Source organism: Bidens hawaiensis, unplaced genomic scaffold (assembly GCF_021521415.1).
Source record: "Bidens hawaiensis isolate Kalapana, Puna unplaced genomic scaffold, B.hawaiensis_p1.1 tig00001521_1, whole genome shotgun sequence".
NCBI lineage: Eukaryota > Viridiplantae > Streptophyta > Magnoliopsida > Asterales > Asteraceae > Bidens > Bidens hawaiensis.
Window position 1 is genome coordinate 3,464,184 of NW_027491087.1, and position 72,089 is coordinate 3,536,272.

A 72,089-nucleotide genomic window follows, 5' to 3' on the forward strand; every position below is an offset into this window, starting at 1 on the left:
CTTCTTTACTTTACGCACTATCATTTCCATATTCCACTTCAAATCCATCAACTACAAATCATTTGGATCGATTTGGTCATAGTCTTCATCAGTAAGCTCACTTTTGGCAATTTTACCACTCACCAAATTTTCATAAGAACTCATGAAAGCACTTAGGAAAGCAAAATGCTGTTCAGCTTCCTTAATGTTCACATTTGGTGGTTGAGCTGAAGCATTACCAATACCACCAGAACAATTGTTTGACCCAGATGCCATGAAACAAATATTTGGCATTTGTTCATTCACTAAAGATGGAATTTCTTGTGATTCTGAGATAAGAAAGCAGTGATTGGAGCTGCAGAGCTGCTTAAAGGTAAAGATCCTCCATACAATGTCGGATCTTGGTTGTCTTTGGATGATTTCTGACACTTCGTGTCATATTCCACTTCCACTATCTTTTGCATGAATTCCATTGCCGTAAATTCTTCAGATTTAAAGAAGGAATTCTCTTTTAAAACAAGTTATTAAAGTGGAATAAGAACTTGGCAACACATTCTTGATAGTGTCAATCTAGTCAGACTGAGAAGATCTCAGCAATAAGATGATTAAACATGGTCAACATCTCTTAGACCGTTTCACCTTTCAATAAACTAAATTTCCTGAATTGAAACTTTAACATGACCTTCTTGATCTCTTGTGTATTACCCATGCTTCTCATTCTTATATGTTGAAACAACGAAGCACAGATCTTAATACTTCCCACCTTGTGGAAAATATTATCCGGTAAAGCCATTTTCAAAGTGGAATAAGCTTTGTTTCAATTTCCAAGACATTTTTCTCTTCTTGTGAATAAAAAGCATAAGACTTTTCTTCATAACCAGTAGTTGCATCACCAATCATTAGAACAATATAGACATCATCAAGACATCTTGAACAATCAGGATGCACAGATCCCAAATGTGCTCTAAATCTTGGTTCCCCCTTAGCGAAATCACTGAATTTCATAAGTCGGGGACACTTAGAATGGGAACCAATATCAGCATCTAAGTGGAGCATTTTTTGCATCATCATATATTGAGATGCCAACGCATAATAGTTAGCCATGTCAAAAATATGGATTAAATGATCAACAAATTCAAGTTTTAGATTAAAATGTCTAAAATTAAAACTTAAGGGTTTGAACTGAAACTTTCTATAACGAATGAATCGGTTTAGTGACGAATGGTGAACAGTAACACGAATAAGGTTATAAAGTTATGGTAACGAATGGTATCATGAATCACTATGACGAATGACACCACTGTAGTAACGAATAGCTATAACGAACAATGATTCAATTGTAACGAATCATCATACGAATGATCAAACGAATAGCATAACGGATGGCTTGATGAATGAGGTAACGAATAAGGTGACGAATCAGTCTGTCACGAATGATATTTCTGTAATGAATGAGTTTATCATGAATGGGTGTTGATGACGTATGGGCTACAATACACGAAAGAGCAATTGTAACAACCTGCCACGTGTCACTAAACGGTTATAGGTTGATAACGAATGGTAGCTATAGTATAACGAATGAATCTTTATATTATAACGAATTGGATCTTCAAAACTTCAAACACAATTTATAGATCTTCAAATCCAGATCCAGACTTGAATCCAAACAAACAATCAACAATAGATTATTAGTTTGTATCTCAACCAAATTTAACAACTAATAGCTCAATCAACTCGTATAATCCCCGCGAACAAACCCTAACATATCCAAACATTCAATTCTTAACCACACTCGTCCAAAATCCAATTAAACATCAAACAGAAACCTATGTTTCATACATAATCAATTCCTTCTAAATTCCACTCAATTAACCAAAAATAACAAAATTAAACCAATACGAACCTTGTGAATCTGATTACGAAGTAGAGTATAATCAATTAGATATCAATTATCCATTACTTAGCAATAAGTAAATCAAAATCGATAAACACAATTTCAGAACACAAACTAATACAATTACTCAATGAATTCTCAGCAATTCATCTTAATTATCATTATAACACCTTAACAATCAAACACTCGACTCTGATACCACTTGAGAGAGCCTGATTGAATAGATACGAATCAATTCAAATTGTTACACATATGTATCTAGTTCTTGATATGTTATAGGTGATTGAACGAAAAGTGTGTGTATGTGTGTGTGTGTGTTGAGAGGTAAATTCGGCAGAGTAACGACACACTTGATAAATTAGCATTCATGGTACATCTATATATAGAATATGAAGTCCATTCGTTATACATGCCATAACGAATGGGACTCATTCGTCTTCAACCCCTACATTAACAGTATAGCTAATGACTCATTCGATATACCTCATTCGTTAACATTCCATAACAAATGGTACAATAATAGTAACGATTAGACTCATTCGTTAAACATCGTTAACGAATGGCTAATAAAGATAAAGTATGGGTTCATTCGTTAAACATACTTAACGAATGACCACATAAACATAACGTATGGACTGGTGAAAAGACCAAAATGCCCTTTCAGATTAATAAAGATAAATTACAATAAATACAAAGACAGAAATGACCAAAACAATGCACTAACAGAAATAAGACGGAGGGGTTTGGTGGATGGTGTGTTAGATAAGGTACATATCAACATCAAGTCAATCTTATCATCATAAAAGTAAAATACCTTAATTGCCCTTATGCCATATTTATGAATTTAAAACAAAATGCATATGTGGGCATCCCTCCACCAGCCATTTGGGTTTCAAGGGTTCACAACATAAACAAGGATTTCAACCAACATTTTCCATATATATATACACACATATGTATGTGTAATGTTGTTTTTTTATCTTAACTACATTAAAATCTACATGCATTATAGCCAAAAGAAATTATATAATAAATAGTATACATCAAAGGGGTTTTCGTCTAGTGGTATCAAAAGGTTGTGTGTCGATACGAAAGATGTAATTTAAAAGTAGATTACAGTCTTTGAGTTACTATATCTTGAAGTTCTCAACATATCACCGGGTTTGAAATTATATCGCATAATTACATAAATGATATTTTAAGAGGATCCGCGTACCATTTACTAAATCTATAATATATATAAACGAAAACCCAAAAATCCTAGGTGTCGCGATGTGGTCACTCTCCCGTTTTTTGGAGTCACCAGATTTGCTTGATTTTTAAATGGTGGTTTCTCATGCATTTGACCCGAATTCACGGGTATGGGTCTTACCAAACCCCGTTAGTCCTTAAACGGGTTATAACATCTTATTGAATTAAAAATTAATCTTAACAAATATTTGACATAAAAATCCCATAAAATAGGGATATACTAAAAATTAATATATAATTTCTTATATATATATATATATATATATATATATATATATATATAGGATGAGTATCATTACAGAACTGTTAAATTATTTAAAAACTTAAAGGAACCCTTTAAAATTAACGTTTTTTATAAAAAAAATTTGTATGTCAATGTTGATTGAGTGTAGTTTTATCATTTTTCTATATCTATATTTACAATTACAATTTTGAAAATTAGTTTTTATACATATCAATGCTTTTTTTTACACCTATGTAAATTTGTTAGTTATAAATTTTACACATATGTAAACTTATGATTAACATATGTTATCAAAACTTTTTATATAAAATATGATAAAACTATCATTTAAGAACTCTAAAAAGAATTAATAACTCTTAGGAACTCTAAACAACCAAACGTTTTTTTAATTTTTTTTATATATTAACATTATATAAGAGTAGTTTTATCATATTTTATATAAAAAATTTTGATTACATATATTAATCACAAGTTTACATAAGTGTAAAATTAATGTACAAACAAATTTACATAAGTGTAAAACAAAATACAGATATGTATAAAAACTAATTTTCAAAACTAAACTCGTAACTAAATATATAAAATATGATAAAGCTACACTCAAATAACATTAACATACAAATTTTTTATAAAAAACGTTAGTTTTCAAGGGTTCCTTCAAGTTCTTAAATAATTTAACAGTTCTGTAATGATACTCATATATATATACACACACACGTAGTTTACATATAAACTTTAAAATTTGTTTGATTTCCATATTCAGTTAAGATTACGTTAATGCATCAAATAAAATAAGATCATTAATCAATTTCAAATAAAACTTGTAACATGTCATAACAATTATTATTATTTAGGTTAAGAGTGTGTGTGGTGCGGTTCAGTCCGGTTTGGGCTATCATCAAACCATAAGTATATTATTAACTTTTATACAATAAAAAATAAAAATTCAAAAAATAAATAAATATTAGAAACAGATAATATAAAACAACCCCCGTAAGATTTGCTTGATTTTTAAATGAAGGCTTCTCATGCATTTGACCTGAATTCACGATATGAGTCTCATCAAACCCAGATATTTCTTAAACGGGTTATAACATCTCATTAAATTAAGAACTAATCTCACCAAATATTTGATATAAAAATCTTATAAAGTAGGGATATACTAAAAATTAACATTTGATTTATTTAAAAAATATATATATTATTTATAATTAAAAAACCAATTTTATAGTAAAAAAAATAAACAGGTATTGGGTCTCATCAAACCCATATAGCTTTTAAACCTGGTTATAACATATCATTTATTTGTGAAACAATTTATCATATCATCAAATCATAAGTATATTATTAACTTTCATATAATAAAAAAGTAAATAAATATTAGAAACAAATAATATAAAACAACCTCCGTAACACGAGGGATAAAAACTAGTAAATATATAAATAAAAGTGATAAGAAAAATGACTGTCCCTCTCCAGCTCACGACCAAATTAAGGACCATATAAGAAAAAAATTTGGCTTATTTAAAGTAGTTACTTCTTTTTTCTTGCATGTGCAAAATGTTGGTAAAGTTGAGACATAGTTGTAAGGAAGGACTAAACATGCTATCATTATTGATTTCAAAAATCAATCTTGGTATGCTCTTAATTTCTTCATGAAAATCGTAGCTTTGGTATACAAGGTGATGAGTTCTTGTATTAAGGAGAACATTTGAAGCACTTAAATAGAGTTCCTTGGCGTGGTGGATTTGGAAGTGTCGTGCATTTTTATTTACTTGCAAAATAAATTTGACAATATTTTTTTAAATCGATTTGATAAGCTAAGGATCGTTCAGGGTATGGGCCGGACGAGTTATTGAACAAGAAAATAATAATACATATATAGCATGTATGAGTCCAAGTGATAATATCCTTCTAACTTGAAAGATAAAAAAATACCAACAGTGAACTAAAAGACACGTTTGTGAAAGTTTCACAGAATTCATAGAATTTCAAAGGAATTGAAATTTAAATCCCGTGACATAGTGTGTTCGGTTCGACAAGAGATGAAATTGAAATTTAGGTGAATTTCAATGAATTAATACCACGTGGTATAGGTATCGAGATTTAAACTGGATTTAGATTGGAATGTTTGAAAAATCTATAATTAGGGTTAAAACACCTCATCGGTTTTATAAGTTTTCTTTCTAAAATTGGAAGGCTTTATGAATTCCATTCAACGTGGGATTAATTCATTGAAATTCACCTAAATTACAATTTCATCTCTTGTCGAACCGAACACACTATGTCACGGGATTTAAATTCCAATTCCTTTGAATTCCTATAAATTCTGTGAAACTTTCACAAATGTGTCTTTTAGTTCACTGTTGGTATTTTTTTTATCTTTCAAGTTAGAAGGATATTATCACTTGGACTCATACCTGCTATATATGTATTATTATTTTCTTGTTCACTTCAATAACTCATCCGGACCATACCCTGAAACATCGTATATTTGTCGTTTTAAAGTTTCTTTAAACTTAAATACAAATGGCTGATCATTTTTTAAACGGTAGAGAATCTCACGTGTAAACCTATTTTAAACGGTAGAGAATCTCACGTGTAAACCTACTCTTTTGGGGGCTATATGTCCAATGTCGACTCCTTGACCGTCGTGAGACCGTACCCCCTTAATGAGCGGGAACCATATGGAATCTGTAAGCCCTCGCCATATTAGGTTTGAACCCGGGAATAAAGTCAAGATTCGTCCATTCACTAAAATGTCCATGAAAATGGCCAAAGTGAAAATCGAAGATGTGTCTCCACTGGAAAGGCAGACCATCATACCAACTAACTGAATCAAATTCACATGACAAATGGCCGATCATTTGTAGTTTTAAAAAAATCGTATCTATTTGTTATTTAATAATTTAAAGATCTATTTTAGAAACTTTAACAAGTGACCCTAACATACAATGTGAATAATTGAAGAATTTAGTACAAGAAGATCCAGGAAAACAAGGAGAATCCTTTGGAAGTGTTGGTTGCACATTTACCTACGCTAGCCATATAGTAAGTTCAGGTGATCTATCTCCTCCTAATGTTGTACGAATGAAAGACAAGTAATCAAATCATTTCACATCTCATTCTATCAATTAATTCACTTGTAGTTTGTAAAAATGTCTGAATATTAGTTAATATCAAAAAGTTATTAATGTTGCATGAACTATAATTAAACAAAGTTACGACATTTAATCAACAAAATATGTTTTAAATGCAACAACTTTGATATGTAGTGAAGAGACAAGAGTTGGTATTTATAAATTGAATTATACTCACTATAATAATTTAATTTTAAAATATCTTTAGTGATATCTTTTCGCAGAGCGGATTGAGATTAACCGAATTAGTTATAACTAACGGAGTTACAGGAAGGGAACCCTAGAGAAACCTTTATCATGTCATGGGCTAAGTACGTAATTAAACAAACTATTAAAATTATATAAGCAGTAAACGTTTTCTCAAGTTGGAGAAATTATATTAATCATGCTCAAATTGTTAAAAATAAAATTCATACGCACTTGTCGAAGAGATTTGGTAAAGATATTTACATGTTGAAACTTGTCTTCACATGCATCGGCTGATTAGATGGGGTTTGTTACTTTGTTTTGAGTGTACACTAGCCTATCCATGATTGACTTATATGTGTTTCGTCTTCCAGTGAAACATTTGAGTCTTAGATATATATATATATATATATATATATATATATATATATATATGTATAGCGGATTGACAAAGATATGTGCCGAACATATCAGCAGCATATTAATCATGTCATTTGCAACCACATTTAATTTGCATGCTTAAGTTATGAACCTTTAATTTAGTTTGCATGTTTCCATGTTGCATGTTTCCATTCCTAGATTTAGAGCAGTGGAGTAGTGTTGGTCTTTTAACTCCTTTGCATTGTAAGCCTATGTAAGGCATTTTAACTTTTTTTAATGTTAAGAATGAAATTGATAAAACAATGTCTCGTTCTCTCTATTATTTATTTGGAGTTTAACCCGCTCAAAGGTCACTATCTTGGGATATTAGCCATCTCTAATTATTGGCTTCTATCAGACTATATATCTATATATGCGTAATGTAGCTAGTCAGAAATAGCTTGGGTTCTCTAAGAAGATAACGAACTCATATCAATCCTATTGTGGCATGTCACGACTCTATATTATAACTCATCAATCAATGTATATAATATGTACCACTTCGTACTCTTCCAGAACACAAGATTACCAATAAGCACATGGTACCCAAATCATCATGAAATAAGTATCCTACCCAATATGCATATGAAATCGATATTCGCTCAGCTCATCCTCGGTAAATGCACGTTTGAGATACCTCAATAGATGAAGAGCATCGCCACTTGGCATGGTGTTCGCCTGTTCGGTATATGGTGTGGCCATGAACTGACTCAAAACACTTGCAGTAAATGAAATATATGGTCGAGTAATTGTCAAGTAGTTAAGTTTCCCAACCAACCTACTATCCAGTTCCTGTCCTTTGTAGAAGGCATTGCATGGCAACCGCTTGTGGGATAGTAATCGAAACTCATACATTATCATGGACTTACTTTTGCCGAGAAAGAAGTAGTCCTTACGGAGAATCAGATACTTCATGGAGGTGTACCAAAGACAACATAAGTGATCATGATTTGGAATCGCGGTTGGAGGAAATATTTGAGCTCGGTGATTATGATCCCAAACTCTCCCATAAAATTAGAAATCCATCCAAAACATGTCATGAGACTACTTACGTTCATATAAAGAATGGTAGTCTACATAATTAAAAGTTTAAAGGTCGCCTCCTCGAAAATAAAACAAGGTGGCTACTCCGTATATACATCCTCAAAAACACCATTAAGACGAAGCTTTACACCATTAACGCAATTTTTTCCATTTCCTGTCATTTTAGTTTGTCTATCTAACTCGGTTTGTTACGTCATAAAAGTTTAGGAAGCCGTATGCTTGAAATAAAATTTATGTGATTTACGTAAGAGAATATTTATGTAAATTGCTTAAATCTACATAAACTAAAACACTGAAGTTAATCCTAGACGTGCACAAATCGGGTTCAACTGGAAAACCCGAACCGGTTCGAAACCGGTTTTTTCACACCGGGTTGTAAAATGGAACCGGTTCCAATCAAGAACCGGTTCGGTTCCCGACCCGAACCGATGCCCAGATATGCTAACTTTTAAGAACCGGGTAGGGTATGAACCGGAACCGGTTTTTACGTAAAAACCGGTTCCACCGGTTTTTTTTGAAATTTAAATATTATAGCCGTTAGGAACCGGTTCCAACGGCTATATAGCCGTTTTTGACCGTTGGAACCGGTTTTTTAACTACAAATAGGTTATTTTCTTACTATAAATAGCAAGGTTTGTTTGTGTACTTGTTAAACCAATTTCAAAACTATAAAACACACTCCAAACCACAATTAACCTTAAACCGACAACAAATGGCAACTAATGATGACGTTATGGTGATCGAAACAACAAGATGCCCCGATGTTTGGGTTCATTACGATTTGTGTCTCATGACCGACTCACATGAGTTGGCACGTTGCAAATATTGCTCGAAGTTTCTTAAAGCAGGGTCCAACTCGACATTACGAAAACATACGAATAAGTATTGTCGAGAGAAAAGAAGGTTGGAAGCTAAAAAAACGGAAGTGGGAGAGTCGTCCGGCTCTACAACCCAAAAATAAGTATTCCCGGATTAAAACGACGGACTTTGTTTTTTATGTTTTAGTTCTTATGTTTAGTATCGTTTATGTTTTAATAATGTTTGTAATAGTTATTTTTTAAATAAATAAAATGTTCGTCGTTATTAAAAAAGTAACAAAAATTAATCATGAGTAACAAAAGTAATTATAATAAAACAAATCAAAACTAAATATTAGTTGAACAAGTTACAAATAATTTTACCAAAACAAATAATTACAACTCTTCTTCGTCTTCATTCTCGTCTTCACCCTCGTCTTCGTTAGCGGAAGAAACCCCGTCCTCCCCCTCCTCATCATGAATATGACGCTCTATTGGTATTTCGTCTTCAAAGTTCGCCTTGTGTTGTACACGATCCACCGCATCCAAATGGTCCTTTAGGCAAATGCAAACCTCTAGAGACTCGGGAGTTAGTTTTGTTCTTCGCATAGATAACACCCTCCCACTAAGAGAAAAAACCGATTCGGAAGCAACCGTTGAGGCTTGTACGGCAAGCAAATCACGAGCCATGGCGGATAGAATGGGAAATTCGTTTTGTTTACCTTTCCACCAAGCCAACAAATCAATATTGCGAATTTCGTCGACCGTTGCGCCCTCAACATAGTTTGCTCCACTATATCGACCAAGTTCGCTACTTGATGTGTTTCCTCTTTGCCTCTTAGATGCCGATTCACGAATCCCATTCATCAAATTTATAAGTGGGTCATTGCATAGTTGTTTTTTTCACAAAAGACGATCTCGTGCTTGGACTATACATTTGAAAATAATGGTCATAAAGGTCTTGAAGGTTTTTGTTGAACTTGTCCTTCGCTTCCGTAGACAACTTCGGGTCAATCTCGTGCATACCTAAGTTGTCGAATATTTCCTCAATCGTTGTTTCAACCCCATTAACATTCCAATAGGGGTTTAATGCGGCGGCACAAGTAAAGACCGGCTGTATGTTTTCAAAATATTTTATGAACTTTTCTTTCATCACCGCAACAATATTTTCGAAGAGTTTGTTCTTCTCCACAAAGCTTTTAAAAACACAAGACATATAGTACAATTCTTGCAAAACCCAACAACTAGTAGGGTAATAGACTCCCGATAATTTTGTTGTCGACTTTTTGAACACGTCAAGATACTCCAACAAATAACCGACTTGGACCCAAACACTTTCCGGAAACATATCGGCCTCGCGTTCTTCAACAAGATTGTTATGAAAAGCTTGTAAAGTTTGGCATTGGGCAAAAGCACACTTTAACATATGACAAGTTGAGTTCCAACGGGTTGGAACGTCCCAATTCGGCCCCAAATACTTTCTTTCAACTGACTTGCAATAGTTCTTATATTCAAGATGTCTTCTTTTACCACTTTTGAAGACATCTTGTAACATAAGTCTAAAGTATTTTAAATCATCACAAATGTTTTCATTGTCAAGACCTATTTGAACAACCAAGTTGATGATATGTGCAACACATCGGACATGAAAAAAATCCCCGAAACAAGGTGGTGAATATTTAATGATAAATTTTTCAGCCGCCTTAGTATTGTTTGAAGCGTTGTCAAACGAAATCGAAAATATTTTATTTCTCAAGTTGTAAGTTTTTTTTTGATGGGTGCCATAATTATATTTAGTTGGATGGTCGGGTAAAGGAACGGGTTTGCTAAAGGAGTAGTATTTTAGTTTGTTTTTGAGTTTGGTGGTGAAACAAGTGGTGGAAACAAGTTATATACAGGTTTGGGCATCAAAAACCGGTTCCAACGGCTATATTACCGTTGGAACCGGTTCCAACGGATCTATTGTCTCAAAAACCGGTTCCAACGGCTATATTACCGTTGGAACCGGTTCTAACGGCTAATTGGTGTCTAAAAAACCGGTTCCAACGGCTATATTACCGTTGGAACCGGTTCCAACGGCTAGTTTGACTTTTGTTTGACCCTTCAAAAAAAACGCGTAGGAACCGGTTTTTCCAGGTACGAACCGAACCGGTTCCAATTAAGAACCGGGTAGGAACCGGGTTGGAACTGGTACTGACATACAAATATGAGAACCGGGTGCTATTTTCGGGTACAAAAATACCCAAACCGGGTATTGTACCAACCGGGTTGGAACTGGAACCGGTTCCGGTTCGGTTCCACCAGTTAGGTTCCGGAACCGGTTTTTTTGTGCACGTCTAGTTAATCCCTCTCCCCCACCCTTTTGATCCCCTCTCTCAATCGTCAACACCACTCCCACCAAATCCTCAACCATCACCAACGATAGACGAAACATCTTTACACCCCCATTGTTCTTTCCTTTTTTTCATGTATTTTAAAACATCGACATAGTAATGGAGACCTTAGAAGAACATCTTTTTTTCCTAGCCATGCATTTAACCCAGCTCCCCATGCTTGACTCACTGTCCTTAATGGCTAGACCTAAACGCAGCCGATTTGTCCTCCAATGAGTTCAACATGCAACCGATTAAGCTCATGTTTGATGAAAAGGTAGCGGTGATATTTGGTGCTGAACCATATTGGGTTCAAATTAAGGACTATTTTAGGAGGCAGCCCAAATTGAAATCAAATACGTGGGTGGCAAACCCAGAATGCAACATCACCATTTCTTCATTTGGGAAGAGACTGACCGTTAAAACTTCGGTTAGAGGTTTGATTTTGAAAGCAGGTTAAAATTGAGAACCACATGTGTGCCATGTGTGACTGAGATAGCAGTAAAGCAGTAGATGAAGACAACGGTGACGGTTAGGTATTGAAATCCGTAGTAGAATAGGGGTGATTGAGAGCCTAGAATACAGACTGAAACCAGATTTAGACAAACGGACTGAAATGACAAAATAAAAACTACAGAGACTGAAACCAGAAAATAAAAAATTGACAAACCACAACAAAACATAATTTACTCTCCTATCATTAAAATTAAAATCAACCAACTCTCCAAACATGTGTAAATTGTCATGGACCAGAGTACCAGACCCGATCCCGCCTGACCAGAACTTAATCACACTTTTTTACTTAGGCCCATCAATGAATCAACACATGATCGTTATATATTGTACAGTATACAGTTATACAGAAGACTCTACTTGTAAAAACCACACCTACTAACTACGGTCAGGTCAATGTCCGGTTTTTTATTTTAATTTTAAGTTTATGAGTCGAAACGGTACCTTCGGGCCGCTTTACCACATCGTCCACTGGCATCACAACACTTGGCACTCGAGCAACCGCCACCTCATCTTTAACTGCCTCGGATTGTTTCACATCGATCAAAGGTGGCGATATCATCAGTTTAGCCAATTCCTTTTCTTTTCCTTTCTTTTCTTTCTTCAACCGTTTTCGCTCCAAATACGCAGGATCGTCTTTATCTTTATCTTTCTTTTTTCTTTTCTTAACCTTATCTTTCTTTTTCTTCTTCTCCTCCTTATCTTTACCATCTGAAGGCGGTTTGTTCGTGGGTCCTGGTAACAGACCGTCAACCCCTTCATTAAGGGCTCGGAGACTGATGTACCTGCTATGATTAACGGTTTCCGGATCGTTAGCTTGAACTTTACTTGATTCAGCGGTACACTGTAGTTCCTTTATTAGGGCGGCATCACCATCACCGCCATCATGAGGAAGTTTAGCACTGCCGATGCTGGCGGTGACACCCGACCCAAGGTCGTGGCATGAGTTAACATCTTCAAAATTTTGATTACCGGCACTTGCGGGCTCAGTGAAGTTTCTTTGTGGCGGGGCATCCATCGAAGCGGAACTACTCATTCCATGATCGCCGCCATTATGGGCACCTTGAGATCTTTCTAAAACTGTGTTATCAACAACATCCTCGGCTCTACTAGAAGCAGCAGATGATTGCTTCATTTTTATTTTCAACACGGTTTTTTTTCGTTCTTGACTGTTTGAAACCGTAGCAGGTTCTTTATGAACTTCTGAAGAATCCAGAATGGGTAAATCTGGCAGTTTTTGTTCATTATTGTTGTTTACTTCTTTTGGTAAATCAGGTTCGGTCAAGGTTAGAGTCAATTCTTGATACGGGATTAATTCCACGTTATCAGTAGCGGGAACAATATTTGGGTTAGTTTTTGGTTCGGTGTCTGGCCCGTCATACGGAAGCATAAGGGCGTCTGGAGACGATTCTGGAGGCTTAGAATTAGATTGATTCACAATAGCAGCAAAGAAGTTTTTAAGCTCGTTGCAGATTTCCATGTGGCCCTTGATCATCGTTTCATCTCTCGGAACTCCACAAAGTGTCGGTGGTCTGATATACAGAAGTTATATTCTTTTAAAAAGATAATAAAAATAGATAAATAAATTGTAATACAGAAGGTATTATAAGTTTATAACTATTAACCTTCCAGCCAGGACTTGTAAATAAGATAAACAAATAGCAATATGGATGGTATTAGTTTATAACTAATTACCTTCCAGCCAGGACTTGTAAAATGCAGAATATATAATGGCGGAGTGTGACATTATTAAACGCTGCTGGGCTTTCAAGAAGGCGAAGTAATGCCACGAGAGTTCCACGCATGATACCGTGGTCGTCATCCGAATCACCGTTTATCTGGCATAACCGCATAGCATGCACACCCAACTTCACTTGACCTGATGAAAAAACATATTAAAAAAAGTGATTTTATGATTAATAACTAATTTAATAATTAAATGTTCACTGCCAAACCTCTTAATGAAGGCTCGTCCTTCATATATATAGTAAACAGAATCAATGCTGCATCGATTCCTTTGCAATGATACTCGAGGTCAAGAAGTGACCTGAATGCTTCAATTCTAACTTGCCATTGTGACTTAGAAGAGGAAAAGGGTTTTATTAAATCAATGATATGATCCTGAAACAAGAGTAAAAAGATATATAAATAAGCGGTGTTTATTTTGAAACTTGTAGCTACAAACGAAAGAAATATAGTTACCAGAGGGGTGAATTCTGAAAGCTTCAATGCAATTTGTGTCAGTGTTCGAATGCAACTAACCGTCAAGATTCCATTGTAGCTTGGCATCAGCCTGGTAAATATTTAAAATCCATATTAAATGGGTTAAAAGTTACAACTTGATGGGTTATAATAATACAGCTGTGATGAGAGTAATAATGCACCTGTCAAACTGTAATAACCGGTCTATCCGTTTCACAAGAGAAGATAGTTTAGAAACAGTCTGCCAGTAAAATAATAAAAATTAATAGTGAAAAATGAAGATAAAAGTATATACTTATATGATGGGTTTAATCATTAAAATATACAGTTGTATTAAATCAATAGATGACAACAAACCTCTTGTCCAAATTCGAGTTCACCAACTGACTGGACCAATGCAGCAAGCCAGTAAACATCAGAGTAAGGATTCCCATTGTTTTCATTGTACTGTATAATCAATAGAAGTATGAACAACAATTAAAAAGGCAAAGAACACAAAATACAATGAAGATATGCACAACGGGTGGTCAACAAAAAAAAAATGACCAAGGTAGTGCAACCTAAAGAACTCTGCCTTTTGGCCCCCATTATAGAGGTAGCAATTTTAACCTGTTTACTTTGAAAGGTTTGATTTGGGTTTAGTTTTTTATCAATGGCTCATATGGGTTGGATAAAATATAGTTAAGGGAGAACGGATCAAGCTCTTTAGTAGTTTTACTCAAAAATTTAGATTTTAATTTGTAATAATAATGTTTTTGTAATCATACTCAATGAACTATTTATTAAAAACTAGAATCAAATTCTTGCGTAGTTTTACTCAAAGATTATTTATTGTAATTAGATTATTTATTGTAATAATAATGTTTTTGTAATCATACCTGATGCACCAACTATTTCTTTAGAACAACACTAGATAATATAGAGCATATAAGGTACTCTCAACTCATCCCAGCCCTACTTTTTCCAATCCACACACGCACACATGTATATATATAGCAAAATGCCAGCATAATAAAATATGAATACACACCTTCAAGAGTTGTAAAATGAACTCAACAGCTTCCCTAGGGCTCTTTTTATCTGATGATCTAACCAAAGCAACAGCATGTGGAATAGCCTGTAAAAAACATCCATAGTTCAAAAGTTTAAAATAGTCAACAAATATTTCTTTTTTATCCACTTCACTCACTGTGCTTTTTAAAAAGTCAACTCAAGCATATAGAAAGCAACGTACTCCTACGTATTGAAACACAATGTGTGCAACCAATGCCAAAACCATCAAACTTATAAATTACAAATATGACCAGAGGCAGGTTTTTTCATCCAGTATATATAATGCAGAACATCATACAGTAAACCATGATCAATCACACAAATAAATTTCAAAGAAAGATTTGACCTTGTTATTGAGGAATCACCCTTGGAAAAATTTGATATATAAAAACTCAAAAACTAAGGAGCTAGAATAATAATTAACATATATGATATCCAATTACCGACCAACCACAATTCATGACAGTTAGAACATAGACAACCAACTATATTAAAGCTCGTGTTCGCCTGACATTTACACACATACACATATATTTGACTAACTAATTATTTAATGGGACCTTATGCTCATGCCTAGCATTATTCTATACTCTGTTGAATACAAGTATAATTGTATTATGTTAAGAATATTATATTAATTACCAAGATCATGCTGTGTCTCAAAACTGACCCCTAGACACTGACATTACACATCCTACCTCATCACATTACCTCAAGTACAAAATACTCCGCAAAATCATGGAAGTCATTTGGCCTGAGAATTAAAATAAAAATAGCTGAGCATACTACAGCAAGGTATTATTCGATATCTACCAAAACGATAGAAAAGAATAGAAAACTTACTTTGGGAGTTCAATCTTCTCATCATATCGTCTACTTTTATAGAACTTAATCAGATTCTGTAAACCAGCCAAATCAGTTGCCTGTAATAACAAACAATGCATCAAATGACAGATAATTAACAAAACCTTTTTTAGAGACAATCATGAGGATATCTTAATCATACCTCGGATGCTGTGGTGGCTAAAGCAAAAGCTGCCTCGATCCGAACTCGCCAAAATGCCTTGACAAAGAAAAATGTAAAATTAAAAATTTTTTAACTAACAAAAAGAATATACATGTATTATTATATATACTAGCAAGGAGAGTACCTGAGAATCACAAAGAAGATGATTTAAAGCATTGACAATTGGCATGTGATGAGGAAACAACTCTAGTGCTGTTATTGCTTGTACTTGAGCAACAACATCCTTGTCCTTCTCCAATTGATTTATCTGGTTTATGTTTAGATTTTCTCAAAACAGTTAGATTAAAAAACAAAAAGAAAAGAAAAGGAGAGCATAAAAAATACAATCATATGTGCACAAACTTCATCCTCTTTTTCTTTCCATCAGAAAGCAGTATTAGCATGTAAATCATTTTCTATTTGGTTGACGATTTCCTTTTTATAACACACATCATGCATGCTTGTATTTTAGAAACTGAAATTATATTACCAAACATTCAAGGCTGCAAAATTACCAAAGGTGGCAGGTGAGCAGGTCAATCTGGTTCATAACAGATAAAAGGGTATTTTTTTGTATGTGTTGGGTTGGGTTGGGTTGGGTTGGGTTGACACTTGTAACTTATGTAAATAACGAATATGTGAAACACGATTGCAAGAATTATATTAATTCAGTAAATAATCTAAATTTCAGAACACCAATTAGGAGGGGTTTTGCAATAAAAAGAGTAGTTTTTGTGGCATAACAGATAAAAGGGTAATTTTTTGTATGCGTTGGGTTGTACTGACACTTGTAACTTATGTAAATAGCGAATATGTGAAACACGATTGCAAGAATTATATTAATTTAATAAATAATCCAAATTTCAGAACACCAATTAGGAGGGTTTTAGCAATAAAAAAGAGTAGTTTTTGTGTCATAACAGATAAAAGGGTAATTTTTTGTATGCGTTGGGTTGGGTTGGGTTGTACTGACACTTGTAACTTATGTAAATAACGAATATGTGAAACACGATTGCAAGAATTATATTAATTCAATAAATAATTTAAATTTCAGAACACCAATTAGGAGGGTTTTTGCAATAAAAAAGAATAGTTTTTGTGTGGGTAGGCTTGTGTTGAGTGTTGACACTTGTGATTTCTATAAACTATGAATAAGTGAAACACAACTGCAATAATATAATATTTCAATGAATTATCTGAACTTCAGAAGATAGAATTAGGAGGGTTTTTGCAACAAAATACATTTTGGACAAATTTTGACCGTTTGGGCCATATTGTTTTCAGCTAATAAATATTCGTTTTGCCCGTTTGATCTATTGAAGATAAAATCGTAACCTGAATCGACCAATTCACAAGTATATCAGTCAAAATTTCCACCAAAAATATTAATAACAAAGAAAAGCACGATAACTTACCCACATCTGTACAGGTTGGTTGAAATGAATCTCAGCAAGATACTCCATTTCAGGGTCTGCCCTAAGCCATTGCAAGGGGGAATCGTTGCTGCTAACAAATCATCTCACAAATGTCACACAGAAAGAAACATAAACTATAGTTGAAACAATAAAAAGCACATAACTACAGACTTGGAACGCGTATCTGCTGAGGCAACTGCATCTGCATTATCATCAGAACCATCATGTTTAGGCCCTTTTTTTGGCTTTTGAAAACGTTTAGAAACAAGTCTAGAATGACATTGTATTTCTAGAAGCTGCCATGTTTCTCCCGCCATTGGTAAGACAGGATGATCATACATTCCATCAAGTTCATGAACCCGTATACTCATCATCCCGGGCCATCCAGCATCAACTTCTCGTTTCACAAAATCGGGTTTTGAATTGGGAAAAGTGGGATTTGAATCTGGTGTGGCTGTACACCCACGCAAAGCTGCTAACTCAACCAGGTTTTTTCGTTTGTTGTATGTAAATCCCATCCTAAGTATCATAAAATGCAACAAAAAGTTAGCATTAAAAGTGGCAGATATTTAAATTTAAAAAAAAAGAAAAATATGTATATGTTTGTTGAATCATACTTTAAAACAGGGCAACCGCTAGAACCCACCCAACGAGGAAAAAATTCTCTTAGAAAAGGGCGCTCAAGATTGCCTACTTCATTAGCCAAGTGCCAAAACTGCATTTCAGATTTTAGCCAAAAAAAGGTTTGATAACAAGTTAACCTTGTTTTCATATCGCATGTTGTTTACATATTAAAGCAATAATAGGGAACTTGCAGACGTGTGTATGTGTGTCAAGTAATGTGATACAAGATAAACCATGTATTAAGTTGCAAAAGAAACAGTTCTTTCACCTTTTAAAAACAGTTTTACATGTATCATATAGACATGATATAGCTTCTACTCACCTGTTTTGTGCTAAGGGTTCTTAAGGGACGAGTTGTATCTTTAGGAGGTGCAACCAGATTTTTTAAAACCTGTCAAGTATAAATAAAAATCAAGCAATGACAAGTTAATAATGAGCTTCCTGATATTAATAGACAAAAAAAATCAATTTCTTTACAGAAGTTAAATTTTACATAGCGAAAATAAAGTCAACCATCGTACTTTACAGAATGACTCAGGACCCATCTGCTTTTCCAACATCTGGAGAACAGCAACCTGCAAGAAAGAAGTGGTCAAAGATCAAATTCAACCAATGTTTGATTGAACTTTAACTTTCAGCCTGACTTTTGACTTATTGGTGAAAGCATACCATTGAAAATTTTGCAGACTTAAAATTGTTCTCGTGGAACAATAAAATATGAAAATTCATAAAACAAACTTACAGATTTCCAAGACCTAACTTTTCCATAAAAACCAATGCACTGTGTTCCATACAAAGCCTTGGAAGCATCAGCGGAGCTCAAGGCAGTTGCAGCACTATCATCTGCTTTGCAAACCGCACAATTTGCCTACAATAATATTCACAGGTGAAATACCTGATTCAAGATCAATATCAACAAGATAATCATCAACCAGATATGAGAGCTGCTAACCTTATAGCGCCTATACCGTGCTTCATTGTTCCCCAGAAACTGTTTAATAAACGAGTCTGTCAAGAACCAAGCAAGCCCATCCAATAACCACTCTGACAACAGAAATGAGATGATTTTTGTATTACATTATTTAAATTACATTAACCATGCGAATAGGAGTATGTTACCATCATTTGGTGCCTCTGCAGTGATATACACTCCAAACCATTGTCTTGCAAGACCATAGGCAAGTTTTATTCTTGTATCTATTGTCTGCTCCAATGATGATTAAGAAATCAACATAAACTTAAATTAGATAATTAAATCATCCTTAAAACTATATAATCACTCTTTAATATAGCAGCCATATGGCACACAAACAGAACTATTTAACAAATCCCATTGGTAAAATATACCAATAAACAAGAAGTAAAATATGTGCATTTAAGATAACACACAAAGTTTGACTCTTGAAAAGGCCATACCCATCAAGATACATGAGATAATAGAAAATGACAACTAAAAGGCACATGTAAATGTTTTACTGATAATGAGTACAACATTTTAAAAGATTACCTGATCAATGATTTTCTCATCAAAGAGAATTTGTGAGCTAAAGATATTCATTGATGCACCTAAGCTCAAAGAAGATACTGCCATCTCAGGGTTGATAAAAACTTGTGTGTATGACCCAAATGGGAATTTGGTAGAAAGATAATGTTCATAATGGCTGTTTCATAATCAAACATGTAATCATAAAGCAGAAGCCAAAAAAAGAAGAAAACCAAACCACAATTAGTCTTAAACTGTAAACTAAAAATGCCAAACCTGTATGCACTATAGAGAAATCCCACTGTATTCCGAAGCTTTGGCAAGTTGTGTGACAAACAGAAGTGTGTTATAAGATTATTATGACGATCAGGAAATATTTCAAATGGAGCGACAGCCAGGGATACCCATTGAGCTGCAACAGGTACATTTATTTTATAGATGTATGTCTTACATGGAGGGTCATCATTGGTCAAAACCTGGATCAAGAAACAAAAAACTAAGCATGAAAATTGCAAAGCATGAAGAATGAAATGGGGTTCACACTTCACATTTGCAGGGAGTTTGGCAAAGAAAAAATCAAAATGCATCATTGTAAATAGGAGTAGATGGAAGTTGTAATTCTTTAGATTTCAGTGTGCTTGGGATCACTAAAAAAATTAATCATGCACTTCAAAAAAGCTTGTTAACGAGTTATTACCTAATTGTGGCAAGTGTATTCTTTGTGCAAACGCATTGGACCCAATGACACAAACATGCCTCTGTGCCGTTCTTTTTATTAATCATGATGGATAAATATCAGAAACCATATTTCTACACATGTGGCAAACTGGCAATGATGAGTGATGATGATAATATCAACTTGATCGTGATGACGACTAGTTTTTCTCAACCCAGGGTCATTTTTCATTTAAGTATTGACTGTGATGGCTAGCAACGTTCCCTTTGTTATAGTAAATAATACTATTCGGTCCTTTGATCTTAATTTGATATGGCTTTGAATACTTAGCAGATTTTTCTCTTTGATATTATGTTTCTATTTTATGTTAACATATTTTATGCATGGCACACCCAAACTATGGTAACTAGTAAACCTAAAAATCCCAAATGTAGTATGCTATTTGACTATTTGAGTATGTGTATGTGACTGTTTAAAAGTATTACTTTATGGTCCATATTAATTATGACACCAGGACAAGGCATAACTATTCTCTTCAGATGCAAGAATCTATAGACATTTATTTACATAAAACAACCAAAAGTACATGCTATTTGAAGAATATCCCGTTACCCATTGTTAGGTCCTGAAATGAATCCCATTTAACTGCTTTATTTCTCACCTGATACATCAAGGTTCCAGTGCTGGCAGCAACTAGGTTGTTGGCCACCGTGAACTCCAAGTCAAAGCTGATAAAAATACAAACAAAAAGCATTTAACAAAAATGCATGTAAACATACTGAGCAGAATAACATATTTTCTTACCAGCAACGTTGTAAACTATCATCCATACAAGGGAACCAACAACGAGCACGCCTTATCTGATTATCTGTGTGCATCACATCTTTTTCAATATGTATTCCTGTTTCTATCTTCTCCACCCAGTAATCGATACGGATTAGTCTTACATTCTGCAGCCAACATAACCTACATGAAGAAATACTGAAACAGGAATACGGCACTAGAATAAAAACTTGTGAACATTGTCACGAAACCATAAGTGTCAGTTGACTTGATAATAAAGTGAAGCCAGCTTTCTTCTGAGGCCTTAGTAAACCATATAGGACATATGCTAAATTTGTCATTATGATGTAAAAACATAAAACTAAAATTCAAGAATAGCAGATATTGACAATTCAAGAAACTAAAAAGATAAGGGTATAACTGTGTACATTTACGCATATTCATGTGTATATATAACATGTAATTGTAAGATTCTTCTGCTTTTAAACATTACTTGTTACTAAAGAGCTGATATTTTGAAACCACACCTTAAACCTGGTTACACCACTTTTTTAATTTTGTTTATCACCAAAGTGTAAAAAACTACAGATTTGCATAGCAACCTAAATCCTAAAACAAAAACCACAGTTATGTCTTCAAAAACAAAAGCTCAAACATCATCTGAATATTTTGGTTGCAATCTAATTGCATATAACACAAGGACTTTCAGTAACTGCATTAACCTGCTTGGGTTCGCTGGACGTTTGGTTCCCATTTTCTTGCACCGTTTGTGTTTGGGTCCCATTTTCTTGCACCGTTTGTGTTTGGGTCCCATTTTCTTGCACCGCTTGTGTTTGGGTCCCGTTTTCTTGCACCGTTTGTGTTTCGGTCCTGTTTTCTTGCACCGTTTGTATTTGGGTCCCGTTTTCTTGCACCGTTTGTGTTTGGGTCCCGTTTTCTTGCACCGTCTCTGCTTGGGTCCCCATTTCTTGCACCGTCTCTGCTTGGGTCCCCATTTCTTGCACCGTCTGTGCTAGGGTCCCAATTTCTTGCACCGTCTGTGCTTGGGTCCCAATTTCTTGCACCGCCTGTGCTTGGGTCCCAATTTCTTGCACCGTCTGTGCTTGGGCCCCAATTTCTTGCACCGTCTGTCCTTGGGTCCCAATTTCTTGCGCCGTCTGTGTTTGGGTCCCAATGTCTTGCGCCATCTGTTCTGGCTGCTCGACCACCAGTTTGGCAGCCTCATTAGAGCACATAATCAACAAATTGGGCACCAATTCTCTTTCAAGGCATGAAACATAAACCGAACCCGCAGCATCAGCAGCAGAATTAGCTGAAGAAACAGAGCACCATCTGTCATCACTGTCCATTTGCTGGTAGTGAGGAAATATTTCAAACCTTGCTGGCTCTCCATCCACCGTTACACACTCAATCATCAAATTATCAGCATGTAACCCCACAATACCATTCTCTGGGACAACTAATTCAAGCTCAGTATACCTGTTCAAACATAAACATAAGAACTATAAATTACAAGATAAAAGTACATTTTGTTTGCAATCAAGAAATCCGATTCACAAAGAAAAGCATAGTTATTAAAAGTCCTCGCTTCTTGCTAGGCCCCACTTTTCAAGCGATGCTCAATAAATGAGCTTCTAGTTTCTAGGCGAGCGCTTTGGCATTCTCTATGACAGGAACATGAGAAGAAAAAAACCAAGCAAAAGAAACACAAGGAGTGAAACTTGGATCTAGGAGAGGTTAAAAAAATTATACTGAACATTTTGTTATTCAAGTTTTGGAATTACATTTGAATATTGACTATTTTACAACTTCTGGTACTAATTGATGATATTAAATGTTATATAATAGCTTTTATTTATTTTATTTGAAGAATAATATAATTTTTCATATACATAATATATTTCTATTTTTTTTATTTAGGTGCACTTTTTTTTCTCAGACCCTTGCTTTTCTTTGCACCATGTGCCTAGGCCACAGGCAAGGGCTATGCGCCTTGAGCGCGCCTAGCACATTTGTAAATATGAAGAAAAGAAAGCGATTTTTCTTTAAATGCTACAAATAACTACCACAGTCGTAATTCATAAACTAATACCAAAATTACAACATTGCAGTATAGTACCGCTATTGTCAACAAATTCTTCTACCACTATAATGGTTGTACCTTCCTATTTCAAATGACTCCAAAATTTAACGCCGTCAAGATGCCATGATCAAGAAAGAGAAAAAGGAAATCCTCTCTTCACAATATGAGATTAACATATACTTATAAGTTTCCCGGTCAAATACAACATTACTAGCGCTCTTTTCAGAGACTTTACATGTGATTGATAATCAAGAAACGCCATTTACCATAGTTAACAAAAACGCAAGGTGCAGTTAGCACGCAAAGGGTGAACCTTGGGCCTAGACGCAAAGCACTCAAAAAGCGAGGGCCTAAGATGAGCAAGACATAACATAAACATACATTATTTTGGGGGTTTTAAGCATATTCTACATGCTCTATACTTATTTAGGGCTAGTTTAGGAAGGTTCCAGGCCATTTTTAGACGTTTCCGACCAGATTGGAATCTCGCCAAATTCCGACCGTAATCAAGTCGGAATCTCGCCAGAGTGACTGGATAGCCACATCGTGCGTTTCCTGCACCTTGCTTCGCGACAACATAGCTATTTACAAATCAAAACAAATCGTCCTTCATTCGCAACTGTAATATTTGGCATTTCCTTACATACAGCAACAAACTAATGCATCTCTAAAATGAAGGCCCACTCGAATTACGCAGTTCTGATAAACGCAATAACCTAATTGCTCCGTGAGCAAGCTAAACCTAATCTCAAGAACATGCATAATTGTCGTTGTGTACTAATTGTATTAATTGAAGCATCTAATTCAATAATAACAACTTAAAGCACAAAAGCTAAACCTAATGGAATACTAACCCGTAGATTCGACGCTTCTCGATATCAATTGCGAGGCAGAGCTTCTGATGCTTCACCACAGCTTCCGAATTATTATTATTATTATTAGTAGTATTATTATCAGTTTTCTGGTCTTCGCTCTTATGCTTTCGAGGTTTTGCCATTTTACGAAATATATTCTGTGTGTGTGTAATTACACCTAGATACACACACAGTTAAGGCCTTTAAATTTGGGAAGAAGAAGAGAATAGAGCGGGTTGATTATGATTATGATTATGATTATTATGATTAATATATATAGGGGGATTTTGTTAAGATGTATCAGATCAGCTTTCGAATATGAGCCCTAGTTTGGATGATGTGTTGGTGAGTTTAATCGGACGGTGTATATATAGGCTCTCGGTTAAACACTCGATGATGGACTCTGGGCACGACCGTACTATATAATTCTGTTTTTAACCCAACCCGATAAGAAAATAATGATATGATTTTTTTTAACAAAATTAAAAGGTTAAAAATTATTAAAGAAAAAGAAAAAAATCATGGAGGGCTGGAATCCCTTGAAGCATGGAGAGGAGATCAATAGACAAAAAGGATTTGATTTTGTGGAGATAATGCTATGCGATTTGAAAATGTAAAGGATGGATATAACGATACAAAGGGATTGGTTGCACACTTGTATTACTACTGATGATAGTGATGAATGTTTGTTTATACGTTGGTATTTGATCAAAACCCATGGATTTTTAGAAGTTTGAGTGATTGTAATGATCCGGTTAGTGGATATCAGTCATCTTGATATAAGGGTGGATTGTGAATGCATTGATTTTTTATGATTTGCCATCTCTTAATATCATGATTTTATCGTTTCAATGTTGATGATTAACGTGTTGTTTGTTTTTTAAGACAAAAACTGTCTGCAATCTGATTTCATCTGATTTCATGACTGCAACTGAAGATGTGGTCTGAATGTTTGCAATCTGAAAATATAATATAATATTGTTTGTTTTATAAACCGGATATCGTCTACATAAGCTGAAAATTAGTTACATATCATATATATCACAGTAGATAGAAGTCATTTAACGTCTGTAAACAGCTAAAATAATTGGTGGTGGTGAAGTTAGTGGTGGTGTATGAACTATGGAAGTGGATGGTGGTGGTGGTGGATGGTGGTGGTGTCGGAAGGTGGTGGACGGTGGTTGTGGCCAACGGGGGTGGTGGTGGTAATGGACGATGGTGGTGGTGGGTGGTTGACGATGGTGGTGGGGGTGGTGGTGGCGGACGGTGGGTGGTGGTGGTGGTGGTGGTGTTGGGCATTGGGTGGATGTTAAGAAGTGTGAAGATGATGGATATTAGCTTATTATTTAAGACCATAAAAGTAGTTTCAGATCTTTTTATTTTTTTTAAACAAACTGTCTTCACAATCTTATGTATGTGCACCCCTAAACATAAACCTCTTGTAGATGTTTGAAGTAAAAAACAAACACAACCTACGTTGTTAGAGCCATATTAGCAAAGGATCTCAACATTTAAAGTCGGACCTTAGTTGAATGGTAGTCAAAGTCAAAGTCAACATTTAAAGTCGGACCTTAACTAGAAGCATCACATCCAACCAGTGACCAATCGAATTCCTGCTCTTAGACGCCATTCAACACCCTCCAAATACACAGTCCATTACTCTCACTGAGGTCAAACAGACCGGACATACAGGGTGTGTTTGGGATTGCTTATTTAAGTGAAAAGGGACTTTTTGTTAAAAGACTTATTAACTTATGAATATTTTAAAAGAAGTTTATAAAAAAATGTTTAGATTAGCTTATGTGCTGGGGAAAACCAAAATAAAAACTCTTTTTAAAAGGAATGTAATGGGTTATAGGGGCGTAATAGGTAAATCAAACCCATTAAGTTAATAAGTTATAGATTCCTAACTTTTCAAAACCCTTGTATTTTGCCTTCTCCATAAGTTAAAATCCATAAGGCTTTATGGTTTGCCAAACACCTTATACACTTTATTAATTTTTTCAAAAAATTTAGGGATATTGGTTTTTAATACTCTTAACTTGCATCTGTTGGTTGATATCACTCTCAACTTTCGATTTGTTACCCATCACTCCCAACATTCACCTTAGTTGTTTATGGCACTCCCGAACTTTACGGACCCTAACTCCGTTAGTTTTTCTTGCAGACGTGGCATTTTTTTGATGATTTGGCATGAATAGGTGGCATTTTTTTTATTCTTTTCTTAATCCATTATACCCGGCCCACTTTCCCCCTACCTCATCAATCATCTATTCATCCCCTCCTATCAACCCTAAAATCCAGAAATCATCATTTATCCATTCCCTCTACCACCGACCACCATAGTTGCCTCATAACCACCGACCACCAACTCTACTCAACATGAAACTAGATGTCACAGCCCCCGACCCCTATACCCTGGGAGGGAAGCCGTGAACATTGATTGGTGGTATTGGTGTTTATTAAATTATTTTGCAGCGGAATATTTCATCAGAACCGTAGTTAGGAAAAATGATTAGAGTTATAAAAACACCTTGTTTATTATTATAAGAAACTGGAAATTTAACCCATTTTGATACAAACATAATTTTTATAGGGATAAACCCTAATTTACAAAACACGTTTCTTTATTCTGGTGACAAGCCACTTATTTAAGCTGGAAACCCGCAGACATCATTCCTTTCTCTCTAACAAGTCACCTGAAACATGTTTAAAATATTTGATTAGCAAGAAATACTGGTGAGTACATTCATTTGTAAATGACACATTTTACAGTTATAGCATTAAGATGTTTTTACATCTGCCTGCTTACAAATTACCGAAAGGTACTTGTCACTCGACCGTATCTATGACGGTGGTCATATTAATTATTGGCTAACACTTGTCCAATAAGTAACGTGTAATAGCCCAGTAGGCAAGCCTTATATACAAAACCCCACAATACCAGTAGTAACCATCCCGTAAGTCTACAGAGACTTAATCACTGCAATGTATTTTGAATACATTAAAAATATATTTGAAAACATTTAGACCACTTGCCATGACTTTTATAAGTTTTAAAATTATCATGACAATGTCAGAAAAACAGTTGTCTCACGCAAATGTGAGTGGTACAAAAACTCGAATGTCTCACCTTGCAAGTTTACAATTAAAGAAAACGCCACTTGGTATTAAGCACCTAAGATAAGCACAATGTAGTATACCTAGATTAGTATAAAACCAATAATCATAACGATAATCACGAGAGTAGAAACTTTACACGATGGCACAATGTCTTACCTTAACAGGCAGAGCTTTGGATTCGCGTTTAAGTTTCTTTCGATCTGATAGGATATCGCTACGATAACTCGGGTATTATACTATTCTCTTAATATATAATATATGTGTGTGAGAATTTATAGAAAGATCAGAATTTTTGGTGCAAAGAATGAATGTCCCATTCTCAACCTATTTATAGCTGATTTTGGACCTCATCGCGATACACGATGGACATGACCAAAGGTCATCGCGTATCGCGAAGAATCTCGAGCTACGTCGAGTCAGCCCTAGGCATGCTACGTGGATTTTCCACAAAAATACTAAGGCAGCCCTTAAGCAGCTCGCGGCGATGCGAAGTGCGCCATCAAAGCGCCACATTGCACTCATCGCACTTCGCCCGAGCCCGTGCGCATGCGCGTCCGGGTGCTTCACACCCTTCGCTAGGACCACTGGTTGTGATATGTCTTATAAGAATATTAACATATAAATTTTCTTTCTTATAAAGAGCTCACTAGTTTTATAATCTAGCGATGTGGGACAAGTACTTACACTCCTATTTGTACCATGGTGGAAGCTTCTACTTTTCTTTCCTCCACCAATGTGGGATGGAATTTTCTCCTTTCATTTCCTTACTTTTTCCTTTTATTTATTTTGTGGTTTGTTATAGTCTCCCCTCCTTATTTTGAATCTCGTCCTCGAGATTTGGTTGGAATAAGTGTGGGTACTTCAGTTTCATTTCGGATTCCAATTCCCAAGTATATTTTGGTCCATGTTTTGAATCCCACTTCAGTTTGACCAGAACTATTCTTTTATGCTTGAGATTCTTGATCTTTCTATCTTCAATTTGCAAAGGTTTCTCAACGAATTTCAACTTTTCATCTACCTTTATATCTTGAAATGGTACTTCTAGTGTTTTATCAGCTAAACATTTCCTTAAGTTACTTACATGAAATACATCATGTATACCTGACATTTCCTCTGGTAATTGTAGCTGATAGGCTACTGGTCCAATTCGTTTGAGAATTTGAAATGGTCCAACAAATATTGGACTTAACTTTCCTCTCTTACCGAATCGGATTACTCCTTTCCATGGAGATACTTTTAGTAGCAGTTTGTATCCAACTTGAAATTCCAATGGTTTGCGTCAATGATCTGCATAACTTTTCTGACGATCTCGTGCGGTCTTTAATCTTTCCTTAACTTGATTTATCTTATCAGTACTTTCTTGTATGATTTCAGCACCTGATAATTGTTTTCCACCTAATTCTGCCTAACACATTGGAGTTCTGCACCTTCATCCATAAAGGGCTTAAAATGGGGCAACATTAATACTTGTATGATAGCTGTTATTATAGGAGAATTCTATTAGTGATAAATGGTCATTCCAATTTCCACCAAAATCTATTACACATGCTCTTAACATGTTTTCCAATGTTTGTATGGTCCTTTCACTTTGACCATCAGTCTGTGGATGGTATGTTGTGCTCAATTTTAATTTTGTTCCCATAGCTACTTGGAAACTTTTCCAAAAATGAAAACTAAAATGGCTATCCCGATCAGATACAATAGATAATGGAACTCCATGTAATGAGACAACTTTGTCTACATACGGCTTAGCTAATTGTTCCATTTTGAAAGTTTCCTTCATTGGTATGAAATGAGCTGATTTTGTTAATCTATCCACAATCACCCAGATTGTGTCATTACCTCTTCTTGTGGTAGGTAATTTGGTAACAAAATCCATTGTTATTAATTCCCATTTCCATTATGGCATTTCTAATTGTTGAAGTAATCCGGATGGCTTTTGATGTTCTGCTTTAACTTGTGAACAAGTTAAACATTTTGAAACATAACTAGTTATGTCGTTTTTCATTCCTATCCACCAATAGATTTTCTTCAAATCTTGATACATTTTATCTCTTCCAGGATGCATTGTGTATTTGGAGTTATGAGATTCTTCGAGAATCTTTTCTCGTAATCCTCCTATGATTGGTATCCAGATCCTGTTCCCCATTCGGAGAATTTCATCAGTTCCTTTGACAAGTAGATCAATGGTACCATTTCTTTTCTCATCGGTAATATTATTTTCTTCTATTGCTTGTTTCAAGGCATTCTTTACTTCATCAATTAAATTGATTTGAAGTTCTAATCTTAGGGCTCGCACTCTTTTAGGTTTCTCATGCTCTTTTCTGCTTAATGCATCGGCTACTATATTTGTCTTACCTTCACGGTATAGGATTTCACAATCATAGTCGCTAAGAATTTTCATTCAGCGTCTTTGCCTCATGTTAAGCTCTTTTTGCCCAAAGATATATTTTAAACTTTTATGATCTGTAAATACATTAAACTTACTACCATATAGCTGGTGTCTCCAGATCTTTTAAGGCAAAAATTATTGCTCCCAATTCTAAGTCATGTGTTGTATAATTCTCTTCATGCTTCTTTAATTGTCTAGATGCGTAAGCAATAACTTTTTCACGTTGCATTAATACACATCCCAATCCTGATTTAGAAGCAACACAACAAATTATGAAATCTTCAGTTCCTTCTGGTAGTGCAAGTATCGGGGCATTTTTTAACTTTTGCTTCAAAGTTATAAAAGCTTCTTCTTGATTAGGTCCCCATTCAAACTTGACATTCTTACATGTTAACTTGGTTAACGGAACTGCTATTCGGGAAAATTTTGAATGAAGCGTCTATAATATCCTGCTAATCCTAAGAAACTTCAAATTTCTGTAGGAGTTTTAGGAATTTCTCAATTAGTAATAGCTTCTATTTTGGAAGGGTCCACGTGAATACCTTCATGGTTAATCAAGTGTCCTAGAAACTGTACTTCTTGTAACCAAAATTCACATTTTGAGAATTTAGCATAAAGCTTCTCTTTTCTCAATAGTGTCAAAAGTGTATGAAGATGTTTGACTTGATCTTCACTGGTTTTGGAATAAATAAGTATATCATCTATGAAAACGATTACATATTTATCCAAATATGGTTTACATATTCGGTTCATCATATCCATAAATGCAGCTGGTGCATTGGTTAAACCAAATGGCATGACTGTAAACTCATAATGACCATATCTTGTTCTAAAAGCTGTTTTAGGAGCATCTTCTTCTTACACTTTTAATTGATGGTATCCTGAGCGTAAATCGATTTTAGAAAAATATCGAGCTCCTTGGAGTTGATCGAATAAATCATCAATTCTTGGTAAATGATACCGATTCTTAATTGTGACTTTATTCAATTATCTATAATCGATACACATACGCATCGACCCATCTTTCTTTTTGACAAACAGTACCGGTGCTCCCCAAGGTGATGAGCTAGGTCGTATAAAACCCTTTTCTAGCAATTCATCTAGTTGCTTCTTTAATTCCAACATCTCTGTTGGCGCTAGTCTATATGGTGCTTTAGAAACTCGCGCTATTCCTGGTATTATATGGATTCTAAATTCAACTTCACGATCAGGCGGTTGTCCAGGTAAATCTTCTGGAAAAACATCAGGATATTCCGATACTACCGGAAGTTCTTTTAGCGCTTTTCCTTTGGCGCTAATGATTACAGAGATCATATATACTACGCCTTGTTTCCTTAGATAGCTTGTCGCTTTCATTACTGATATGAACTTTCTAGGCTTGAGCATTTTATCTCCTTGAATTGTAATAATTTCTCCTGTTGGCGAGCGAATTTCAACATAATTTATATTGCATAGGATTCGAGCATGATTGGCTGCTAACCAGTCCATTCCTAATATAACATCATCCAGCCAGATTCATTGGGAGTAAATTTGATTTAAACTGGTGGCCGGCCTAGTAAGTTTATATTTTCTTCTTGAAGTACTTCATGAATATGAATGGAATTTCCATCGGCCATTTCTACCGTGCAGACTTGATAGAGTTTGGTTAATGGTTGATTTAGAGCTTGGCAAAACTTTGTGTTTATAAAACTTTGGTTTGCTCCGGAATCAAACAATACTTTAGCGCAAATGTTATTAATAAGGAACGTACCCGCAATGACGTCTGGAATCATTGATGCTTCTTGTGCAGTAAGCTGAAAAGCTCGTGCATTCTTCTTAGGTCCATTTGCATTCTTTGCTTTGTTGTCAGACATCTTTATCAGCTTTGGACATTCTGCACGGATGTGGCCAGGTTCTCCGCAGTTGTAGCAAGCACAACTTTCCTTTCTTCTGCATTCTTCATCCGTATGTCCAGCCATTTTGCAATAATTGCAATACTTAGTTTTCTTAAAAGCGCATCTCCCTGAATGTCTTTTTCTGCAAGTTCTACAGAAAGGATGAGCATAGGATTGCCCTGTTCCTTTCTTCTTAAACTGTTGGGTAATCTTCTGGGATAAATCTTTCTTTTTGTTTTCTTCCTGAGTTCGGATTAATCCGTCTATCATGGTATTGGCTAGCTCAACTGTTTCTTCAATAGTATGAGGTCTAGCTAACTTAACCATATCGCGGATTTCACTTACTAATCCCCAAATATAACGAAAATTAGCACTGATTCTGGCGAAGCCAAGCCGGTACCATTCTCGCATATTCAAAGAATTTTGTCGTACACTAACGACACTTCACACCTTCCATCTTGTGGTTTAAGAACATAGTAGCACTATTTTCTCTTTCATGAGGAAGACAAAATTTCCTTTCTACTATTTCTTTAAACTCTTCCCATATCATAGTATAAACTATGTGACTTCCTTTTGACGGGAGGACGGTGTTCCACCATTCCATTGCTTCATTAATGAAGAGGTTAAAAGCATACAATATTTTATCTTCTTCAGCACATTTACTGATTCTTATAATAGCTTCTGTCTTTTCTTACCAACGTAGTGCTGAAATAGATCCTTCTTTTCCAGAGAATTCGGTTGGTTTACAAGCCAAGAAATCGTTGTAAGTACAACCGTGAACTTTTGACTTTTTGTGTAACATCCTACTTTCGGTTATTATAATAAAAATAAATTTCGTTATTTCATAGTGGGTCGTTATCGGTTTAGATAAATAGAATACGAGTTGGGCTAGTGTTGGGTAAATGAATATGGGTTATGGACTTGGGTTAGGAAAGAAAGAAGGAAAGACCATGGGCTTAAGCCCATGATCCATAAATATATAAACCCTTAATATCCATTTAATCCTCATTCACACATATTCCATACACCACCCAAAACACACACTTAAGATTTCTCTCTAGTTCTTCCTTATCTCTAGCCGAAATCAAGAAGGAAACCGAGCACCGACCCGAGGTAATGATAGTTTAATATTGTACGAGCCTAAAACGTTAGTTATAGTCGCTTAAAGACGAGCCGACACCGTTAAACCGTTTAAATCACAAGATCCGGGTGGAATCGGGTATAAACCGGACCTAAGATGAGTTTAGGGATCACCCTAGCTCAAATCTGGATCAAACGTGACGAAAAACGATGAAAACGGTGGAAGAACGAGTGAAATCTCGTTTTTCCGGCGAAAACGCGGTTTTCTGGCGATGGCGGCGCCGGAAAAGATAAAGGTGTCAGGGAATGTTCCCTGACCTAACCCTAGTTCGCTAAGGAAACTTAGAGAATCAGAGGGTGATTCTTTAGCTAGTTCGCTAAGGAAACTTAGAGAATCAGAGGGTGATTCTTTAGCTAGTTCGCTAAGGAAACTTACAGAACTAGAGGGTGATTCTTTAGCTAGTTCGCTAAGGAAACTTAGAGAATCAGAGGGTGGTTCTTTAGCTAGTTCGCTAAGGAAACTTAGAGAATCAGAGGGTGGTTCTTTAGCTAGTTCGCTAAGGAAACTTAGAGAACTAGAGGGTGATTCTTTAGCTAGTTCGCTAAGGAAACTTAGAGAATCAGAGGGTGATTTCTTTAGCTAGTTCGCTAAGGAAACTTAGAGAACTAGAGGGTGATTCTTTAGCTGATTCGCTAAGGGAACTTAGAGAACCAGAGGGTGATTCTTTAACTGATTCGCATAAGGAAGCCTAACGAACTAGGCTTGATTCTTTATCCGATTCATTAAGGAAAAGGGTAACGAATTACCCTTGATTCTTTAAGACCATTCGTTAACAAATATAACGAATTAGAAGGTCTAATTCGCTAAGACCAAAGTAACGAATTGAAGTTTAACAGAAGGACAGAATGGTCCCTGAACTTAGAAAGGAATGAATTAATTACAAATAAGCTAGTGATATGGCTAGTAATAGATAATTAATACGAGTAATTGTTATACAGTTAGCCGCCCCAACTGAAGAAAGGAATAACAATTAACGGTGAACGTAACCGACTTCAGATGAGTTTCTAGCCCCATTTATGTGTTATGTTTTCGGGGCTGTGTGCATACTCAATATGTTTGTTAATACGCTTATCCTAAGAGATAAGTGTATGCCTTATGTGAATAATGTGAAATGTCTGAATGATTGCTTGATGGTACGTGAACGATCTTCGGATATTGCACGTACTGTCAGATTGTAACGCTATGAATAAGGTAAGTATGATATGTATGCTTATGTGTATGAACGTGATAAAGTTAATAAAAGAATGAAAGGATGGTTGTATGGTTGTATGGTTACGAAAAGGGTACCGAGCCCTAATAATACTCGAGGTATGATGTATGGTTGTATTGTAACGAAGAGGGAATCGAACCCTACTAATATTCAAGAACTAGGGAACCGAACCCTACTAATATTTGAGGAAAGAGGGTACCGAGCCCTAATAATACTCGAGGAAGGAGGGTACCGAGCCCTAATAATACTCGAGGAAGGAGGGTACCGAGCCCTAATAATACTCGAGGAATGTAGGGTGTAATGCTCTTTATAACGTAAGATATGAAAGCAAGTTAGTACAAAAGAAAGTATGAAAGTATGAAAGTATGAATGAAAGAATATAAGTTTGTGTGTATTGTATAATGTATGATTAACTAGAACTCACTCAGCGTAGCTGAATTTTAGTATGCACGCAGGTGAGTAGGATGAGGTAGCTCGCTTGAGGGGACACGTGGCGTTGAATAAGAGACTGGCATCGGAAGGCTCAGGGCGTGTTATGTTTTGATTACTTAGTTTTCGAAAGACAAGTTGGTTGTTTAAGACAAGTTTTGAATTGTTATGAAATGTTTTATTAAAGTTTTTATATTCCGCGAATGTTTTTTTTATTAACTCTGATATTAGAACTGCGTTTATGAGTAAATCCAACACGAAAGTAGGGCTACCGGTAACGGGGCCTTACATTTTGGGTAATGGTTTGCTATTTCATCCATTCACACTATTACTAGCTTCAGTGTTAGACTTACGAATTACCCAAAGGTACTTGTCACTTGACCGTATCTATGACCGTGGTCATATTACTTATCGGCTAACACTTGTCCAATAAGTAGCGTGTAATAGCCCAGTATGCAAGCCTTGTATACAAAACCCTACAATACCAGTAGTAACCATCCCGTAAGTCTACAGAGACTTAATCACTGTAATGTATTTTGAATACTTTAAAAATATATTTGAAAACATTTAGACCACTTGCCATGAGTTTTATAGGTTTTAAAATTATCATGACAATGTCAGAAAAACAGTTGTCTCACACAAATGTGAGTGGTACAAAAACTCGAATGTCTCACCTTGCAAGTTTACAATTAAAGAAAACGCCTCTTGGTATTAAGCACCTAAGATAATGTAACGATTCCGGCAAATCCAGGTATACCCTAGCCGGTATATACTATTTACGTGTCATTTAATATTGATTATATGAGTTATAGTACGTATATACGAGTATATATGATTCATAGTACGAATCATACTCAATTATATAGTGAATCGTATTGGAATTACAATTAACCAATGAACGATTATTGAAACCCGAACGAATCGGGAATTACATTATAGACGAAGTATATAATATCTAGGGATGTTACGAAGTATTAATGCTTCGGGATAAGTGAATTATAGCACAGAAAAGGGATTTCGATTTATTAGTACGTCGGTACGATAAACGAAACCTTTAACATCAAACCAAGCAAGAGACGATCGATCAAGCCGAAAAAGATGTGTAATTATTAATAATATGATGTTTTAATGTCATGGTTTAAGTTTTTAAAGTTTTTAAGTCGGTTTTATGTAAATTTTATTTTAACCCGAAAAACAACCATTTTAGGCTCATTTTAAGCCGAATTACGAGTTTAAACGAGAAACGAACTGAACCAGATTATCCACAACATTATCCGGATTGCGTAATCCAAATGTGTGGCCATGGTTTGAGATGTGGGCCCCCCCCACACCACCAATATGGCCGGCCCTTATACACACACATTACACACTTCTTTTTCTTTTTCTAACATCAAAAACTCACAAAACTCTCTCAAACCTTCAAGTATTCATCCAAATCCATCATTTCTAACCAAGATTTGAAGGTATAAACATGTTTTTAATGCTTGATTCTTGTTTCTAATTCTATAATCTTGAGAAAAGGAGGTTTCATGTGAAAAATGGGTGAAAACCCGAGATGAAACCGATTCTCGTGTGATCAAGGGATGTATACAAGCTATACAAAGGATCTTGATCCAAGTAATTAGTTAAAAGAGTTTAGAATGAAATTTTACGGTTGAAATCTTGTAAAAATGAGTTTCCATGTGAAAGACGGGTGAAAACCCGAGATGAAACCGACTCTTGCATGATCAAGAGATGTATACATGTTATACAAGGGATCTTGGTCCAAGAAATGAGTAAAAAGAGTCGAGAACGGATTTTTACGGTTAAAACCTTTGTTTTTATATCAAAACCGACACTATGAAAGAAATGGTTTGATTGTTGGTGTAACTTGCTTGGTATAGTGTTATTGTGCTTGTAAGTGTTGTATCTAGTGGCTAGCAAAGGCTAGAAACCCGGATCTTTGCGATCTAACGCTAGAAAACACAAGATAGTTCGGTTTTCGTGTGAGTTAGTGATTTTGGACAGATTGTAGCGTGCTTAGAGTCGGGTCACAAAATTTCACAGAGATGATCTACACATGAAAATATGAGATCTGTGAATTTTTGGTAATTTTTGGATAAAGGATGAATATTTGGTGAATTTAATGCTCGGTTTTGGCCAAAAATGGTGAAAAATAGCTAAACTTGATGAAAAATTCTGGAAAATTTAGGATAAGCTTTTTATAACATATAAAAGTCACACACAAAATTTGAGCTCAGTTGGAAAAGTCTAAAGGGGCTTTTCGGTAAAACGAGTTCTAGGGCTTTCTAGCTCGGTTTTTGTGAAAATGGCTTGAAAAATGAGTTTTGGGTTCTGGAAAAATTCCAGGGAGTTATGAGGATGGCAGGGATCATCCCGGAAAAATTTGGGATTTTTCTAAAGTCTTTTGATATTTTTGACATATTTAGTGTTTTAATAATGTTTAAAAATAGATAAATAAATGTAAATATAAAAAAAATATCTGGAAAATTTGTATAAAATTTATTACTGTCAAAATAAGTTTTGTGCAAAATTTCAAGACCCGAGACTAAACGGGTAATTATTTGTGCTAAAAAGGACATAAAAACAAATTTTTAAAGCTTAAAACTTGTAAACCGGCAAAACTCGCATAAGCGAGCTGACTGGTATATAAAAACCTAAAAATAGACCATTTTCATAATACTAAGTAAATTAAATAAAAGAAAATCATCCGAAAATAATTCGGATGATTTGGGTAATTTTACCCGATTTTACTGTTTCCGACACCTAAATGACGGAAACGGGCCCCGCGGCCAAACGGGGTGTCCAAACCGAGCTCTAATTTCATCACTTTAACTAAAATATCAGTCAAACACCATTTATGGGCCGGGTGTGGTCAAACTCATTTTTGAAACTTAAAAACGGTTAACCGTGCTAGGCACGCGAATCGAAGAAAACATAAAAATGATAATTTTGACTGTCAAACTCTAAGCAATGTCACAATCTGAGTCCTTAGAAGTGTCACGAGGTCAACATTGTCCCAGGATCGAGTACAGTACTGGGTTAACAATGTCCCCAGACGTACAGATTGACATAGATTTAATTTACGGGAATTATATAGTAACGACTAGATATTATATTACAGATCCAGGCACGTAGCTGTTCATTGTATTACCCACCGACTCACAAAAAGGTGAGTTTTCACGAGCCCCTTTTACTGAACTGTTTTAAATATTTTCCCGGGGCGGAAAACATGTCTTTGTTAAAATATTTAAGTACATACCGATCGTATGGAAACACTTGTATATTTATATATATATGGTTTGATGCATAGAATATATAAATTGTTTATCGTGTGGGATTGTTCTGGGGTAACATAGTTCCCAGAGGTTATTATTATTGTTCTGGGGTAACATAGTTCCCAGAGGTTATTATTGTTCTGGGGTAACATAGTTCCCAGAGGTGGTTATTGTTCTGGCGTAACATAGTTCCCAAAGGTTATTATTATTGTTCTGGGGTAACATAGTTCCCAGCGGTTATTATTGTTCTGGGGTAACTTAGTTCCCAGAGGTTATAAATGCTTTGGGGAAACATAATTCCCCGCATAATTACATTGTTTAATAAATTATTATTAAAATGATCTGTCAGTGTTTATTTAAATTAGTGAAACTCACCAACTATTCGTAGTTGACCCGTTTTCTTTACATGTTTTCTAGGTATGCCCAAGTTGGAATGATTGATATGTGCTTAATGATCTGTGCTACTTGTTGGAAGCTTGCTGATCTATATTTTGTAACGAATATAAATTAATGTCTTATCGGTAAAATTTGTGTGTAACACCTAGACAGTAACGAAACTAGTAACAATTTAATATGATATAAATTTATGTAGTGGTATTTTCTTTATAAGCAATGCTGTTGATATCAGATGTGTCTGTTGCATCCCGTGTACGTTTCCGCTGCGGTTACGGGGTGTTACAGAACTTGGTATCAGAGCCATTGGTTATAAAGAATTAGGATGTCTGAAAGAGATACCTAAAATATAACCAGTAGCTCAAGTATTATAGGATCTGAATATCAACTAATAATTTATTGTGACGGGATCTGGATGAACTTGGATGGACAAGTGAGTTATTATGGTCCGGAACATAATAACAGACTTGTCTGCACGGGAGAATTCAGGGGAAGTCACGAGGAACTTTAAATAGGTAAAATTGGCAACATATGTGTAAATATATGATAATATTATTATGTGGTAAAGTTGTATAAATAAGTATGCATTAATTTGATTATGAATTACACTATGGAAAGAACTATATGCTTGTTAACTTGTGTGCAGGTAAAAATGTCAAGCCCGCATAGCTTATCAGTAGAGGAGGATCCGGAGGAGGTTAGCCCCGGAAACTCCGGGAGCTTACACGTGTCTTCCGACTCCGAGCCTAGCGAGGCGAGTCACAGGAGCTAGAGCCAGTCCTCCCCGGCCCGGATCGTCAGATCCCCTACTCCACTCGCACTGCAGGCCACCTCTGTCCCTCCGGGATTTGGTCCTCGCCTTACGGCGCGGATCAGCATTCCGCGTGTCCCACCGACCTCTCCCCCACCCCGACCTGCTACTCGTCGGGGAGAGTCCTCATCTCAGCCCGAGCGATGGCTCTACCTGTCTGGGGCCTTCCGAGACAGGAGCGGGATGCGGCAGCCTGGCTACGAGTGCTCACAGAGCAAGTAAATGAGCACTCAGCCGCCCTGACCGTGGGGGTACAGAGACGGGTGTACCTTGGTGACCGCATACTGGATTGCCAGTATGCAATCGACCGGTTGACAAGGGAGTGCTCGTACTCCCTATTGATGGTTCAGCGGTTAGAGGCGTGGCTCCGGGGGGGTGATGGCAGTAGTGGTGGCGTTGGTGGCAGTGATGATGTGGTGGGCATACCACCGTGTTTAGTAGTTATGTTTGGATGGGGATAGACAGGGACCATTTTTTTGATACTCTGTGTAAGTAGTTAGTGGTGATACTAACACGGAGTGAATCTTGTTTAGTTACGATACAACCACTGGCCCCTAGGGTGGGTCTCTTTTGGGGCATATCTTTATAGATACTTTTGGGTATCATTCAAGCACTGACCCTTTTACGGGTTATGTCGAGATGATACCGACATAGGGCCCTTGTATTAAAACTTAGTTGTGTAATGTTGACTGGAAAGTATGTAAACTGATGTTGTGTAATATGTATCAATGTTTACTAATGAATGAAATATGTATTGTGTTTTATAATTTGAGATGGTATTGATTATATGTATTTCTTAATGTTGTGTAGAATGGCACCGAAATGATCAACGAAAACATCGGAAGTAGATGTGAGCCGTTTGATTGCTCAACAATTGGAGGCGGCGATACCGGATATAGTATCGCGCATCGCCGCCAGTATTAATAACTCGACCAATCCAACCCCTCCGAGCAATCAAACGCCCATAAATAATGACGGGGAACAAAATGCTAATCCTCCAAGGAATGATAACACTATTCCGAGTAATGACGCACCGCCTAGGGTGGTCGTTACTGACAGCAATGGCCCTATACCTACGGTAGAGACAAACCGTACTGAACCAATTCGTACATCCAGGGGATGTTCGATCAAGGATTTTATGTTGTGCAAGCCATTAGAGTTTAGCGGGTCTGAAGGACCGAATGGGTTAGTTAAATGGATAGAGAAAATAGAATCAGTGGTGAATATTAGCAACTGTCCCGAGGATTGTGTCGTTAAGTACGCCACTTGTACATTCACCGACCATGCCTTGACATGGTGGAACACCATAGTACAGACTCGAGGTCAGGCGGCGACAAACCGCATGACCTGGACAGAGCTTAAGGCTCTCGTTTTGGAACATTTCTGCCCAAAGAATGAATTACAGAAACTGGAAAATGAGTTGTGGAACCTGGAAATGCAGGGGGCGGATCATTTGGGATATACAAACCGGTTCAATGAGCTGTCACGATTAGTACCATGGTTGGTCACCCCAGAGGCAAAAAGGGTGGAGCGTTATATTTGGGGACTAACTCCAGTAGTGAGGAGTATAGTTAACGCGGGGGGACACCAGACGTATGAGGGTGCAGTGACACAGGCCGGTATTGTCACGTATGATTTCTTAAGGAGTGGATCACTAAAGGTGACAGGAGAGTCTGCTGGGGGAAAGCGAGGTACGTATGACAATAGGATCCGGGAGAAGCAGCAAGGTAAACGGGCTAGACCCACTGCCCAGAACTACGCTATGACTAGTTCGGGCGGAAGGCAAGAACCGCAGAAGGGAACGTTTCCTAAGTGTGGGAAATGTGGTTACCACCATGGTGGCGTGTGCAAAGAGGTGGTGTGCCACCGGTGCGGCAGGATTGGGCACACAGCACCAAAACGTAGGACAAACCTGAACAACCTAAATCGACAACCGCAACCAATTCGTGCTCAACCATTTAGGACCCAACCAGCCCTGCAGCAAAACCCGCAAGGAAACCAAATGGTGACCACTAGCCGTGCCTGCTACGAATGCGGCAGCACGGATCACTTCAAAAGAAACTGCCCGAAACTGAACCAAGGAGGAAACGGGAGACAACCCACGGGTCAGGCATCGTTGTCCAACCCGGCGAGAAGCCGAGCTTTCGTGATAGGGGCGAGCGAAGCACGCCAGGACCCCAGCGTAGTGACAGGTACATTCCTTGTTTCTGACCATTACGCTTCAGTATTATTTGATACGGGTGCTGATAGAAGTTTTGTCTCCGTTAAATTCCTATTAATAGCAAACATGCCGGTTAGTGAATCCATAGAACCCTATACCGTAGAAGTCGCTAACGGTAAGACCATGATAGTCAATCAAATCGTTCGGAATTGTCCTTTTATTCTAAACAAACAATCCTTTCTGATTGACTTGTTACCGGTAGAACTGGGTAGTTTTGATGTGATAGTGGGAATGGATTGGTTAGCACGCAACAAGGTAGAAATAAATTGTGAAAAGAAAGTCGTCAAGATCCGGGTGTCGGATGACGAAGAAGTATTAGTGCAGGGTGATGAGTCGGGCAATATGATGCCATTTATATCCCACCTCAAGGCGTTAAAATATATACGCCAAGGATGTGTGGCGTATCTAGCAAGCTTGACGGCCACAGATTCTGAGGAGAAACGGGTGGATGATATTCCAGTGGTGCGCGAATTTCCACAAGTTTTCCCAGAAGAACTTCCTGGATTACCACCAACCCGACAAGTTGAATTCAGAATCGACTTATTATCTCAAGCTGGCCCTGTTGCTAAGGCCCCTTACAGACTTGCACCGTCCGAGATGCAAGAATTATCCAACCAGTTGCAGAAATTGTTGGATAAGGGATTTATTCGTCCCAGCTATTCCCCGTGGGGTGCACCGGTACTATTTGTGAAAAAGAAGGACGGAAGCCTTCGAATGTGCATTGACTACAGGGAATTGAACAAATTAACCATCAAAAATAGGTATCCTCTTCCCCGAATCGATGATTTGTTCGACCAACTACAAGGTGCGAGCTATTTCTCAAAGATTGATCTTAGATCGGGATACCACCAAGTTAAAATTCAGGAGGAGGATATCCCAAAAACCGCGTTTCGGACTCGCTACGGCCACTACGAATTTTTAGTTATGCCTTTTGGACTAACAAATGCGCCAGCGGTGTTCATGGATCTCATGAACCGAGTCTGTAAACCCTATCTTGACAAATTCGTCATCGTGTTTATTGACGATATTTTGATATACTCGAAGAGTAAAGAAGAACACGAGCGACATTTGAGGTTAATTTTGGAACTTTTGGACCAGGAGAAGTTGTATGCAAAATTCTCCAAATGTAACTTCTGGTTACAAGAAGTGCAATTCCTTGGTCACATTATAAATCATCAAGGAATACACGTCGATCCAAGTAAGATTGAAGCAATTAAGAATTGGCAAGCACCTAAATCTCCAAAGGAAATCCGCCAATTCTTAGGCTTAGCTGGGTACTATCGTCGATTTATTGAGAATTTTTCCAGCATTGCCCAACCTTTAACCCTGCTGACCCAAAAGGATCAAAGGTATGATTGGGGTGAAGAGCAGGAAGCGGCGTTTCAAACGCTAAAGCAAAGATTGTGCCAAGCGCCAATCTTAAGTCTCCCCGACGGAGACGATGGATTTGTTGTATATTGTGACGCATCCCGTAAAGGGTTAGGATGCGTATTGATGCAAAATAGTAAGGTTATAGCCTATACTTCGCGACAACTAAAAGTTCACGAGAAAAATTACACTACTCACGACCTAGAACTGGGAGCAGTCATCTTTGCACTTAAAATCTGGAGGCACTATCTCTACGGTACAAAGTGCACCATCTTCACTGATCATAAAAGTTTGCAACACATATTCGATCAGAAAGAACTGAATATGAGACAACGAAGGTGGGTCGAGTTACTAAGTGACTATGACTGTGATATCCGATATCACCCCGGCAAGGCTAACGTTGTAGCCGATGCCTTGAGTAGGAAAGATCGAGTTAAGCCACTACGCGTGCGAGCGTTGGGAATGATAGTCCAGTCGAACCTTTCGGATTTGATTCGAGTCGCTCAACGCGAGGCGTTGAAAGGGGACCAATTGGAAAAAGAGGGACTTTTCTGTAACGAGAAGAATTTCGAACAGCGTGTGGACGAAATTCTCTATTTCAAAAATCGGATTTGGATTCCGACCCTCCATGACCTTCGTGAATTGATCATGGACGAAGCACATAAATCAAAATATTCCATACATCCGGGATCAGATAAAATGTACAAGGATGTGAAAGAATTTTACTGGTGGCCAGGTATGAAAAAGGATATAGCCACATACGTCGGCAAGTGTACGACGTGTGCGAGAGTTAAGGCGGAGCACCAGAAACCCTCTGGAATGTTACAACAACCGGAAATTCCCGAATGGAAATGGGAGCAAATCACGATGGATTTCGTGACACACCTCCCTAAGACACCCCGGGGACATGATGCAATTTGGGTAATCGTAGATCGATTAACCAAATCGGCACATTTTATTCCAATTAGGAATAATTATAACACCGAGAGACTTGCGCAAATTTATATAAATGAAATAGTGTCTCGTCATGGCATCCCCATCTCGATCATCTCCGATAGGGATAGCCATTTCACCTCCAAACTTTGGCAAGCTGTCCAAGAAGCATTGGGAACACGTATTGACCTAAGCACAGCTTACCACCCTCAGACCGATGGTCAGTCTGAGAGGACCATTCAAACTTTGGAGAATTTGCTTCGTGCCTGCGTACTGGACTTTAAGGGAAACTGGGATCAACATCTCCCACTCGTTGAATTTTCCTATAATAACAGTTACCATAGCAGTATAAAGGCAGCACCATATGAAGCATTGTATGGACGGAAGTGCCGATCACCACTTTGCTGGTCTGAAGTGGGTGACTCGCAGGTCATTAGATCGGATCTGGTCCAGGAGACGACCAGCAAGGTTCTTGAAATCAAGAACAACCTGAAAGCCGCGCGGGATCGGCAGAAGAGTTATGCCGATACCCGTCGAAAACCGTTGTCATTTGAGAAGGGGGAAAAGGTATATTTGAAAGTATCACCCTGGAAAGGAGTGGTCAGATTTGGAAAGGCGGGGAAGTTGGCCCCTAGATACATTGGACCCTTCAGCATCACTGCAAAAATCGGTCCGGTAGCTTACCGATTAGAACTGCCCGAGGAACTAAGTGCAGTTCATAACGTGTTTCATGTGTCAAATTTGAAAAGATGTCTGGCGGATGAGACATCGGTGTTACCCTTAGAGGGTGTCCAAATAAATGATAAGCTCAACTTCGTAGAAGAACCCATTGAAATAGTGGACGGTAAGATCAAGCAACTTAGACACAATAAGATCTCGTTGGTCAAAGTTAGATGGAATTCGCAACGAGGCCCAGAATTTACTTGGGAACGAAAGGATGAATTTCGGAAGAAATACCCCCACCTATTTCCTCAAAAGGGAAGTAGTTGACGTGTAAAATTTCGAGGACGAAATTTTTATAACGGGGGGAGAATGTAACGATTCCGGCAAATCCAGGTATACCCTAGCCGGTATATACTATTTACGTGTCATTTAATATTGATTATATGAGTTATAGTACGTATATACGAGTATATATGATTCATAGTACGAATCATACTCAATTATATAGTGAATCGTATTGGAATTACAATTAACCAATGAACGATTATTGAAACCCGAACGAATCGGGAATTACATTATAGACGAAGTATATAATATCTAGTGATGTTACGAAGTATTAATGCTTCGGGATAAGTGAATTATAGCACAGAAAAGGGATTTCGATTTATTAGTACGTCGGTACGATAAACGAAACCTTTAACATCAAACCAAGCAAGAGACGATCGATCAAGCCGAAAAAGATGTGTAATTATTAATAATATGATGTTTTAATGTCATGGTTTAAGTTTTTAAAGTTTTTAAGTCGGTTTTATGTAAATTTTATTTTAACCCGAAAAACAACCATTTTAGGCTCATTTTAAGCCGAATTACGAGTTTAAACGAGAAACGAACTGAACCAGATTATCCACAACATTATCCGGATTGCGTAATCCAAATGTGTGGCCATGGTTTGAGATGTGGGCCCCCCCCACACCACCAATATGGCCGGCCCTTATACACACACATTACACACTTCTTTTTCTTTTTCTAACATCAAAAACTCACAAAACTCTCTCAAACCTTCAAGTATTCATCCAAATCCATCATTTCTAACCAAGATTTGAAGGTATAAACATGTTTTTAATGCTTGATTCTTGTTTCTAATTCTATAATCTTGAGAAAAGGAGGTTTCATGTGAAAAATGGGTGAAAACCCGAGATGAAACCGATTCTCGTGTGATCAAGGGATGTATACAAGCTATACAAAGGATCTTGATCCAAGTAATTAGTTAAAAGAGTTTAGAATGAAATTTTACGGTTGAAATCTTGTAAAAATGAGTTTCCATGTGAAAGACAGGTGAAAACCCGAGATGAAACCGACTCTTGCATGATCAAGAGATGTATACATGTTATACAAGGGATCTTGGTCCAAGAAATGAGTAAAAAGAGTCGAGAACGGATTTTTACGGTTAAAACCTTTGTTTTTATATCAAAACCGACACTATGAAAGAAATGGTTTGATTGTTGGTGTAACTTGCTTGGTATAGTGTTATTGTGCTTGTAAGTGTTGTATCTAGTGGCTAGCAAAGGCTAGAAACCCGGATCTTTGCGATCTAACGCTAGAAAACACAAGATAGTTCGGTTTTCGTGTGAGTTAGTGATTTTGGACAGATTGTAGCGTGCTTAGAGTCGGGTCACAAAATTTCACAGAGATGATCTACACATGAAAATATGAGATCTGTGAAGTTTTGGTAATTTTTGGATAAAGGATGAATATTTGGTGAATTTAATGCTCGGTTTTGGCCAAAAATGGTGAAAAATAGCTAAACTTGATGAAAAATTCTGGAAAATTTAGGATAAGCTTTTTATAACATATAAAAGTCACACACAAAATTTGAGCTCAGTTGGAAAAGTCTAAAGGGGCTTTTCGGTAAAACGAGTTCTAGGGCTTTCTAGCTCGGTTTTTGTTCAAATGGCTTGAAAATTGAGTTTTGGGTTCTGGAAAAATTCCAGGGAGTTATGAGGATGGCAGGGATCATCCCGGAAAAATTTGGGATTTTTCTAAAGTTTTTGATATTTTTGACATATTTAGTGTTTTAATAATGTTTAAAAATAGATAAATAAATGTAAATATAAAAAAAAATATCTGGAAAATTTGTATAAAATTTATTACTGTCAAAATAAGTTTTGTGCAAAATTTCAAGACCCGAGACTAAACGGGTAATTATTTGTGCTAAAAAGGACATAAAAACAAATTTTTAAAGCTTAAAACTTGTAAACCGGCAAAACTCGCATAAGCGAGCTGACTGGTATATAAAAACCTAAAAATAGACCATTTTCATAATACTAAGTAAATTAAATAAAAGAAAATCATCCGAAAATAATTCGGATGATTTGGGTAATTTTACCCGATTTTACTGTTTCCGACACCTAAATGACGGAAACGGGCCCCGCGGCCAAACGGGGTGTCCAAACCGAGCTCTAATTTCATCACTTTAACTAAAATATCAGTCAAACACCATTTATGGGCCGGGTGTGGTCAAACTCATTTTTGAAACTTAAAAGCGGTTAACCGTGCTAGGCACGCGAATCGAAGAAAACATAAAAATGATAATTTTGACTGTCAAACTCTAAGCAATGTCACAATCTGAGTCCTTAGAAGTGTCACGAGGTCAACATTGTCCCAGGATCGAGTACAGTACTGGGTTAACAATGTCCCCAGACGTACAGATTGACATAGATTTAATTTACGGGAATTATATAGTAACGACTAGATATTATATTACAGATCCAGGCACGTAGCTGTTCATTGTATTACCCACCGACTCACAAAAAGGTGAGTTTTCACGAGCCCCTTTTACTGAACTGTTTTAAATATTTTCCCGGGGCGGAAAACATGTCTTTGTTAAAATATTTAAGTACATACCGATCGTATGGAAACACTTGTATATTTATATATATATGGTTTGATGCATAGAATATATAAATTGTTTATCGTGTGGGATTGTTCTGGGGTAACATAGTTCCCAGAGGTTATTATTATTGTTCTGGGGTAACATAGTTCCCAGAGGTTATTATTGTTCTGGGGTAACATAGTTCCCAGAGGTGGTTATTGTTCTGGCGTAACATAGTTCCCAAAGGTTATTATTATTGTTCTGGGGTAACATAGTTCCCAGAGGTTATTATTGTTCTGGGGTAACATAGTTCCCAGAGGTGGTTATTGTTCTGGGGTAACATAGTTCCCAGAGGTTACTATTGTTCTGGGGTAACATAGTTCCCAGCGGTTATTATTGTTCTGGGGTAACTTAGTTCCCAGAGGTTATAAATGCTTTGGGGAAACATAATTCCCCGCATAATTACATTGTTTAATAAATTATTATTAAAATGATATGTCAGTGTTTATTTAAATTAGTGAAACTCACCAACTATTCGTAGTTGACCCGTTTTCTTTACATGTTTTCTAGGTATGCCCAAGTTGGAATGATTGATATGTGCTTAATGATCTGTGCTACTTGTTGGAAGCTTGCTGATCTATATTTTGTAACGAATATAAATTAATGTCTTATCGGTAAAATTTGTGTGTAACACCTAGACAGTAACGAAACTAGTAACAATGTAATATGATATAAATTTATGTAGTGGTATTTTCTTTATAAGCAATGCTGTTGATATCAGATGTGTCTGTTGCATCCCGTGTACGTTTCCGCTGCGGTTACGGGGTGTTACAGATAAGCACAATGTAGTATACCTAGATTAGTATAAAACCAATAATCATAATGATAATCACGAGAGTAGAAACTTTACACGATGGCACAATGTCTTACCTTAACAGGCAGAGCTTTTGGATTTGCGTTTAAGTTTCTTTCGATCGGATAGGATATCGCTACGATAACTCGGGTATTATACTATACTCTTAATATATAATATATGTGTGCGAGAATTTAGAGAGAGATCAGAATTTAGTGCAAAGAATGAACGTCCCATTCTCAACCTATTTATAGCTGATTTTGGACCTCATCGCGATACGCGATGGATATGACCAAAGGTCATTGCGTATCGCGAAGAATCTCGTAGCTACGCCGAGTCAACCCTATGCCTGCTACGTGGCACGCCACGTGGCAGGCTACGTGTCACGTCTGTGTAACCTCCACATCGCGATACGCGATGGATTACCTTAATAGGCCATCGCGTATCGCTACGCCGCAATACTTATCGGATAATTTCCACGTCATTGCGGTACGCGATGAAGCTAACCCAAACCTGTCGCGTATCGCTACGCCACAATACTTATCGGATAATTTCCACGTCATTGCGGTACGCGATGAAGCTAACCCAAACCTGTCGCGTATCGCGATGGGAGGAAAAAACTTAATTTTCCATAAAAATACTAAGGCGGCCCTTAAGCGGCTCTTGGTGATGCGAGCGTGCGAAGTGCGCCATCAAAGCGCCACATTTCGCACTTCGCCCGAGCCCGTGCCCGTGCGCGTTCGGGTGCTTCGCACCCTTTGCTAGGACCACTTGGTGTGATATGTCTTATAAGAATATTAACATATGAATTTTCTTTCTTATAAAGAGCTCACTAGTTTTATAATCTAGCGATGTGGGGTAAGTACTTACACTTCTATTTGTACCATGGTGGAAGCTTCTCCTTTTCTTTCCTCCACCAATGTGGGATGGAACTTGCTCCTTTCATTTCCTTACTTTTTCCTTTTATTTATTTTGTGGTTTGTTATACCAGAATCATAATCCCCCAAATCTGTACGCCAAAAAAAACTTTGCATCGGGAACCTCACCCTCGACTTTCCGATTAGAGCTTCACTAAACAGTCGGGCTTCAATCTACAGCCGTAAACAGAGAAGTTGACTTCATCCATTGTATCTCTCTCGATCTATCTGTTTCATTTGGTTGCAGGTCATCATATATCTCCTTTTTCTGGTGTTGAAACCTAGATCTTGTGGAGACACTTGTGGTAGAAAACAATTGAAGGATGAGGTGCGTTGTGGTGGGGCCGCTATAGGTGATGTCGAGGTTCATACTGGGGTGCATGATGGTAATCAAAACTACATATTGGTGGTGATTTCATTGAGTGGAGGTAGCGATTTCATGGTTGTGACAGTTAACCTAACATGCTAGAAGAGAGGTAAAAATTTATGACCAGAAAATCATGGGGAAGGATGGGTAGTGGTGGTGGTGGTGGAGCTGGGCGGTGGTGGCAGTGGTGGTAAGGGATGGTGGATTTGAGTTAGGAAGAGTTAGAGAGAGAGTCTTGATATGCTGAGATATTATACTTTGTTTTTATTTTAGGCTTTTTAATTTTTAATAATGAAGTGGTGGTGTGGGACCAGATTTTCATATACAAACGCCACCAATGCATGCCACATCAACAAAAAATTTCACCTCAGCAAAAACACTAACGAGGTTAGGGTCCGTTAAGTTCGGGAGTGGTGGAATAAAATAAGTTGAAAGTTGGGAGTAGTGGATAACAAATCAAAAGTTGGGAGTGGTATCGACAAACGGGTGAAAGTTGGGAGTTTAAAAAACCAATATCCCAAAAATTTATAAGTTATAAGTTGAAAAAAATAAGGAATCCCAAACACCCCTACAATATAAGAAATATCTATAGCTTTAAAACCTAGAGGATGTTTGGTTCACATATTGTTTTGTAAAAGAATTAGAAATATAAATCTAAATGAATTCCTTTAAAATTTAGTTAGATTTTTGGTTGATAAATTTATTATTGGAATTGGAATGTTAAAAGACAAAATTAACATTTTTCCCACACTAAAAAGAACTATAATGGTGCCCAAGTTTCTCTCTGACTGTTGGGATTTGCCTTTATCATTTGATTGTTAAATGTTTATCATTTTTCATTAATCTTTGTCATCTCCAGTAGGTTATAGGTTTAACTATGTGTTCGATTTTCGTGAAACTTCTTCATCGCTTGTTGGAAGATTTCCTTCTTGGTATCAGATGATTGAATCATGAAGACGGCATTGTCATTTCAAGTGTATTAGTAGCCATCTTTGTTAACCGGGTGATATAAGAAACCATGGAGATGTACAGTTAAACAATCTCTCTATATAATAAACCAATGGATTTTTTTAATCTAATTTTCACCAAATGTCTTCAAAGTGCCACATGACATTTCCTAAATTATTTTAATTAATTTTATTTCAAAATAAAAGTCAATCATATCGTCTTCAGGGATCCATTTTTCTCATCAGCCAATTCACATGTTCTAACCCTAGCAATCACCATCTGCCTATTACATTCAAATCCATCAATAATCAAGGTAACTATCAAACCTATGTATTCCGATTCACATATTCAATTGTTTCAGCGTTGACCTATTCAATCGAATTCAATCGATTCACCTACACAGATTCAATCGGATTCAATTGATTCACAAGTTCAATCGATCAATCTTTGTAATCCTAGCAGCAGGTTCAATCGATCAATCTTCTTAATGTGATTCATGTAATCCGAATCATGTAACCTGATTCACGTATTTGATTTACATGTAATCTGTGGTCTTTCAATACACGTACGTATTAAATCATTTGTGTTCATCAACCTATTAACCCTAAATCAATTATAGAATGAAAATATGTTGTTTTGAATGATGTTGGTTTTGATTAAACTGATGTTGAAGTTTGGATTTGAATTTTGGTTTATGGAATTCATTAACCACGTTTTGAATTCTGTTTTGGTAAAGAAATACAGTGTCTCATTTTTTATTTTTGTTTTTTTTTATTTCATTTTTTTTAATTTCATTTCCTAAATTCATTATTCAATGTTTTTTATTTATGTTTTCCATTACACTTTGCATCATAATCCATCAACCCATTATCTTTTCACTCATTTGCATACTTTTGCTGCACAGGGTTGAACCATATCACCTATGGGTACAAAATTCAGTTACAATTTTTTTGTTTCATATAAATATATGTATGTATCTATATATACAGTTGTTTATTGAGTACTTATTTTTCAAAGTTACCCAAACTTGAAGAGTGTGAAAGAGTTAATTTACAAGAGAGGATATGAAAAGCTTAACAAACAAAGAAGTCCACTAATTGATAATTCCATCCTTGAACAAGTAATATTTTCTTTATTTTTTCTTTTAATATATTATGTATAAAATTGACAACTTACATTTTGGCTCCTAAAATCAAGTAATATGTGAAATTGAACATTGTATTGATAATTTTAATATACTGTTTGACAACAGGCTTTAGGTAAATGTGGGTTACTCTATTATGACGATCTTATTAACGTGATCTTGAACGCGGGTTGCATTAAGGAAGTGAACAGTTGTTTGTGTTCGTTTAAGTTGAAAGCACATTTGGATATAAGGGCAATGTGCACTAGCCAACATTATCCGATTGGATATAAGTATGTAGAGTAGGACTTGTTAATTTAGTAATCAACTCTATTAAGGTAACCTATTAAAATAACTATGACGAAATCGGTTCAAACAAACCTAACGATTCTGAGTTGTTCAACAATAAATGAATGTAGAGTTGATATAAAACCAGGTTATAATACTTGGACTTAATTTAATGATTTAGGGTCGTTTAGGGAAGGATTTAACGATAAATGGACCAAAAATAACAAGTGTGTTGATCTGGTCGTCGGTAGAGCATCGCGATGGGGTGTGAGGGACCCCGTCACGCTACGCGAGTGGTGTTCTACCAGATTTTCCAAATTTGACTATTTTAGTCCACGAAGTTTGAAAAATGCATTTTTTAGCCGTTTTAAGCGATTTTAAGAGTTTCAAATGGTTGTTTGACAGGTTTGAAAGTTATGAAAATATAACATAAGTTAATCCAAGTTAAATACCAATAAATACAAGTTTTCATTAATATGAAATATCCGAATTAAATTCCCGAGTCAGGTAAACAAATACGAATATGAAAAGTCGGAGATGTTACAATATTTAGTCAACAAAAAATCCAGAAGAAATCGCGAACTCAAAATATTAGCCTTCATAAGCATAAATTTGTTCCATATCATAGAAAAATAACTTCCCCATAACTCTAGCCTGTCCAGGTACAATCTAACATCTTTAACCGAAAAAGTATCTTCTTGATCAAATTCCCAAATCTATTTATCATCACCATTGTTCAGGGAAACGTGTAAAAGAAACGATTCCTCATTCCTTTATGCAGCCTACCCCTCCCCCTCCCACCACCAGCGCACACATTCCCTCCAATTACACACCTAGTTTGAATTAACCAACCTCCCATTAGCAAACAATGAAAAGGTATCTTCTTGATCAAAATCCCAAATCTATTTATCATCATCATTGTTCAGGGAAATGTGTAAAAGATATGATTCCTCATTCCTTTATGCAACCTCCCCCCCCTCCTCCCACCACCAGCGCTTAAATTCCCTCCAATTCCGCACCTAGTTTGAATTAACCAACCTCCCATTTAGCAAACAATATTTTTTAACCTCGAAGTTGAATAATCTAGGAAACCGAGAGCATAAACTAGAATCTCTTAAACAAACACCCAACTTGGTCAATCTTATCACCATAAATATTTATAAGAACGTTCATCCACAATGAATTAAAGTAGTTAGCAAATCTCCATATCCATTTGTATAACAAAGCTAAGTTATCATTCTTCAGACTTCACCCAAGCCCCTTTGCATTTGTCAGCTAGAATCGCCTCTCATCTCACCCAAGGAAATTTATGTGTAATATCCCACATCGATTAGGAAGGAGAACAAAACCTTCTTTATAAAAAGGTGGATATCTTCCCTATCATAACGTGTTTTAGTCGCTTAATAGTTGGAAGATGAGAGAATAACTCTGCAGATACTACTCTCACTTGGTCATGTTTAAATGTGAAAATCTCTTCTTATCCACTATCATTAAGCGCCTAAAACGGGTTATAATGGAGAAGGTATCCACCTCCTTATAAAAAAGGTTTCGATCTCCTCCCCAACCGATGTGGGATGTCACAATCCACCCCCCTAGGGGTCCAGCATCCTCGCAGGACCTGGCTCTGATACCATCTATAATATTTCAGCTACCGTCGCACCATAATATTGTTCACTTTGGCCGAGACATACCAACATCACCTCATGGATTTGATTTTGGTTTCCCAGGTGGAGACTTCCCAAGAGGTTACCCATCCCGATACTACTCGCTCCCGAGCACGCTTAACTGTGGAATTCTCCTCTCACTTATTACCAATAAGTGACCAAAACGCGTTGTGATGGAGAAGGTATCTACCTCCTTATAAAGAAGGTTTCGTATCCCTCCCCAATCGATATGGGATGTCACACCACTTGACTGTCGTTGTGCCAACACAAGAGCAGAGCTCTTTAGCGTAATACACGGTAGGACGAAAACTCGGGTGTGCTCGGGATTCGAATTGACAACCTTGCATGGTCTAGCTCAAATCCTTTATTGTCATAATCCATCAAAAGTGACAAAAATGGGGATCGAACCTGGGTCTCCACTGGAGAACCTAGTCTCCTACCACTTTCAGCGTGTGAAATATCCGCACCGGCCCTAACATAGTAACATCTACTAACTTAACAATTTTTGCAAGTCAACCTGCCAAGACCGCATAGATTCCTTCATCTTGCTTAACCCTATTAGCTAACCAAAATTTAATCGCCGACTTTAGATTTTCTCTGAACACAAACACAAATAACCATTAGAAGACTAAACTTTCAGATTTATTGTCAAATCATCTATGACAACATTTTTAAAACCCTCCATATGCAACCACTAATTAAAAAACTTGAAAGCCCTTAGACCATAATTCAACTTATTATGGCGAAACGGAATCCAACGATAGTCCGCAATCGATAAACCCAACACATGAGCATCTATATTAGGAATACTTGAATACAAGTTCTCTGATGCAAAAAAAAAAAAAAGAAACGATCTAATTTACTAAGCCTTTTGCAATTAACATCAACCAGAGTAAATTATTACCCTCAAAGGAATATCAATTAAAAGAGCATCATAACTAAACTCGTTAAAATACTTTGACGACTCTAGGAAAAAAAAAAATTTCATATGTTCATTGAAATCTCTCATTAAAAAATATTGTCCGACTTGTTATGTATTAAACATAACAAAGATTGCCAAAAGCTCTCTTTTCTCCCTTCCATCTTGTGATGCATAAATGTTTATCATAAAACATTTAATTTCCAAACCAACCCAAACTCCTTCCACCACTACAAAATTGAAAACACAAAAAATAGAATGTTTAACGAACACTGAATTGTCGCACACCGACAAAATGCCTCTAAAACGACCACAAGTCGAACTAAAAGCAAAATCAAAGTTATGATTTCCCACATGGCCTTAACTTTAAGCAACCTAAAATTAGTCATACAAGTTTATTCTTAACTTTAAACAACCTAAAACTAGTCATACAAGTTTATTGAAGAGCCAAGAAAATATTCACTCAAAATTTACAACATAGCCTTTTAATCCTTTTGCTTTTTTTTCCACGTCCCCGCTTCCACAAAAATTAATAGACATCACATTCATTTTATTAACTAATAACGCACTCATCCTCCTTAAAAGGTCATTAAATTAGATCTACCATAGCATTACCGATTTCAATGTTTTCTAAAAGGTCATTTACCCACATCTTCTGATGACATCTTCGAACAATTGTTCATCTTGTCATCAAAAATAAGTTTATTCAATTCAAACGGATCCTTGTTGTCTGGTTGATAACTATATTCTTCATCCTCCTCTCCACTAGCATACGATTCACTATTAACTATTAAATATTAACATTCTCCTCGCTAAAACAACCGTATGGTTTCTTTGTATTTGCATTGGATGGCACTTGCCCCCAACAAAAAAATCCCAGTATAGAACTTTGGAATGACAAGATAGAGGCAATTAAACTCTCGTATTATTATTCCCTCACAAAGTTTTTCTCTTCCGGCTTTTCTCACCCTTAATTTCTCTCTAATCTCTTGAAACACAACATCATCTCTTATTTATGTAGGATGCAACTAATTATTTTGTACTATTACCCAACTGATTTACTTGTTCTCCGGGTTAACTTGCTTGTAGAGTATTTTGTAACTAAAGAGTTGTTTAAGAAATTTCAGTTGAAATCAAACATCCTTTCAAATATGTTGTTTCGTTCTTTCTCATTTTTAACTTGCATAAAACAACCTTATATACCGGCAACACATGTTTTGCGTGCAACAAGGCAACCCTTGATCTTTCTCTTTTCTTCTCCGAGTTCTCTTTAAACTACAAAGGAAAATTGGTTTAAATAATCCAAACTATGGCCTATTGTTAAGTATCCATCCCAACTTTACACTTGCCAACTGACAGTACCAACTACTTATGCATTTGTTTTTAACGGGCCGCGACTAACGGATGTTAACTCCGTTAGTCTTTGTCTGACGTGGCGATCCCAGCTGTCAAAAATCAGATTACGTGGACGTCTACGTGGTGGCTGACTGTGTATTAAGGTTTATGTATAAAATTAATATAAGTATTCTTTTTCTTCTTCTTCTTCTTCTCTTTCTCTCTCTCTCTCTCCCTCCATTATAATCGGCCACCACCAACACCACCACCCACACCATCTGTGACCGCCACCACCTCCATCACAATCGGCCACCACCAAAAGGAGATCGGAAAACCACTTGAATCAAACTTACTTCTCTATTTTCCATTTTTTCCAGCAATATTGATGGTGAGGAAGACAATGTTGGTATCGTGTGTTTCCAGCAATGATTGAACATAACAACAGTAGTGAATATCCTGTTACCGAGCACCCTAATTCAACCTTCACGGAGCCCTAATCAGATTTCAAAGACCGAAGTTCAACCTTCACGAAGCCTTAGTCGGATTTTGAGACCCAATTCAATGTTCCTAAGCCCTAATCTGATTTTGAAACTCTAAATCATAAACACCCAAATCTCCATGTTTTGGTCACCAAACCCTAACTGGAAATGCGGCATTATTAATTATTAAAATTGAAGGTGATAAAGGTGAAAGATTCTTGCTACAAGGTTTGATTTTCCCGACGATTTCTCTCACTACAAAAAAGATTGGTATCTGGGACTGAAAAATTAGTCTTTGATACTCCCTAATCAGTACCTAATGGTTATTAGGGACTGATTTGTCAGTCCCCAGCCAGTAACGGATGCCTAGTCCTAGATAGTAGTTTTTGTAACTAAAAATCAGTCTCCATTGTATGGCACCAACAGAGACTCACGATTAGTCTTCGATACTAAAAAAATCAATCCTTAATATATCCCCCGATACCATGTCATTTCAGTCCTCAAAGCATTGCTTCGGTGACTGCAAATCAGTCACGGATAGTATGATATTTCAGACCCTGCTGTATTGCCTTAGAGACTGAAAATTGGTCCTCTAAACAAGATAATATTGTCCCTAATATGTTTCATTAGATTCGTAATTCTGTGTCAATTCAGTCTCCAATAATCGCTTCAAAGACCAAAAATTAGCCTTCAGTACTAATCGATTTCATTCGTGAAGGTATCTTTTAAAGACTTGAAATTGCTCTTAGATAGTATGTTATTTTAGTCTCTAATATGTGTTTTAAAGTCTGAATGAGTCTATGATAACAGTGTTTTAGTCTCTAATATGTTTATTAGAATGATATTCTAGTCCCTAATATATTTCTTTTAATAACTAAAACTGATTTTGATGTCAAATTAGTCGATGTAAAATACACACGTGTATCTAATACACTTAATTTAGGACTAAAAGAAGTATTTGATACAAAGTTTCATTCTCAACTATCAAACTAACAATATCATCACACTTCAATTACAAATTTTAAGAACAATAACTGGTCGAACAAAAACAACACTTAGTTCATCACACTTCATTACCAACTACTCCAACTTCAGCCATGTAGACTCAAGCACAACCATTAAGTAACCGTCACTCTTTAAAGAAAAAATATGTGTGGATTACTCGAGATGTTTAAGAACTCATTTCTCTCGAACACACTAAAGAAGATCTGGAATTCCTCGCTCTGCTTCGGTTATGGCCAAAAGTAGAGAGGCAAAGCAACGACGCCACCACACTTATTTAAAGGAGAGTCCATATAAGAAAGGGGCTACAAAAATAAAATAAATTCTCACACCTCTATATTACAAATTATAATTTAAGACTACAATAAATACAACATGAACATTGATGTCTTACCAAGAAATCCTCTTGTTCTAAAGCTACACGATTCCCCTTAACTCAGCCAGCATGGACATTTGTGCTTTAATTTAGTCCAAATTTATTTTTTCATAAAATATATATATATATATATATATCGGTTAACCGGATTAATCAAACATAAAACTGGCCCATATGTTGTTAACCAAAAATCATTAACCAATAACCGTTTGGTTAAAAAAACTAATAAACGAAGGTTAGAGCTCAAAACTAAACCGAACTGTGCACACCTGCAACAACATTCAGGTGTATCTTATCACCTGGGCGAGACAAACACTTTGTCTACTCGAGAAAAAATATGTGTGGATTACTCGAGATGCTTATTTTGTGCAGCAATATCTACTTTTTTTTTTGCTTTACGTTGAGTTACAAGTTATTTCATAACGCAAAAAATCAGAGATTGAAAAATAGACTGAGCTTATGAGATTCACAATAAGTGATATAAAAAAACCCTTAAGTACTTGTAAACAGGTGTATCTTATCACCTGGGTGAGACAAACACTTTGTGTTGCTTCTTGGATAGAGACCGATTCGAGATGGTCAATCTCCCAATAGACCCGTAGAGTGGGTTAGGCTCCAAGAACAAAAGAGAAGAAGAGAAACCAAACTTGATACAAATTTTCTTATTATTTTTCTTATTGAAACGATTACAATTTATAGTAAAAGAAAACACATAAAATAGGAAAAGATAAACAATAAAGAAACGTAGTTATAATATGATAAGGAAACTAAATAATAGATATACTTAAATAATATATTAAACCTAATTAATATAATATATCGTATAATATAATATATCGCATCAATTCCCGACCCCTTGAAAACGTCCTTGTCCTCAAGGACGGTGACCCAAAAGCTTGGCGGTGTACCACGGTGGCCGCCATTCTAGTCTTCCGATGGCATTTGGGATAGTAACAATGGAGGGCCAAGGTGAACGCCAATCGGGGTGCCTTGTTTCACACTTAAACAATATCAATTTCGTAGTAGCAGACACACAATGCCTAGTGTGGGTGATATTGGTTGGAGTTGATAGGATAGGCCATTGAAGGGTAGGGTTAGAAGTGGTTGTGGGTTTGGAAGCAAAGTTTGCTGCCGGATTCAATGAACCAACAGTAGAGTTATACTTAGGATCAATGTGGAATGTGAAGTTCTTATCAATATACTTTTCAAAGTCTTGAGTTTGGTGGGAGGCTAGAAGGTTATTGAGTGAGAACTTAGATTGGTTACAAGGATGAAAGGTTAGATTGAAATTGGTATGGAGCGGTGACACAAAAGTTGGTGGAAACGGTAGTGTTGCCGACAGTAGTTTTGGGGTTGCGGGTTGTTTTAGTGTTGGTGATGGTGTCTTCAAATCGGTTACAGGAGGTGCCGGGGTTAGCGGCGTAAGGGCTAGTTTTTGGTCAGTTATCACTAAGGAGGTGTCGGAAATTTTGGCGAGGGCGGCTGTAAGGTTAGCGGTGATTTGGTTCATGGTGGTGATGAGGGAGTCAAACTGGAACTTGGCTTGGACGGCAGTTGATTCTTGACGGATCAATAGCCGATCGATTTTGTCGACCAAGGCCATGATCATGTCTTCACGCAACGAAGGAGGCATGAGGACGATTGATGAAAGCACCAAATTGATAAAGACCGATTCAAGATGGTCAATCTCCCGATAGACCCGTAGAGTGGGTTAGGCTCCAAGAACAAGATAGAATAAGAGAAACCAAACTTGAGACAATTTTCTATTTTTTCTTATTCTTTTTCTCAAACTAAAGACATAAAAATAGGAAAAGTTACACATTAAGGAAACATAATTTAACTATAATAAGGAAACTAAATAATAGATCAACTTTATTAAATATATATTAAACAAGACTAATATTTTGTTATGATCGTATCACTATGCTTTCTCTACAAACAGGTCTATCTCTACAAAAACAATTAACCGTATAATTTATAATATAAATCGGTTTGATAAAGAAATGGAAGAGCATTGTTTATTTTACATGATGCGAACCTGCAATTTTAATTTTGAAGACAATGAAGGAAGTTAAATGAAGAGCAGAGATAATTAAAGGTGGGCGATATGGATGAGTATGAATCAGTTTTGTGGAGTGTAATATGAATTTTAATCAGGTTAGGGTTAGATGAGCGGCAATATGAATAAAAATGAAAATCAAATAAATGGCGGGAAGGCTTCTAAATTTCAATCAATTTTGAGAAAAATAACTATACTAATTACTAAAAAAAAATGTTAAAAATTAAAGTTAAGATGTGCATATTATAAATTACGATACTAAATAAAAATATTAACCAGTGTTAGAAGTCTAGGGTTTTTAGTACAGCCCCAAGTTCAATTCTCACAAATGTCGTTTTTAATGGATTATGACAATGAAGATTTCAAGCTAGGCCTCATGTAAGGTTGTCAATTTGAATTCCGAGCCCATCTGGTTTTCATCTCACTGTGTACTGAGAATTCTACTCTTGTGGCGGCACAACGACTGTCAAGTCGGAGGTATGGTTCCTCTAGGGAACGTTCAAGCCAAAATCTGAAGCCAGCGTATGGGCCCTATTAAGACAATATAGTTCATCCATAGTAGGGCAACTTGACTTTTCAAATCTTAAGAGTACGTTAGCCTAAACACAAGAAAATAATCGTTCTAAAAAATAAAGAAGTAAACTTATATACACATTTTGTAGAATGATTTTCGGCCTCTAGTAGTTTTATTATAATAATAGAATTTGCGCAAATAATTAGAGACTAAAATGCTCTTTTCGTATACAAAATGTGTCAAATACTGAATATCATTCCCTAAGTCAATCCGTTCGGAAATATTAAGGACTGATTTTTAGTCTCTAATACATTACGTCCATGTTTGAAACTGAAAATCAGTCGCCATACCTTTGTGTCATTGTTCATATTGTATTAGAGACTGGAATTCGGTCACTAATAAATTTCCAACCAAAACCATATAATGGCACAATATATTTGTGACCGAAATTTAGTCTCAAATAAGACACCACAGAATTTGTGACTGATTTTCAGTCACCAACATCAGTCATATAAAAATCAGTCCCCAAATTTATTAGAAACTGATAATCACTCCCAGATATTACGTATTCGAGACTAATATATCAGTGTCTCATAATTTAGTGTCTATTGCTAACTTTTTTTTGTAGTGTCTACCGGAGATGGGGATGGTGGTATACAAGTTAAGATTTTGTGGTACAACTCTTATGGTGCGGCAAGAGAGGTTGATGGTGGCAGGTGGTGCGATGGTGGTGGTCCAGTGGCAAATGGTGGTGACAGGTGGGGCGGGTGATGGTGGATGAAGATGAAGAGAGATAGAGAGGGGGGGGGGGTGGGTGGGGGGGGGGAGAGAGAGTAAATCTCTCTATATATACATATATTTTAAATACACAGTCAGCCACCACGTAGACGTCCACGTAATCTGATTTTTGACAGCTGGGATCGCCACGTCAGATAAAGACTAACGGAGTTAACATCCGTTAGTCGCGGCCCATTAAAAACAAATGCATAAGTAGTTGGTACTGCCAGCAGGCAAGTGTAAAGTTGGGATAGATATTTACCAATAGGCTATAGTTTGGATTATTTAAAACCAATTTTCCAACTACAAATCATTGATTCCCTATTTCGTTATGCACGTATATAGCTTTATTCGTACGTGTTATCACATCACTAGCTAGACTCAAATAACAAACAATATATTTACAATAATATTAACCTAACATTAAGTAAATCCAATAACCATCTACAGAAATTTATCTGTAGTGACAATTATATAAATGTTCATAGTACATTATTAGTTTCTTTGTAGAAAGAAATTAACAGATTCTTCTCACATAAGTAAAAAAGCGAATTATAAAAGTTTATTTCTAATAGTTCGAATCCGATCTCAACCGGGTTTTACCGCAGTGAACATTCGGACAGTGAGTTTCCCCGAAACAGGAGTGACTACTCAGTGTTGTATGCGGTCACAGCCTCACGGGCATGTGGGGTCACCTTTTGTTTTGTCATTAGGTATACCCGGCGCTTTTATTATTTGGCCACTAAAAAATAGTTTGTTTTTTTTTAAAGACACTTAGATTTTACCCATAGATGGAAATGGATAAACCAGAACTAATTCACCAAGAAGTTTTTCTTCATTGCTGATGTGGTCAATATGGTTGGGTTCCTCCACTTGTGAGTTGTGGGTGGTTGATGGTGCATGCATACGGGAAAAAAGGTTAACTTTTGACCGACAAATCTAAAATTTTTACATCTCTCCATATAAACTGGAGTCACCCGGGGTTCGTGGGAGAGGCTCCTTACCAACTCCTTGAATATTCAAACATAAATGATTATCGACCCATTTAAGATTTTAGATTTAGATACAACTTGTGACCTAGTCATATATGTTTCTATTATAGGTGTTGTGTAGCCATGTTGGCTAGCTAAGTTATGTTTGTGCTAGTGTAGCAGAAGAACGATGACAGATAGCGTGACGGATAGAGATGTAAAATATGGTTTACATGGTTTAACATCTTCCGAAATAAAGGGAAAACTAATTATAAATTGATAATAAAATGGCAGCAATTTTAGACATAACTTATATATGAGTAAAATGAAGATAACTAAAAAGAATTAAAGAAACATCTCTAAGTATAATTATAATAAACAATATTCTAAATATTTCTTTCTATGTTGTTAGTCATTGTATATTTGTATTAGGCCGTTCGTAGTGGCAGCTTTGCCACCAGCGTTGAGGACGAATACGCGGGGGTACACCGCCCCCCCCCCCTCGTTATATGAAGTTGAGGACGAATACGCGGGGGTACGCGGCTGCATTGTATACAAAACGCGGGGATTGGCATAGAAATAAAAAAAAATAGCCGTTGGGTGGGTGGGTTTGGAGCCGTTGGGAATTAAAAAAAAAATAAAATTATATTAATTATATTTATACTATATAAACAAACCAAACTCATTTTTTTAACACACTCCTTCCACTTCTATACCAATTTATATCTTTTACACTAATATTTCTACCAAAATGTTTCCAAACAACAACCAAAATATTCTCGGTTTCGGTCAATATGCCCGTCAAGGCAACCAAAATCCACAACCGAACCAATCTACCGCCCCGACGCCAACCGTACCCGTCCCGCAAATGTTTGACCCGCAAATGGCCGCCTACTTTCAATATCTACAAAAATCTATGCCAAACGCGGTGCCCGGTTTCCAAAACCCGACAGCGAACATTTTTGCCGGTTCGGGTTCCCAACCCGCCCCGGAGACCCAACCCGAGGTCGAGTTCGTGCCGGAGACACAACCCGTCCCGGAGACCGTAGGCGGTTCGATCCAACGCGGACGTTCGAAAAAACATGCAAAGAAGCCCGCCGGCGAACCTCGGGTTAAAAAGACGGTGATAGCGTGGAGTATCGACGAGTGCGTACTATGTGCTCGTGCTTGGTGCCAAATATCGGAAGATGCCAAATGTGGTAGGTTTTTAAAATGCATATATATTTTTTTAAATTTCTTATAACAAACATTAAACTTGTAATGTTTTTATTTTTTTAACGAACTATCAAAAAGCGGGGGTATTTTGGCACAAAATTATAGAGAGGTTTCACAACCTTGGCGGGGACTCGCGCCGAGAAAAAGATTCGTTACTGTCGAAATGGGGCGAAATAAACACCAAATGCTCGGCTTTCCATACGGTTTTCTCTCGGATGAATCGAACTAGGAGTAGCGGTGTCTCGGACGCGGAAGTCATGGAAAACGCGTTGGTTGAGTTTCAACATAAGGTCGGCGGGACCTTCAACTACTTTGGCATTTGGAAAGACCTATTGAGGTTTCACCAAAATGGGGCTTGGTGTTGGATGCCGAAGCCGAAGCCGACGGTGGCCCGAGTAAAAAAAAGTCTAAAACATCGTCTTCGGTTGATCTAGACACGCCCCGTTCCGACGCTCGAAACTTTAACTTAAGCGATAATTACCCCGTGAATACTACCGAGATGCCTCGGCCGGGGGTAGAAGAACCAAAGGCAAAGGAAAGGGGAAAGGGGCCGCTTCGTTGTAGGCAACGGGTTCGAATCCCGAATTGGAAAGCCAATTCCAATTAATGAACTCTCGACTCCAAGATTTACACCAACTTGAAACCCAACGACTTCAAGTAAATTTGGACACCGTCGACCTACTTGTAATGTGTGTTTTCTATCGTCTTGTAATTAATTAAATAACTATATGTAAATTCTTTAACTAATATCACTGTTACGTATCCCATGTAAATGCTAGGTAAGTTGGTGGGAATTTTCCACATGATACAAAAATAGTCAATTTTTAACGCGGTGACTTCTAACTCATTTAATAAACATGCCGTGTTTGACTGTTCGGTTAAATAAACGAGTTGCAATAGGCTTGACCTGTGTTACCTGTTTTATCAAACAAACTAACCCGTTTAATCCATTTTGTAACAATCCTATTGATTTCTATCTATCTATATTTGAGGTAAGGTGATAGGAATTTCCTCATGACACAAACAAACATGATACAAAAATAATTAAGTTTGAAGTTGTTATTTCTAACCAATTTAATAAACATGTTGTGTTTATGTTGTGTTCATGGTTGTAAAAATCCCGACTAGGCGTCAAGTGCTCGCCAAGTAATCGCTACAAGGCATGGTGCTGAAACGACTTTCTTTAACTCCGCCTAGTTACTTGGAATCGATCAAAAGTGGTCAACATCCGCCACAATTGGATCTAGTCGGTTAACTTGAGCCAATTTTGACTTTAAAAAAACATAATTCATATTTCTATAACATTAAAGAACGATTATCATTTTTTTAAATAAGTGTTTTCAAATTTTAAATACTTTAGTATTTAAAGATGTATTTTTTATTTATATTGATATTCGCGTATTTTGTTATAGATATTAGTATATTTATGATACTTGATATATATATAAGGTCCCAAAATTAGTTTGTTTATAATTTACCAGATCCGAGTACTCCCCGAGTACTCTCCGCCTAGACCAAGTACTCACAACTCCCTGTTCGACCGTCTAGCGACTTTTGCAACCATGGTTGTGTTTGGTTGTTTTGTTTGATTAAAAGAGTTGCATATTTGGCTTGCTTAACCCATATAACCAAACAGTTTAACGCATCAACAAGTTTAATCTATTTTTAAAAACACTATATCCCGAGTAACACATTTACAACTTGATTACCACATACGGTGAGCATAAATTTGAATTAAATGAATTGAAACCGAATTAACTGAAAAAACCGAAACGAAGCATTGACCAGTAGTCAATTTTTTTGATTTTTTGGTTTGGTTTCGATTAACCATTTATTAATAACCCTACTGCACCGATTAACCAATAATGTTATCTGTAACAATCATCTTCTTCTAATGATATTATATTTTAATACTTCAAATTGATATTTATCCAACTGTCTTTAGCCATTGTATTCTTGATTTTTGTTATTTCATTCCATTTGTAGCATATCTTATTTTGTTTTCGAATGACAATAACTTTAAATTGCATTTATTCTCTTATACAGTGGCTTTGACAAATAACTCTTTCATCTGCTAAAACTTAAACATGAGTAATTCTTTATGTATGTTTTGAAACTAATGTGTATAACTAAATTGTTTATAATGCTCATGGTTGTGGTTTTAGCAAAAAAATTTTAACAAAGGTCAACAAAAAATTAGTCTATGTTGAAAGTTTAGGTTTAGTGGTTAATTAACTAAGCCGAACTGAATTAACCAATTAACTGAAACCGAACGGTTATTGTATTTTAATAACCGAAGTGTTCGGTCATGGTTTCAGTTATTGCCATTACCAAACGAACCACCCTATTACTACGTACCAACCGTTTTGAACGTTAAGTTTCAACCCGTAACCTGCCACGAGTGTCAAGTGATGGAGTGTTAACATAAAAAAATTCAATATAATGTCATGATATTTCATTAGTCTTCCTTTTATTTACCCTATCCACAACAACTTCATGAAATTAAAATACAAGAAACCACGATGATATCAAATACCTCTACTAGTAAAAGATTTACATATGGTAGTCATCAAGTTGGGTCCGAGTCCGCCTATAAATTTATTAAAAGATAGCAATGTTTAATCCAAATCCAGTTCAAGAAACCTAGCTAGGTTTGCCTATGATTAAACCTAGCTATGAAAATGAATCTAAAGTTTTATCAAACATAATCAATTAGTCACACTCCCACTTCCACTTCTACTTCCACTTCCACTTCCAACAAATTACCAATGTACATATATTCTACTTTTCAACAATTAGAATATAAAGTTAACAATTATTTACTTGTACAATAAAACATTATTTGGTTTTCAATACACATATTTACTTTAAACTTGACGTCTAAAATATACTACCTTACACTAAAGATGGTCAAAAGACAAGAGGAGCACGCCTCTAATCCAAATCATTTTAACTTGTACACTAATAAATAAAAAAGTTTTCACTAGACAATCAAATTTAGGTAGGAAATTACTAGAACGATATCAACTATTACAATTACTAATTGTTATATATATGGGAGAATTAAAGAGATCCAGCAGGACGGCTATTTTGTATCTGTTATATAACCATCTTGCGTATCATATTAAGAATAAATGTTTATACGTTTCTCACAGTTAGTTCCATAAAACTAGTCATGCGTAACAACATTTTTATAATTTTACTTTATTTATAAATCGAACAGACTTGAATAATTTTTTATCAGTTAAATAACTCATATAATATATTTTTATATAACGACAACAATACAACTTTTTCTAAAAATATCTTAAATACAAATACGTGTATAAAACAAAGACATAGATAACCGAACTTCTTTAGCATAATTACTTAGTATAATATAAATATATTTGAAGTCTTTACTTCTGCACCAATTATTACATATGTAACTCTCGTGCTAAACCAAAAGTATTCATCAAAATCTCAAGCTGCACACTCTCATCTTCATCTTCCCCATGCTCTCTTCTCCGAATCACCACCACCTCCGCCACCCGCTATGGTAGTCGGATTTCCATCGTTACCCGCAACGCTCCTTATAGCTCTCTCCCTCTTATGGTTCACCACCACCACCACCACCACCATTTTCAAACAACCACCACTTATTATAACCAGCAAACTTCAACTCCAACAACAAGCATTACCACCACCCGTGAATTTTAACTTCTCATTATTCATTTCAAGGCAACACCACCACAGGAAAATCGGTCGTGGTTATTTTGTGACACGGTCCAAGTTCGATCCACGTTATGGCGTGGAGATGCACCTAGTACCAACTGGTCCGAACCCATTGCACCACTGAGGTTTTATTAAAAAAATTTATAGTTTTGTGTTGGTTTATGTTGTATTAGTTGGTTTAATATATTTATAAAGACAAGAACTGTAGTTGTATTGCTTCATATGTTTCTATTCTATTGGTGTTACAAAAACTGCAAGGGTTAAATTATAAAGGGACCCATATATTATTTGATTAAGCTTGAAAACTATCATATGCTAGCTTTTATATTATGTTCTAATGACGTTAACAATGTAATTAATTTATGCGATGAAAACTTATGTTTTGATCAAATATATGATATTTTCAAGTTTAGAAATCGATGAGTGAAATTTTACATTTGAAAACGCCTAAATAAACATAGCAACTACACTAAAGTTACGTAATTGTAAGAATAGATATTGTGCTAATTTGTTTTGTACATTTTTCTTGACATGTGTAGGTTTTGTGTTACTTAATTTCTTTAATATCTAATTGCATGGGTGTGTTCTCAATGTCATATAAAAGTATTTCTGAGTTGCTATATCTTAAAATGGATAAGATACAAAGTTCTTAAAGAATAAGAATATATATTAACTGCAAAAACGAAGTTCTAATTTTGTGTTTTCAAACAGACAAAATATTTCCCTTTTATAAGTACAAAAAGAATACAACGATTAGGTTGAACGTTGCAACTATGAGCAAAATGGTGTAACATGTTGCAACTATAACTATCGACAATTATTGTATCTTTATATTAGCGGAAATTCACTTGTCGTAACTAATTAGTGGATATACTAATGTTCTTACTTACGCCTTGGTTGGGTGCGCGCATATAATGTATATATGTGTAGGTCTTCGGGTGGAAAAAAGTGAAATTGCACTAATTTTGACGTTATTTTACTAATTTCGTGAAAATAACGTTAAAGTGGCGGAAGGTTAATCAGGCATCATGTGGTGGCGTTGATGGCCGAATGACAAATGTACATGTACCAATCAGCCGATGTCCAAATGATTGTGTACTCTGTGCCTTATATTCAAGGCTTGATGCAAAACTACTATCGAGCTGAGAGTCTCACCGGAAGCAGTATCTCTATTCCTACGGGGTAGAGGTAAGGTTGTCTACGTCTTACCCTCCTCAGAACCTGCCATAGCTTTTGCTATTGATGAGATTTACTGAGTACGATGATGATGATTAATGTTCTTACTGCTCACAAATATTGTTACTGTTGCAACTTACTACTGCTTGTTAGTATTTGCTAGCTAATATTATATTGTCACAATTAATAATGACTGTGAATATATATACTTAATACCGTAGATAAAACAAGTCCAAAATACTTCTTAAAATTTAAGAGGTATAATAGAAAATCAAAACGTACAACATACAGGGTCAAGTGATTCAACAAAGGGGAACAAAAATGAGAATAATGAGAAGGATTTGTAGTCATATAAAAAACCCCTAAAAATCATAACTCAAAATTTAATAAAAAAACGAAACAAGTAAACACACAAAAATGTTTCCACCGTCTTTCTCGTTCTAAAAAGAACCACATTGGTGAGTGAAAAAAGTCGTCGTGTCTTTTTGTTTCTGATTGTGTTTTGTATTTATTTTTGTCATTAATTAAGTCTTTTTTTTCTTGACATTGTGTCTTTTTTTCTTTATATTGTGTTATATTACTCAACATTGTGTTATATTTTGTTTGACATTGTGTCATATTTGCGATCTATTGTGTCTTTTTTTAGTTATAATTGTGTCTTTTGTTCATTTTCGTCATTGTGTCTTTTCGACAACTTTTTTTATTCTTTTTGTATTTTTTTGAACGGGAATGATGACGGAAACATTTTAGTTTTTTAAATTTTTTTCGTTTTCTATTTATATTTTGATTTATGATTTTATTATTATTATTTATTTATTTATAAGGGGTATTTTGTATGGTCACAAATCTTACTCACGTGTTGGCACTAATTTTGACGTTATTTTACTAATCTCGTGAAAATAACGTTAACAGTGGCGGAAGGTTAATCAGGCATCATGTGTGGCGTTAATAGCCGAAAGACAAGGGTACATGCATCGATCAGCCGGTGTCCCGATGATTGAGTTTTATGTGTCTTATGTTCAAGGCTTGATGCAAAACTATTATCGAGCCGCGGGTCTCACCGGAAGAAGTCTCTCTATCCCCATGGGGTAGAGGTAAGGCTGTCTACATCTTGCTCTCCTCAGACCCTACTATAGCTTTGCTATTGGTGGGATATACTGAGTACGATGATACGACAAATCTTTCTTACACTTCTCATATTTGTCTCTATTTATATTTTAACTTTACCCACAACATACAATACATTAAATTATGAGATTTTATAGGCAATTTTGTCTTTAGCACATCATATACGGTTAACTTCAATTTCTTAAAAAATAGTTATAATTTAAGTCATTCAACTTCGATTAGTTTTTCTTAAATAGTTACACACTTACCCCTTATTCTAAACAAACCAACTCCACGACATATAAACGACCATAACATTTTTCACACATTAATAGTTTTTCTAAAGAAATCACACTATATAACGAGCATTCTATTCTCTTTAATTTGAGTAAAATATTGATATAGTTTATTAATTTTAAAAAACTAACATGTTACGTTATTACCAGTCTCTACTGACAACGCGTAGAGCGAGTTCGGTTCATGATGTGGGAGCGGATTAGGGCTGGAACAAGTCAATACAAAAAAGGGATAATTTGGTTCGGTTGGGATGGCTTCAGGTCGAAAGGGGTCAAGTCAAAAGTCAAACGGGTTCAGGTTAAAACTTTGTCGGGTCAGAATGGTTTCTCGTTTAAACGGGTTGGCATAAAAAATGTTTATTTGAAATTACATGTACTTTTCGTATTTCCTTCTCTATTTTCAACATAGGTTACGCGCATTCAGATATTAGTTACGCGGAATACCATACAAAATTGTTCGCGTATAGGTGTTGTGTGACGCACGCACAAACATCAGTTACGTGTCTTGTTGATACAGTGTTTTGATTATTTGTCTTGTACTTTGTGCTTAAAAGGTTTAGAAATGATTGTATAGGGTAGGGACCAAAGATGTAATTTATGTAAAGGTAATAGATTCACACGCTTAGAGTCTAAGCGTATGAGGCAGTTTTGGATGCCATTTGCTTATTGTTGTGGGTCAATTTCTTGCTTAGGATCTTGAGTAATATCCTGAGTGATATTCTGCTGCATAGAATTCTTAATAGGTTCGGTATCTTGAACCTATATTTGTTTATAATAACCATTTTGCTTGCATGTTTCATAACCAAATGACTAGTAGACTCAGTCACGCTTAGAAGTCAGAGGAATAGTCAATGAACACGTGAAAAGTAGGAAAATAGGTCTGCAACGGTTATATGCATGCAACTCAAGTGAAGACATGGTAAATAGACTTATTTTTCGAGATATTTGTTATTTTTAGTTATCTATCTATCTATTCTAATAAAAGAATACATGTTTTTGTCACTTCACTTTTTTTTCAACTTATTTCAATATATGGTCATTATTTTTTAAGCCATTTCAATATATGAATTCAAGTTTGTTTTTATTAAATGTAAATCTCGATCGATACATTCATTAACATTAATGGTGAAATAAGAAAATAAAGAATATTAAAATTGAAATTAGGTTTTTTAAGAATAAAATTTAAAGTCACATATAATTGCAAATTTAAAAAAATAAAGGTGCATCATTGTCAAATATTTTAGATTTGTATGGTAAACTATAAATTGTTTTTAAACTTAGATACGAGCAGCTGTGCATAATTCTTTATATAAAGATTGGTTTTAAATTTGGATTAAAAATTTTCTCATGTGCATTTGAACTCAGAAAAATGTGTATTTCTTAATTCTCTCCAAACATTTTGTATAAATATTGCAAACATGGAGATCACTTATTATATATATCTTAGTGTTTAACATTATATTATTGAAGTTGAATATTATAATTATAATCCATATGTATACCGATTTACTATATGAAGTATATGTCATTTACTTATATGACTTTTTGTGTAGTATAAAGAGTTTAGCAATAAGAATATCAATATTTTCTTCTATAACTCATACCAAAATGCTTCAGAAACGTATATTCACATTAATTTTAAAATATAGTTAATCCGGTTAAAAGTAATTTACCATGCTTCCATAAAATTCAAAATCTTTGTTTTTTTTGTTTTTTTTTTCAGTAAGTTGTTAGAATACATATATCGATTAATTACATATTCTAACAACTCCCGTAATATTAACTAATAACACTAGATTAGTATTTAAAATTTAACCATTCCTTATCCCATACTTTCAACTATTATAAATAAGAATCACTACATTAACTTTATATAACTTTAAATCTTCTAATATTCTGCTAACTCGGAATAATCACAGTTATTTGAACATGACTCTAAGGTTATTGTCATTTTTCATTAATATGTTGCTTGATTATACAACTGTTAATTGTAAAATATAAAATCAAGTAAAAATTTGTCATACACAAAATATTAATGACACCAAATTTATCATGATTAATCAATTTTAATTCTAAAGATGATAAGGATGACTATATCATCAAAGTTTAGACAATCTGGCTTTTTGGATAATCATGTTTTTGGGATAAACATTAGCAGATGATCTCAAATAACATTATATTAATTGATTAAGAGTTATGATATTTTATGTGTATGAATATATTTTGTTAGTTTCATGGATATATTATCATTTATCTATGGTTGGTATGTACTTGAAGAATCTTATTTGTCACACGGACAACTATACGTGGCTATATAAAGAGTTATAAACAGTCCTATATGTTATCTTATCAAGAGTTACAAGCAGGCATAAACTAAAGATTTTGATTTGTGATAAACAATATATATCAACTAATACAATCACAAATGTAGTGTACAAGAAATGTTTTACTTATTTATAACATGCATATTTGTGTAATCTTAGTTATGTAATTTATGTAATTTTAATGTAAATTGTAACTATATAAAATATACGATCGTTAACATTTTGTTAACTGTATTTCACTTAATGGTTAAAATTTAAATTTTCATCAATTACCCATGTAATACATGTGCCTCAAACTTGTTATTATATAAAGGGGGTTGGTGCAAAGCATAAGACACGTTTTCTCACACACTTTTACTCACACTCTCTGTAACTTAGACGCCATTGCAACCAGTTCTCGAATTGTACTTCAATTTTTACTTAATAATATTTCGAAGCCAGGTGATATCTATCACCTCCTAAGGTTTTATGCTGGAGATCCCAACATGGATACATGAGTTGTTGGATGCTTATGATGGATTACCTTAAGTGGGGCCCCATACTCCCTGTCATGTCCGGAAGTAGGCGGCCCTGAAAAACTCGAAAACCTCGTCTTCGGATGATCCAGATACGCCAACGTCTGATGCTCGAAACATCGACCTAAATGATAATGAGTTCGTGAACTCGATTAGGACGAGGACGTGGAGCTCACTTGACTAGGAGGTAGAATAAGGCGTGGGAGGGGAAGAGGAAAGTGAAAGGGGCGGGGTTATCATCAGGTACGAGTGCGGGTGTCGATTACACAAACCAATTCGACGAGATGAAGTGTCGACTCCAAAATATATACGACCTTGGGCATGAATGCTTGAGTCCAAAAGTAGGCTGCCGATGTGTTTAAACCAAAGGGATTCATAAAAATGTAGAATTTTTAACAACTCTGATCACCGACACCAACCCTG

The 72,089-nt window shown here is 36.0% G+C and overlaps 1 protein-coding gene across 2 annotated transcripts; it reads right to left on the reverse strand.

The window, feature by feature from the left end:
• Positions 1-11,923: 11,923 nt before the first annotated feature.
• Positions 11,924-24,336, reverse strand: LOC143584707 (transcription initiation factor TFIID subunit 2-like). 2 transcript variants are annotated; one of them, XM_077066704.1, is made up of 25 exons: positions 24,020-24,336; positions 21,805-22,561; positions 21,104-21,249; positions 20,961-21,027; positions 19,900-20,099; positions 19,648-19,801; positions 19,260-19,344; positions 19,093-19,184; positions 18,883-19,008; positions 18,662-18,715; positions 18,463-18,531; positions 18,134-18,231; positions 17,688-18,035; positions 17,517-17,604; positions 16,247-16,369; positions 16,102-16,158; positions 15,939-16,018; positions 15,807-15,849; positions 15,073-15,159; positions 14,400-14,489; positions 14,225-14,283; positions 14,043-14,133; positions 13,796-13,961; positions 13,536-13,719; positions 11,924-13,372 (listed from the first exon to the last, which is right to left on the reverse strand). In XM_077066704.1, the coding sequence occupies exons 1-25, from the start codon at positions 24,160-24,162 to the stop codon at positions 12,229-12,231; spliced, it is 4,551 nt and encodes a 1,516-aa protein (XP_076922819.1). In that variant the 5' UTR covers positions 24,163-24,336; the 3' UTR covers positions 11,924-12,228. The 2 variants fall into 2 exon arrangements, with proteins under 2 accessions (XP_076922819.1, XP_076922815.1); XM_077066700.1 differs by having other exon boundaries at positions 17,517-17,607.
• Positions 24,337-72,089: the final 47,753 nt, after the last annotated feature.

Coding starts and splice junctions, on each gene's coding strand:
- LOC143584707 (XM_077066700.1), bottom strand. CDS start 24,162: ATGGCAAAACCTCGAAAGCATAAGAGCGAAGACCAGAAAACTGATAAT. Junction 19,345..19,647: donor ATGAGAAAATCATTGATCAG/GTAATCTTTTAA, acceptor TCATTGGAGCAG/ACAATAGATACAAGAATAAA. Junction 17,608..17,687: donor TCAGCAGATACGCGTTCCAA/GTCTGTAGTTAT, acceptor ATGATTTGTTAG/CAGCAACGATTCCCCCTTGC.